The sequence below is a fragment of the Halictus rubicundus genome, unplaced genomic scaffold, assembly GCF_050948215.1.
Source record: "Halictus rubicundus isolate RS-2024b unplaced genomic scaffold, iyHalRubi1_principal scaffold0344, whole genome shotgun sequence".
In the NCBI taxonomy this organism is placed as follows: Eukaryota; Metazoa; Arthropoda; class Insecta; order Hymenoptera; family Halictidae; genus Halictus; species Halictus rubicundus.
In genome coordinates, this window is record NW_027488885.1 from 63,423 (window position 1) to 135,511 (window position 72,089).

Genomic DNA, 72,089 nt, shown 5'->3' on the forward strand with positions numbered 1-72,089 from the left:
TTTCGACTAGCATTTATATCTATAAATTGGTGAACATATTACTAAAGAAACAAAGGGTATCACGGATTTATGCGAGTGACTGGAAGCGGCGTCTCGTTAAAAAGCCGCTAATCGAGTTTTACCGATCTTCGAGCGCGCTCTACGAATGCAGCAGGAGGTTTTAGGATCTCCTCATAGTGTCGAGATCATAATCTAGCTTCCAGAGTGGAGCCAGACGAATCGCAGCCGTGCCGGTGGAGAAAGACAGGAAAGAGGAAGACGAGTTATCGGCGAACGGTGTTGGTCTCATGCGACGTGTCCTCGCCACAGGTGGTCTAATTAAATTACTACTATCCCCGGCGAAATAAATTGCATTAATTACGATCGAATTAAATTATTCATTGAAAAGGTGGTCTCCGAGGAAACGGGTCAACTAAATGCGGAGTTTATCTTCTGGGAACCGCGGAGAAGTTCTCTCCGAAGTCGGCCCCGACGACCGGTGTCCTGCCAGCGTGTGGTAATCTTCGGGTTTTGTGAAATAAGATAGCAGCCGGGTTGTTGTAACGTATGAATTAATTGCGAATCAAGCACTGGGGAGCGGCGCGAGGGGCAAACGGAATCCTCGGTCTATGCGAAAGTCGATCGAGCTTGATTCGTAGATAAACCTAGGCCGCATCCGCTAATTTCGAGGACGCGTTGCTTCCGAGCGAGCCCGAGACAATGCCCTTAATTGGAGGAACACTAATTAAGAAGAGCAGAACGGGGAATTCGACGTAACGAGAACCGAGGCACGACTATCGATAGATTCTTTAGCCGTGTATGGCAGACTTCTCAATGGGAGAAAGTTGTCGGTCAGGACGCTTGGCCTTCCGCGTTATAAAGGTTCCGTGCTGATCCAACGGCAAGTGGCTCCCCGCTCGCGGACCCAGAAACTTGATTTCGGCGTTGGATGCAACCAGCGATACCAGCTTCTCCATAGAACGTGGCATATAATACCGAAGAACTGACATTAAATCTTTTTCATTCCATTATTTTGTTCTTACTAGATTCAGAATGTGCCTCATTCAATTTTTTCTATATTATACGTATTTTCTTTCTGTTGAAAATCTACCTGACAGATAAACTTTCTCTCGGCGGAGGTAACAGAGGCAGATATCCTTGGAGACATCAACGATTGTCAACCGGATGACGCGCCGATTTTTACCGTATTTGCATTCACTTGATATTTCCCTGTCTCTTTTTTCCCCATTCAGACAATGATCCAGCTAATTCAGTTGTGAACGCACGTACAAGACGCCGGCGTACCGCCTGTCGCTTCCTTTCGAATCCTAAAGGCTGCGTACACAACGGATTTATCGCATTGAGCATCGAGCACTAATCCTTTAAATTTGTAAGGAATTTAAACAGACGGGAAGCATAAAATCATTTATTAACAACACGTCTTTCTCCGGTATCGGACCTGACGAGACTGCTCGTCCTTTTATCGTCTCGTTCGTTTTTCGTTTTTCGACGTTCGTTTTATCAATAACATGAACATATGAGTATTTACATAAACAATATATACAGTGGCGGATTAAATCTTAGCTTACAAATTTAAGCGTATGCCGTACGGGCTCACCGGAGACCCTGCGACCTTTCAAAGATTATTACATCGGCTCATCGGTCCGGAAATGGTGCCGAATGCTTTTGCGTATTTAGATGACATTATCGTATTATGCTTTTGCGTATTTCGACGACACCACGACTTTCGACGACCATGTCGCGTGGCTCGTGAAGATTTTTAAGCGACTTAAAGGGAAATGCGAATTCTGTCGGGAGGAGGTGCGGTATCTGGGGTTCGTGGAGAGCAGGGAGGGGTTGAAAGTCGATGTCGAAAAAGTCGCGCCTGTTCTGTCCTTTCCTGTTCAGCGGAATATAAGACGATTTGCGGCCAGACAACTGTGGCGATTTCTTGGTACGGCTTCGTGGTATCGGAGATTCATCCCGGATTTCGCTACAGTCGCGGAACCGCTGAACATCTTCCTACGGAAAGGACAGGCGTGGAAATGGGGAGACGGCCAGCAATCCGCCTTCGAGCAAATTCGAGAACTTATCGTGACCGCCCCTACCCTCGCGTGCCCCCACTTCGATATACCGTTTGTCCTCCAGACCGATGCGAGCGTTGTAGGACTGGGAGCCGTCCTGGCGCAAGAAATCCAGGGGGTGGAACGGTATGTGGTAATCGCATTTGCGAGTCGCGCGTTAACCAAGGCCGAGCGAAAATATTCCGCGACAGAACTGGAATGCCTCACGATAGTCTGGGCCGTGCAAAAGTTCCGGCCGTATTTGGAGGGTTACCGCTTCATGGTAATTACCGATCACCATAGTTTACGTTGGCTGCGTACACTGAAAAATCCCTCCGGGAGACCAGCGAGATGAGCATTACAGTTATTGGAGTATGCTTTCGCGATCGCGTACCAACAAAGCGCGTTGAACCACGTACCGGATGCGCTCTCGCGAATGTACGAGACTACCGTTGAGGGGGAAGGGGAGTTGACGATCGTCAGCGCGACTAAATTGGGGTGGTGCGAGGAAAAATTCCGTACGGTCGAGGGAAACCCGAAAGGGCACTTGGGTTGGTCGATCCGCGAGGGGCAACTCTACTATCGCAGAACCGATCCATTAATAACTGAGATGCTTGGAAGCGATCTGGACGAGTGGAAACTCGTAATACCCGGAGATTGCGTTACCGAAATTTTGCGAGAGGCTTACGACGAGGAGCAAGCGAGCCACTTAGGGGTGGAGAAAGCTTACCACCGAGTCGCGACCCGATATTTCTGGCCGGGCATGTTCCGAACCGTGGTGGAATACGTGCGACGTTGTCACACGTGTCAGCTGACGAAGGTGGAAGAAAAACTCCCCTCCGGGCTGATGGGACGACGTCGTGACGAAGCCCCCCCACCCCCCCCCCCCCCGTGGGTGGTCAATGCCGCCGATCTCATGGGCCCGCTTGCTCCGAGTCGCGCCGGATTTTCATACCTCCTGGTCGTTCAGGATTTATTTACTAAATGGGTCGAATGTTGTCCCCTCCAGCGAGCCACCGGGGTCAAAATTTCGGAGGCCCTCGGGAACCAAATATTCTCGCGTTGGGGTACTCCCGAAGTAATTCTCACCAATAACGGGACCGAATTCGTTAACAAAGCGATACACGAGCTCGCGAGAACGTACGGAATCGCGATCACGACCATGCTCCCGTACCACCCTCAGGCTAATCCCGTCGAACGGGTAAATCGCGTACTAAAAACAATGATCGTGTTTGTATATCGGCCGCGACCATCGCGATTGGGACGTAAATCTACCGAGTTTCCGATTCGCCTATAATACCGCGTACCATACTGCACTCCAATCCTCGCCCGCATTTTTAAACTTCGGACGAGAACCGAGACCGCGGGCATGCCGACGAGCAGACGGGGAACCGGCGCTCGAGGTAGGAATTTCCGGTACGGAAGACTGGAAAAGTAGAATTGCGCGTTTATCGACCTTGCGCCACTGGGTGGGGGAAAATTTGGATCGAGCGTACGAATCGCAAGCGAAACATTGTTACGGGTTTGTAACCGTATCGATTACATGTCGATATGTATCGATCGGGCGACGTGTCGCATGAGCAACGCGGACCCCCACCACGACGTCCCTGGGCGTCCTGTCATCCTTCTCTTAAGGAAGGATCGCAGGATCCCCCCACTAATTAGCGTGCGCGCGCATCGATCCCCACGCGATACGGATCGAATGAGGTCGATGCGCGAGAGAATTAGGCCACTCTACGTCTGGTCGCGAGTTTGTTCGGGTTCGGGAATTTCGGGCTGTTCGGTACGCAGCGAGCGAGTCAAACCGACTCAGGGGCGATACAGTCAAACCGACTGCGTTCCTTCGTCTCGTGATATCCTCAAACTGAGGAAGTGTCGTATAAACCGCACGACACGGATCCATAAAGTCCTACGAGCGGCAAGCATCGGCCGTAGCGATTAATTAAATAATAACTCCAACGAGACGAGGGAAACTGCATCGGTCTCGAGCCGTATTCTCCTCAAAAGGAAGCCAATTCTCACGTTCGTTCGGGAAATTCGCGATACGGTAATCAGAGTAAGTACGGTTAACGTCTTTCCACCGATACCGGATAGTCTCCGAACCCACTGACTAGTGACGACGGAGACGATCCTCAGGGTCGGGTGTCTGACCGACGCCTTGTACGTGTCCGTCATTCGGGCACTTCCTGCGCCAGCAACGAGTGCTCGTATGCTACGACGGCTCACGTTCGTTCGGGAAATTCGCGATACGGTAGCACGATCAGAGCATCAGAAAGGGACCCAGACGTGGAGCCAGGATAGGGCTCGGGCAACTGCCTATGCGAAGGCACTATTCGACGTAGTCGCGATCGACTAGGCGCGAATTGCGAACAATATTGATCCCGCAACCGTCGTACTGAGGTTACTGTACTTATAAAGATTTCGATTATTGTATATATATCAAGTATAACAGAATATATCTTACTTCTACCTCCAATATCGTCTCCGAATGATTCAAGTTAGTTTGAACCTCTCCGTCTTCCAGTGCCTGGAGGCACGAACCTTATCTTACTAGGGTTGTAACCGTCCCTATCTATCTATCAGAAGCTCAACGTTGATACGACTTCTCTCACGTGCCTTCATAGTGTGGAGGCGATAGCGTGCGCGTGGAAAGACACGACAGGAACGGGGAGAAGAAGAATAAAACGGTTACAGGTTCGGGGCATCTTCAACTCTCTCAATCAACAAGGCCAATGGTACCGCGGGAATAAACACAAAGAAACGAAAACCGTGGACCCGTCAGCACCACGACTAATTTGGCATTTGCCCAAAAAGGACGTCACAAGCAAGCCCTTCTTGCCCCAGGGAAAACCACGGTTTAAAAACCTGGGGAAATTAGCGGCCCACCAAGCAGAATAACATTAACAGAACATTAAAAGAACAGTTTAACAGTAGGTATCTTCTTATCCTGGGTATCAGGTGTCCTCCTTCCCCTTCCTTTGAAGTTGTCGATTCCAACAAAATTTCGGGGTCGAATGTCACGAGTACCACTGTAACGTAGGTTATATTGAAAAGACACGATATGGCAATTCCAGACTTAGCTCCGCATCATCACTCGAGACTATCTCCCCTTAACTATCAAAATTCGTCTGTCCCCTACTTCCGTCAAGGTGGCCATTGTGTGCATACGCGGAGTCGAATAACCCAAATCGAAGTTGAAACTATTCGAAATTATTCGAAATTATAAACAATGTCCATAACCGAACGTACACTCGCTCTCTCGTTCGAGTCATGCATCGTACCACTCACGGTACACTTCGATCAAGGCGTCTGCTAATATCGGTCTCGACATGCAAGAACCGTAGACAAAAACTGCCCTGATCTTCCTCCCATCTGCCGTTCCGCCTCTGGAGCATCAATGACCCCAGATAGGATGCGGGGAGTAAGTGTACCAACATTCATTCGCCTAAATTTTCACCTAACTCCATGGTACCCCTAAACCTTGGCGTACGAATGAAGCGGGGAATCCTGACTACCTGTAATCCTTTCTAGTTAACTGTTCTTTCTCTCGACCACAATCATATCACAATCTTCCCAAAAGTCCAGAGCAAACAATACAATTTTTTCAAAAAAAAAAAGTGATTTAAGCAACACAGTCAACCCAGAATCTTACGTAAACCAGTAATATCACCTCTCGTGGTACTTAGCCAAGCGGTCGACATGCACCACTTTGTACCCACTCTTAGGATTCTTGCGAATTCTATATACTACCTCACTCAATTTTTTAACAACAACGTAAGGACCTTCCCAACTGGGCTGTAATTTAGGACATCTACCTTTAACCCTATGAGGCTGATAAAGCCAGACCGATTCCCCTTCTCGGAAAGATCTTTCTACAATTCTGGAGTCACGATGACGTTTCATTTTTGTGAAGAGATCTCTAACTGTGCGCGGACAAATTTATGAACAGAATCCATCTTATCTTTAAGATTAGTTGTTTGGTATGTGTGGTAGTTTGGGTGTTAAGTAAAGATTCACCCAATACAACAATAACCATTTATTAATAAAACAACAAAAACTCAACAACGTAACAAGGAACAAATAAAACAACGAACTAACGACGCGACAAAATGTCAACGCTACGGAACGTGTTAATACTCGGATGGATGACTACAAACAACGGACGACAACTGACAACGACTGACTGACTACGACTCACTGACCTCTGTCATCCGTCAGAATCCGCGCTTATATCTATTCCCCGTGCCTCCAGGAATTTCCTTCGAACAAGGAAACTTCTGGAGTGGGGATGTCGCTTCCTGTACGTGCCCCTTGGAGAAAGTTCGTGTCCTTGCACCGAACATCCGTGTCCTGGCGAAAGTCAAGGGTTGGCGGCCAAATGTGCACGCCAAGGAAAAACCCCGAACCTGGTCGCCAAATGTGCACCCCAGGTAGGAACAGACTTCCGGCGACTAAGTGTGCGCTCGGGAAAAGCTTGGGCCTGGCGACCAAGTGCGTCCAAGGTCCCAGCCCGCGGACGACGCTCCTACCTGGGTCCGATCAACCCTTCTCCAAGGGGTCCGCCACAGTTGAGAACTCATCTAGACCGTAAGTCCCTTCTAAAGGACTTCCTCTAATCAAATCCAAGGGTAATAAAATTTCTCGACCATACAACACCATAGAAGGAAACAGTTTCAATGTCTCGTGTTCTGCTGATCTATATGCTAAAAGGAACAAAGGAACTAACTCATCCCAGTCTCTCTGATGATCGGAAACGAACATTGAAAGATATTGAAGAATTGTTCTATTCAACCTTTCTACTAAGCCATCCGACTGAGGATGTAGTGGGGTCGTCCTCGTTTTTTTTTTTTTTTTTGATACCTAGTAATGCTAATATTTCTTTAAAAACATTCGACTCGAAAGTACGTCCCTGGTCAGAATGGACTTCTCGAGGGACACCATGACGACTCACAACATGTGTAATAAAGGCCTCAGCAACCGTCTTTGACTGAAAGTTGGGCAAACATACCACTTCTGGCCGACGTGTAAAGTAATCAGAAACAACTAACATAAAGCGGTTCCCGGCAGTAGATTTAGGAAGGGGGCCTAATATATCCATGGCCACTCGTTCGAAAGGAAAGCCCACATTATAAATCTGTAGTAACCCTTTACCAAGATCACGTGGACCTTTCCTCGATACACAAACATCGCAACAGCGACACCATTTCTCAACATCCCTAATACAGTTATACCAGTCAAACCTTTTCCTGATTCTACTCAATGTCTTATTCACTCCAAAATGACCACCGGAGACTGAATCATGGGCCTCTCGAAGAATCATCTCCCGTTTACTTTCTGGAACGATTAACTGCCAAACGATCTTACGACCACCCGCAGATTCCCACCTTTTGAATAACAAGCCGTCCTTAATGTGAATACAATCCCAAATAAGAAAATAAAATTTAGCTTCTGGCGTAAAAGATGATAAGGTTTCCTTAGAAGGCCTCTGTCCACTACTCTTACTTCTTAAAATCAATTCTAAATTGGGGTCGTTCTGCTGGGAACCGAACCAATCTTGTTCATCAAACAAATCACATTCTGTACGAAAAACAGGAATCTTTTCGTTCCGTAGACTCGCCTCTTTCTTTTCCAAACCAGAACAACGCTTGCAGTCCTCTTCCGAACAAGGCCTCCTAGACAATGCATCAGCATTAGAATGTACCCTTCCACTCCGATGTACAATCTCAAAATCATATTGCTGAAGACGCTCGATCCATCTCGCCATTTGACCCTCTGGACCCCTTCTTAAACGATAACAACCAAATCAACGGAAGTTGATCACATGGAAGTGTTCCATGCCCTTAGTCATTGCCAATAATTCCCTTCTAGTAATGCAGTAATTCCTTTCCTCCTTGCTCAGAGATTTATTAAAACAAGCAATCACCCTTTCACCACCATCCTGGATCTGAGACAAAACTGCCCCTATACCTACATTAGAAGCGTCGGTATCTAAAATAAACGGCTCTTGTGGTAATGGAAATGCCAGAATTGGGGCCGAAACTAAACAACGTTTCAGTTTCACGAATGCTTCCTCGCAATCAGATGACCAAAAAAAATCCTTATTCTCGGTCAGATCAAAGAGAGGCCTCGCAATTGTAGTAAAATTTTCCACGAACCGTGAAAAATAAGTACACAAGCCTAAAAAGCTCTTAACACCAGACTTATTCTCTGGCCTAGGCCAACCTTCGATAGAAGCAGTCTTATCTGGATTCGTCTTAATACCGTCTCTCGAGATAATATGCCCCACATATTTTACTTCTTCTTCGCTTTCTGTAACCTGGTAAATACTAACCGCAAATTTTCTAATTCTTCTTCAAAAGTTCTGCCAAATATAATGATGTCATCCAAATAAACGAGGCATTTCTTCCAAGTTAACCCTACCAAAATACTATCCATCAGTCTCTCAAATGTAGCCGGAGCATTGCATAAACCAAACGGCATGACCTTAAATTGCCATAAACCCTCGCCGACTGAGAAAGCCGTTTTCTCACGGTCCCTCTCTTCAACCTCTATCTGCCAATAACCGCTTTGCAAATCTAAAGTTGTAAACCAAGACGACCCCGCGACAGCATCCAAGGTGTTGTCACGTAATAATCAAGAAGAAAATATATAAAAAAAAAACTTTATTGCTCAACCGGAGTTGAGTACTACTGAGTTAGTTACAAAGATTATTACAATGATTGAAATACACGGAGAACGTACGTAGGCGATACTAAAACAAAACTGAACGCTCGTGCCCTGGGGCGGCGGCCTCTTATACCGTCGGAGACAACTGACCGCTGAGGATATTTGATCCCTTCTTATCAACAGGACTTCTCCGAAGGTGGTGCCGTGTGCAACGAAGGTGTTGCCGTGTGCAACGGGCCATAATCAGGTGTGGTCCCTGTGACATTCCCCCCTTCTTAGAGTGGAGCTGGTCCCGCAGCTTCGATGTTGGAGGCTTTTCTTCAGGATGCTCTTTTTGAAGCGGACCCGCTGGGGCTGTATCAAGACTCTTCCTCCCTCATTGTCTTCGATTGCCAAAGGGCGGCTTACAGTGGTGTACAGGTTGATTGGCGCACTCGGTTGCGTTGGTTGGAAGTCGTTGTGGATTTGTGGCCCTTTCTTGATCTTACAGCAGAGCAGGTGGAAACAAAGTTTTCTGGGGACGCAGTTCTTCAGGCAGTCGAGTAATCCTAACTTGTTGAGCATGTACAAACCTATCAATCCTACCGATACATATCCTATTATTTGTAATGTACTCATACCATACGATCGCAAAGTCTTTATTCTATGTTCGAAATTTAGCTTTGATATTTCGCTATCGAGTTGATCCGCGGAAGTTCGGTACGAGGCAATGTTGCTTATAATTTTCGGCGTGTTTTTGATCTTCTCCAAAATGTGAATGTAACTATCATTGTTATTAAGTTCTATGGTTTTCATTTTCATATCGTAAGCTAGTTCGGTTTTGCTTTCGCCTATTCGCATGTACTCGTTATTAAACAATAAATCGCATGAATCGTTAGAACTAATTATAGATGGTCTGTCAATGGTCTGAATATTATGTTTTGTGGAACATATCGCGTCAATTTCTACTGGTTTAGAGGGTATCGCTAAGAATTGATTTTCGGCGTGCAGCGGTATGAAACTGATGTAGTCGATCTTATAAATGGATATCTCGCAATTGTTGATGTTCTTCTTGTAATTAATAATTTCGCTGTGACAGTCGTTGTCGGAATTACTGTTGTGGATCGGCTGCGTTTGTTTACAAATCATGACTATCTTTCGTTTACAATGTTTGGTGATATAGTCGAGATCAGTGTTTATGTAAAGGAGGTTTGAAGTTAGAAATACTGGATTTTCTATCACGGGTGCCATAAATATATTGTTTCTTTTATGCGGGATGGGGTATACGCGCATTATATCCCACTCTTGATCGAGCACTAGAGGTATCGAAATCTTGAAAAATAATTTGTCATTATACGTGAAAACGTTTAAGTCACTGATGTCGAGTATGAATTGAAAGTGTTCGATTTTGGGCGCAATGGCAATGTTATAAGTGTGATGTCCTATGATCTTCGCGTAGTTGCTTACAAACTTTTCGGGTTCTATAATCTGTGGGCTAATGATACCTTGTTTACCTAAAATGATCGCGTTTAGTATTTCGTCAAGTTGGAAGTGCGAATCCTGTATGGCATTATCGATTTTCATTATGAGTTTAGTAAATATGCTTTCTGTATTCAATTGCTGCGTTAATTGGTTATATGAACGTTCTAAATTCTCTAAACTCTTTGTGTTAAGCATTTTCTTTATAAGCGAAGTCTGGTTAGCTAGTATGATTTTAATCTGTTTGTCGTCGTCAAATAAGGTGTCAATGTTTTTATTTATCAAATCCAAATCGTCTGTGTCTAGTGTTCCGAATAAGCTTTTAGAGATTGATCCGACAAAGTTCAATAATCCTCGCTTCGTTCTCTGGTGTATGAGGGTTCTTACATGACTGGCTAATTGTCTAATATTATTAATACGTATGTCTAAAGTATCTAATGCTTCGGTATAGTCGAAGTTAGTAGCTGATTTACTGATTTCGTTCTTATATTGTGCTATGTTTTCGATTTGCTTAAACATCTCGCTCGTGTCTAGACCTATTATCACATTGGCGGTACTACTGTATAAATAACCCTTATTTATCTTTTCTAAAAATATGTTATTCTGGGTATCTAATGGTGTTATAGTGACGTGTGGGCAAGTTAATCCCGCGAAGAGGATTGTCGTCCTGGAAAATAAGATTTTAGTCTGTTACCGTGTACTTTCTTATCGTTAATGACATAATACGGTGTGCATACTTTATCAATCGTGAATGGTCCTAACCATTCTATGTCTAATTTGTATTCCTTATGATCATTGTGTATCAAAACTTGATCTCCTTCTTTGAAAATTGATTGCGGTTTAATAATTTTACGTCGCTGGTCTCTTTGATATCTTTGTTTACTCTTTAGCAAGGTGTCTCGGGCTCTTTTCAATCGTGAGTCCCATTCTTTTTTTCGAAAGGATACTTCGTCTTCGTAACTTCGCTGAGGATTTTTGGAAATGGTTGAAGGTAGGTTAGCTTTGTGTCCAAACGTTAGTTCAAAAGGTGTGTAGCCTGTGGCGTCGTGTGTCATTGTGTTATACGCTAAGCAAACAAAGTTCAATTGTTCGTCCCATTCGTCGGTGGATGTTTGTTGTATCGATTTTAACATGTCAGTGACAACTGCGTGCGTTCTTTCTAGGGATCCGTTGCTTTGCGGGTGGAATGCGGTAGTTTTGATATGTTTTATGTTAAAAGCTTCCTCGTATCTTTGCATTAGTTCGGAAATGAAATTCTGTCCTCTGTCTGTTAGTATTTTCTTGGGTGCGGAGAATACATAAATGTAGTGGTTCAGTAGGGCGTCCCATATGGATTCGGTTCGTTGCGTCTTGAGGGGTACTAGTATAAGATATTTAGTCAGTTCGTCATGAATCGAGAGTATGTACTGATTACCGTTCTTCGTTTTTTGTAACGGTCCTAACAAATCCATAGCTATTTTTTCGTTCGAGTCTATCGGGGTGTCGGTTATGCATGGTTCTTCTCTTGGGCGAATTCGCGTGAGTTTAGCTCGTTGGCAAGTGTCGCATGTCTCAATGTATTCCTGAATTAGTTTAAACAAGTTCGGTATTTTGTAGTTAATTTTGATTCTGTCATAGGTTTTCTGTATTCCGGGGTGTCCGATTAATTCGTGATTTTCTTTGATAATTTGTTTAATTTCGTCGTCGGTCAATTCTTTTACTGGTTCCCATGCAAATTCTATCTCTTTGTCCGTGTCGTTAAAGAACATGAGCATTCTCTTGATCGTATTTCTATCCTGAATTGAAATATCATTGTCTCCTATACCAATTCGATTCGTGTTCCTGATGATTTTATTCAATATGTTTAGCCATTTTTCTTTACCTTCGTACGCGCCTAATTGGTCTGAAGTTAGTTGGAAGAAGTTCTTTTTATTGGGTACGATCTTTAGTGGTTTCGGAAGTTCGTCTGAGGTTTCCCAGGTTTGGTATCTGGACAGTAAGTCTGTGGGTTCGTCTTGTGCTGTAATCGCGTGAATTCGGGATAAACAGTCGGCAGCGGTATTGTCTTTTCCTTTAGTGTACCGTATTTCGTATTCGTATTCCTCTAGTCGTAGTCTCCATCTGATCAGTCGAGATGAGGGGTCTTTGCAATTTTGTAACCATGTCAAGGCTTGGTGATCGGTTCTAATAATGAATTTTCTTCCTAACAGGTATTGTCGAAGTCTTTTAGTTGCCCATACAATTGCTAACAGCTCCTTTTCGGTAGTCGAGTAATTTCGTTCGGGCGGATTGAGAGTTCGTGAAATATAGCAACAGGGGTGTCCGTCTTGCGAAAGGATGGCTCCTATTCCTAAATTACTTGCGTCAGTCGTTAGAGTGAATTGTTTTTCAAAGTCAGGGAATTTGAGAACTGGTGCGGTACATAATTTCTTTTTTAGTGTGTCAAAGCTGGTCTGCGTCTGTTCGTTCCAGTGAAACGGTACGGTCTTTTTCGTCAGTTCGGTCAATGGTTTCGCGATTTTGCTAAAGTTTCGTATAAATTTTCGATAATATCCCGCGAGTCCTAAGAATGATTTTACGTCGGTCGGTGTTTTAGGGATTTTGAAATTTTGAACGGCTTCTAGTTTCTTTGGATTGGGCTTTATTCCTTCAGAGGTTACTATGTGGCCTAAGTACTCTAGTTCTGGCTTTAGAAATTCACATTTGTCCGGTTGCAGTTTCAATCCTAATTCTCTTAATCTTTGTAACACGATTGCTAAATTTCTGTTATGTTCTTCGATGGATTGTCCGAATATTACAATATCGTCTAGATACACGAAGCAATGTTTGTTTATAAGTCCACGTAGGGCGGTATCCATCATTCTCTGGAAAGTTGCTGGGGCGTTCTTCAGTCCAAATGGCATTCTATTATAGTGATAGTGTCCTTGGGGAGTAGAAAAGGCGGTGTATTTTTTGGATTTCTCTTCCATCGGGATCTGATGGAAACCCGAGGATAAGTCTAAAGCTGAGAAGAATTTCGCGTTTCCGAGTTGTGATAAAATGTCGTCTATGTCGGGTAAGGGGTATGCGTCCTGGTCAGTCAATTCGTTCAGTTTTCTAAAGTCGATAACTATCCTCCACTTTTGTTCGCCTGATGCGTCTGATTTTTTCGGTACCACCCAGACTGGTGAATTGTAAGGGGAATCGCTGGGTTCAATTATTCCTTTTTCTAACATCTCGTCCATTTGCTTGCTAATTTCTGCTTTGTGGCATTCAGGTGGTTTGTACGATTTTGTGTTAATGACCTTGTTTTCTTTTAGTGTTATCGTGTGTTTAGTGAGGTTGGTGCAAGGTAGGAATTCTTTTTCTAAATTGAAAACATCGATATAAAAGAGAAGCAATTTTTCTATAGGTTGTTTCAAACTGTTTTCTATATGTGAAAGTCTAATTATTTCTTTAAAGGTGGATATTTGATCGTAGGTGTTAGAATTTTCAATATTGTTAGTAATTTGTTTTTCTGACTCACCACAATTGATAAAGCATACCGTGGTAGGTTTTCCCTCGAGGTACACAAGTTCGTGGATTCTCTCGCCTGGTTTGATAGTTTGATTCTGAAATGTTAATATCGTGTCGTTTAATTTCAAATGATCGTTAGTGATGCTGAAGTTAAATTGTTTCATGGCTGGTAACCCGAATATGCCGTCTTCAATGATAGGAAAAGTTTCGTCTACGATATACAATTTTATAAATTGACCGGCTATTCTAAAATTAGTGAATTCGTTCGTTCGGAATTTAGAATGTCCCATAGCAAACTGTTTGGTTTCGTGGTCGGTATAGATCTTCATTCCTGCAGGTCTTCGTCTGACAAGGTTGACTCCTGCTCCTGAATCGACGAGAAATCTCCATTGTTGTCCGGATGGGGATCGTAATAGGATTGTTGGTAGTTGCCCGGTGACGGTGTTGATTCGTAATAGTTCGTTTCTTCCTCGGTTGATACCACAGTGTTGTTCACTCGCGGTGGTCCGCGTTCCTGTGGGGCTCGCACTTGAAAATTTGAGCACTGGTTGGCGGTGTGGCCGATTTTTCCACATTTGAAGCATTTAACCTGTTGTCGGTCGATGAGCGGTCTTCTCTCCATCTGGTTGAACGGGCTGGGTCTGGTGACAGCGGTCGGCTGAATCTGCGGCGTGCGCGGCGGTACGTAGCTCTGGTATCTCTTGGCTGGAATAACGGGTGGTCTGACCATCGCTGGGTGTTGGCGACGGAATGAGTCGTGGCGTTCTTCTCGAAGGTATCTCTCCACATCGGCAGCTTCCTTTTCAGCTTCGATCAAAGTCGTGGGTTTGCTGGTGAATATCATGTGTCCGATCTCTCTCTTGAGACCGTTTATGTAGATTTTCGTAACTCTCTTCATGGTTGCCTCCATCATTACTCTTCTGGTTATGGGTTGTGGATACTCGTTAGTAATGGCGTACGTTAGTTTATTCAAAGTTTTACGGAATCGAATGTTGAAATTCTGCACGGTTTCGGTAGCTCCTTGCTTTATTTCCCGAAGTTGTTCGCTAAATTCGTCTGCAGAAGCCTGTGTGGCTACATTAGTACGCAGTGCTTCGTAAAGCTCGGCATACGTTTCAATATTCATGTTACGAATGCTTTGTGCTGCTTTGCCTACTATCTTTTCTACTTTAATTGCTTTCAACAATAGCATCCGTTCCATACACATGCTTCGGAGTGATTTGACTTCTTTAATAAAATCTTCAACTCCTACATCATCATCTCCGTTGAGCGTCGGGATGTAACGTATAGCATCCTTGGCTCTCAGGTTAGAGCTCTGCGAGCTCGTTTCGCCAGGTGCATTTTCTCGCGTTGGGGCAGGTGGTGCAGTGGTTTTGATTTTAGATCTAATCACGGAATCGTCTTCGGTCATGACGGAAGTATAATCCGCATCGTCATCTTCAGTCATGCTCAAGCCCGTTAGATTTCTGCCTAATATCTCAATTTCTTTAACGCGTTTCTTATTCTCTTGGTCTACCGATTGTAAAGCGGCTTCTAGCATGGAAATTCTTTGGCTGTACATATCTTGTTGGCGAGTAATAGTCTCATTCTGTTTTCTAATTGTCTCCAATAATTCTTTCACTTGAGCGTCAGAGGTGCTCGGTTGTGGTTTACTCATGATTCTAACTGAATCTACACTGTCTCTCGAACTGTTGCTAGAGAAGCTATCTCTCCTAGTTCTGTACGTTATAAAGGGATCCAGAGTTACTTACTTCTGGTTTTTTCTTCGTTTTGCGTGGTTCCAAAGGTGCACGTATGCAGCTCGTGGTGTGGTCCGCTGATCCTCTGGGTCGAGTGTTCCCGTGGGCCGAAACGCGTGATTTCGTTTACACTGACTCTAGTGGATCCTGGCAGGATCGCCAAAATGTCACGTAATAATCAAGAAGAAAATATATAAAAAAAAACTTTATTGCTCAACCGGAGTTGAGTACCACTGAGTTAGTTACAAAGATTATTACAATGATTGAAATACACGGAGAACGTACGTAGGCGATACTAAAACAAAACTGAACGCTCGTGCCCTGGGGCGGCGGCCTCTTATACCGTCGGAGACAACTGACCGCTGAGGATATTTGATCCCTTCTTATCAACAGGACTTCTCCGAAGGTGGTGCCGTGTGCAACGAAGGTGTTGCCGTGTGCAACGGGCCATAATCAGGTGTGGTCCCTGTGACAGTGTCGTCGATACGAGGTAATGGATAAGAATCCTTCTTTGTGATATTATTGAGTTGACGATAATCCACACAAAATCTCGTCGACCCATCTTTTTTTTTTTTTTTTTAACAAGCACTACTGGAGAAGTCCAAGCACTATAAGACCTTTCAATAACTCCTTGGCTCTCCATTTCCGCAATCAATTGACGAACTTCATCCTTCCGGTTAACAGGAACCCTGCGAGGAGCCTGCTTAATCGGAGGATGTTCTCCAGTGTCAATTCTGTGTTTAACCCTTTCGCTACGGGTGCCGTCTATAGCCGGCATCCACGCGACGACCTGTGTGTACGGGTGCCGTCTATATCCGGCAACTTGTAAACACCGAAAAGACTACCGACGTGCATCGTGCACACTTTTCGGCGCGGTGCCCCGTTCAGTGGCGTCACTCCGGCGGAGCGGACTGCCGTAGCGAAAGGGTTAACGACCTTACAGCTGCCTATCTGAGTTCTATCTTTGGCGAACACACATGTTGGAAACAAATCAAAAATAAACTTTCAAATATCGATTTTAAATATCCAGGCAAATCGGACTGTTCTCCTCTACCGGCCGAAGTTGATCCGTCAGGTTGCGAAAACTCAACATAATCGTCCCTTACTTCCACGACATCGACCTTGGCCACTTCAGCCTTCTCATTCATCCCTCTGTCCTCTCTGACAGCGCTACATTCGTTGCTCAACGTACTCAATGAAGGAACTACGGATTCATTAGCAATCGCAGAATCGACTACGGCTATATTTGTTTCTTTCGGTCTTCTAAAACTACAGCCCACAAAATCAACGTTCTCTCCTCCATCAAAAGAAAAACAATTCTGCTTCAAATCTAACGAACAATTATGTTTCGTCAAGAAATCCAGGCCTAAAATACAATCGTCCGAAATATCAACAACATAGAATACATGTTTAGTATTAAATTTTCCGATCCCGATTTGAGCTTCTTTGACGCCGAAAACTCGGACAGATTCCCCCGTAACTGACATCAAGTTCATGTCAGATCCTTTCGTGTCACTCTGTGACGTACCTCTCACAAGCGAAACCGCCGACCCGGTATCTATCAAAAACTTCTGTGCAACCTCGTTAAAAAAAAACCTTCTGCGCAGATACCGTTAGAATTTACCAAGAACGGGGGATTTCCTTTATGTGCGATAATCGGGGTCTCCGCAATCCCCTTTACGCAGACCCCCTTTCGTTTCCCGAAAAAGGAACTCTATCCTCTTTCAATTTTTTGCTCTGCAAATTTTGAAACCGTTGACTTCCAGAATTTGAAACTAAGTTAGCATCGGAACAATTATAAGATAGATGGCCTGGCTTTCCGCAGTTCCAACAAACGATCCCGTTATTTTTGCGATCCACAATGTAGTTTTGAGGACCATTATTGTGGCCATTCCGAAATTCCTGGCGCCGAGACTGAAAGCCAGACTATGCCTTAGTAAAAGGCTCAACACGACGATTACTCGAATGATACAGAGCTTCTGTTCTCAACGCTACATCCAGCACCGCCCCCAACGAAGTGGCATTAATCGAAGCGAGGGTGACGTCCTTTCTCAAATTATTATCTCTTATTGCTTCGACAAATTTTTCTCGCGCCTGTTTATCCTGACAATCGAGAGACAAATCTGCGAAGACCGAGCGAGAAAGGAGGCAGATCTGTTCTGCCATAGCTTGAAGAGACTCTCCTGCCCCTTGTTTATAATTATGAAATTTGTAACGATTTAACTGGGCCAAGTGTTCAGTGCCGTAACGAGCATTCATACCAGCAACCAACGCGTGGAAATCGGTCCGTTCCGATTCTTCCACGCATGTCAGTACCGAGAGAGCTTCCCCTTCGAGCGAATCCAACAAAGCTATTACTTTTGTTCGTTCGTTCCAATTATTGACCTTAGCCAAACTCTCAAATTGTGTGAAGTACTGTGTCCACGAACACGACCCATTGAATTTCGCGGGTTTAGCGCGATAGGGGACAGAGGACATACTATAAACATTACCGGTCCCACAATCCGCTACACTGTCATCCACGCGAACATCACTATTTCCATTATTTGAAACACGCTGACCAGAAAAGTGAGAAGTAAAAGTCTCGAAAGAATTTATAAATTGATCAAATCTGGCCTGATATTCCGCCAATCTCTCCTCAGAGCGCCCCGCCAGTCGTTCGACCTGCCGTTCCAAGGCAGCAAACCGCTCCTCCATGCAAGCCTCCGAATTCAAAATCTGTCGGCTCCGGACGTTGCCGGTTCCCTCACAACTCGCCGCCAGAGAAATCCCACTTCTGACACCAGTGTTACGGGTTCGGGGCATCTTTAAAGAATAAAACGAGTGAAATACCAAAGAGACCTTTATTAAATAGAGGAGGAGTACTTAGCTTTGCGACTTCCCTCAGTGACGTTCGTCAACCGACTCTGTCATGTCTCCGTTGTATCGTCGTCACTAAGACGACGCGGCAACGAAGACCATTCGGCGCAATGTCTCGATATCGAAACATATCGATACTCGTAACAATATTATAACCTTCGCGTTCATTGTTTATTTTCTCATTACAAACGTGAAATAAAATAATAAAATTACGTTCTGAGTCAATAATTGTTTTATTAAGTATAGTAATTATTTAAGACTTAGAAGAACGTATATACAAAAATCACGCGCACTGTGCACATTTCTGGCGCATGCTTCCGTTCGGTGACGGTTCTTCGGCGGACTGGACTGCCGAAGCGAAAGGGTTAACGTTGCAACATTGCAAACAATATTCTCTTCTCGACTTCGAAAATCGATACTGTTCGGATGCTATCGTGGCACTCGACGGCCGGACAGCATCGACGGAGATCGAATACCCAAAGTATTGTCACCGGGTGCCCACCTCTCACCGGATGCATTGGCATTCCCGGTGGTGTAGAGGGGGGTGTAAACTGTTCGGGTGTTAGGTAACAAACACCCGCCGTGTGCGGCTCTTAGCGGTTGACGCGTGCATCTCATGTTTCTCTCAAGTGGCCTTGCTACGGTTCGGGTGCGTATGAATATAGAAAACATGGTAGTATCGGAACTAGCGTTCGTCTCCGGAAAATATGAATAGACCCTTATCCAGATCCACGGTCGCCGGAACCGTCTGGACCCGTCTGATCCCGGTCAGAGGAAAAATTGGATACTTACGGCGAACCAATGGTCCTTTCCGCACAACTGCGAGCCAACCCACGCCTGCCTGTAGTATCTGGCCAGCAGGATCCCGATCGACGCCGTGCCGATCCAAGAAGCCAGCATCAGCGCGCCGTGCACACGAATCAACACGTTGCTCGCCGTTGCGTAACCACCCACGTCCGATAACCATTTTGCACCGCCGGTCGCGTCGAACGCCGTGTCATGGAAACCAACCCCGTTACCTAAACATTCACACGTGCATCAGACATTTTTGTTCCCCGAAGAAAGATTCGACTACCAAAAACACGCTATTGCATAGCCCCCATTACAAGGCCCCCCTACCGCACCGACCCTCATTGCAAATCCTCCCATTGCAAGTCTCCTCATTGCAAGTCCTCCCATTACATATAGTCCCGATTTCATAGGGTCCCAATTGCATTAAATCCTAATTTTGTAGGGTCCCAATTTTATAGAGCCTCCACTCAGTGGATACTGAGAATGTATGGCATAAAAATTGAATAAAGTCTTCAGGTGTCCAATGAGCTAATAAATCCTGAGAATTTCAATTGAGATGAACAATAATGATAATGTGAATGATGATGGATATTGAAAGGGGATAATTGCATACTTTTGAGAGTCTTGCCAGCAGCGACCAGAAGATTGTACGGTGTGTTGACGAGATCGTATTCCCGAGCCTGAACGACCGTCGTTTTCTCTCTCCAAAAAGCACAAGAGATCACGTCGTCCTTGATGGAGCTCGACTCCAGCAGAACGGCTCCTTCCTGCTGTAAAGGAAATCGGAAATAGGAGCAAGGTCGCCACGGTGTTTCTTACAAAACCGCGGCCCGCGGCCCCACGCAATCGTTCCCATGGAGTATAAATGAGTAGTTCAGATTATACCGAATATTTCGTTAGTTTTTAATAGGAAAATGAGCGAGTCTCTTCATCGTCGATCGTTTTCTCTTACGGTATGGTTAAGATGAATTGAGAAATGGCGAGTCCAACGAGGAATAAATTAGTGACAGCATCGGCAGTGTCCACAGCAAGTAGAAACAACGATGGCGAAATATATTAGCGAGATTTTATTCAATAGCACGGGTGCCCGATGAATATTTAAACGCAATTTCCTTCTAAATGCTGTCGCGTCTGCAGAAACCCCCTCTTGCTTTGTAGTCTTAATTTTGTGTGCTCTCCAGAACCGTTGCATATACCTAGAATTACAATGTAGAAGCTCCTTTCTACCTGCAATCATCAGGTTCGTGGCGAATAAACGATAATTTGATATGCGTAAAATTACCGTTGCCAATATTAATTAAACTCCATTTTTAACACCATTTCCTATGTTCCTTTTTCGACAAGAAACCCCCACTGCGTACGACGTCGTCCCACAAGCTAGGCAGTCACAGGGGAAAGGAGAATCGTAGCTGTCTCATTCTGCCGCGCTCCGTTTCGCTCGTGTGCTTCTCTACGCGATGGACGTTGGTGGAGGGGATTGGGCGCAACGAAGAAAGCAAGCGAGGCGAAGCGCGGCAGAATGAGACAACAAGATTTCCCGGGATTTGTTTAGAATTTTGTTTTCAATTGATTTTGCTGTCATTCCGAGGAGATTGTAGAGGGGGAATGGTGGGAGCGTCGTGTGACTCGCGGCGGAAAAGAAGTTAAACAGCCCTGATTTATCTGATCTCAAACCACCTGCGTGTCACAGAATATTAGAAAATCGAGATCATTTTCAATTTTTAATTATTCCAAGCACTTAAAACATCTAAAGAATTTAAATAGATAAACTATTGAATGCAATCTATATATTCGCCAAGAACTGGATTAATTGGAGGACCTCTCTGGTGGAGCAGAGATATCAAAATACATCAAACTATATAAAAATTCACGATGGAATCAACGTTGATCGCATCCTCTCGAAAGCATAGCAGTTTTAACCGTTCCAATTACAAATCGAACAAGTTTCAATCAATTGTTCGTTGCGGTGTTGTAACCGAGCTCATTGTTTTGACGGATCGTTATATCGCGTAACGGTATAATCGTGTCCAGGGGAGCGTTTTGCAGCATTGCGAACGGCGTGCAAACGCAAGTATTGCGGTACGTACCATGGGCTGCCGCATATTCTGTTTGCCAGAGTTCCAAGACACGTGTAATGCAATTTCTCCGCCTTCGTTCGTACACTCGACCACGCTGTTGTCACAGGGACCACACCTGATTATGGCCCGTTGCACACGGCAACACCTTCGTTGCACACGGCACCACCTTCGGAGAAGTCCTGTTGATAAGAAGGGATCAAATATCCTCAGCGGCCAGTTGTCTCCGACGGTATAAGAGGCCGCCGCCCCAGGGCACGAGCGTTCAGTTTTGTTTTAGTATCGCCTACGTACGTTCTCCGTGTATTTCAATCATTGTAATAATCTTTGTAACTAACTGAGTGGTACTCAACTCCGGTTGAGCAATAAAGTTTTTTTTTTATATTTTCTTCTTGATTATTACGTGACACTGTCATCGCCCTGCGTCAGACAGAAAGGATTACATAATCGGTGGCTTTCCAGTTATGGAAATCACGGTTACTACGGCAACGCGTACGCTTTAATCCCGTAAATTCAATTAGCATGATCGTTGCAAAACGCCTCGCGTTGAGCAAGTGTCTCGGTGCGGGATCCGTGGTAATTAGCACGGGACAATGATAAAAATTGGCATGTTTATATCTATAATGAAACAGTGAATTAATTTTCAAATAATCGAGTTGTGTGCGAAGATCAATTAATTTTGCAAACGCGTATTTTTACTGGAGTAAACATTTTTGTACAGATATGTAGGATCTCGGGAAAAATGAGGGCACCGCCGCACAGTGGGCAATTTGGACGAAATCGGATTCAAAATCAAGGAACTTTCGATAGGAATGCGGTAGAGCGATGAAATTTTTTTTAAGTGAAAGCTGAAACTTAGTAGAATATGGGAAAAATAGAGAGATTGTGGTCCGAACGTTTTTTAACCTCGAGAAAATTCGTTAAACGCGCACAAATTCAAGAAAATGTTAGTTTTTTCAATACCACGCCCGGAAAAAAATTTTTTCTAACATGCTATACATCATTTCCCATAGATTTTTTCACGCTGATTTCAAATCTGGTCTCAAAATTTGTCTACGACCTCAGGATTTTGCAAAAAATAGATTTTTGTGACGAAAAACTAATGAAGTCATTTTTTCGTGAAAATGATTTTATAACACTCTACTTTGAAGGTATATTGTATTTTCATATATAAAATTCAATAAAAGTAATAATAATGACGTATTTGAACGTTTTGAGTTACTTACGGAACATGAAGCTGTTACGTATGGAGACGTATCTCCACGTTCATTTCGATTAGAAGTTCTAATCTCTTTTTCTGAGAACGAAAAGCGTCCCAACAGGCCCCTTGTTTAATAATTGTACTCCGGCTGGACGCAGCTGGCACGAAGCATGATTCAGTAACAGCACCGTATGATTTCCTAATATGGAAATCTTCAAAACATCCCCTTCTGGAATGTTTTGTCAAGATAGTCTTTGATAGGAAACATCCTGGCTAACCCTTCGTTTTACCCCTATAAACAAAAGATCCAGCTGCAAACCTTAAACTCACTAGAAACGACAAATACGAGTATGCGACCGTAAAATAAAACAGATACATTCCCCTCTCATTTTTAGGGTATATAAACCCATGCATTTTCATCCTCTTTGGTTCAGTCGAGAAGCGGTTCAGTAGAGATTCAGAAGTGATTCGGTCGCGGTATAGTAATCGTGCAGTCACGTCGCGTTACACGCGTAAGAGTCAGTTCTAGTGAGATCGGGTAAAAGTCCCTTTCGAATCAAACGTAACCTTATAGAATCCGTTAGTTCGTGTATATTCTATTTGGCTTTCAACAATCGCTCTCCGACCCCGCATTGCCAGTGCGTCAACACCGTGCATCACTAGGTAACAATTTCTCTAATTGTACACTTACCACATTCACTCGCGACACAGACAATTACACTTGTAACTATTCCAATTCAGAATATATTTGTCTTGTTTGTTAACTCGCGTAATCTACAACCTTTAATTATTGCCTGATATCCTAATCTAATAATTGAACGTTCCCACATGATACAATCTTACCGCTCGGATTGTATCAATTAAATTATATATAAGTTACGAGGCTTACTAATCCTAATTCAAATCAACAAAGATTTCAATATTAACTAATAATAGAAACCATATTCAAGGAGTAATAACCCCCTCGTCGGCCTCTCGCGTTGCTCGCAGCCCTGGCTCGTAACAAAGCGCTTCACATCTCGTCACCACTTGACGTATCGCTGTTATTGCTACTGGCACTTTCTGCAAACTGTTTGTGGTTGTAATGTAGTATAAATTAGATATCTATTGTCCATAATTATATTTTCGAAAATCCGACAATATTTGCAGAAGCTTTGGAGATCGACGTGCAATTTATAAAAAATATTGCTACAATATTATCAGTCTTCAAATGCAAGCAACCCTTAAAAATAAAAGAGCTCGAAGAATTCTGTTGGGAGACATATTGTTTTCATTATACATTATTCCCGTGGGCTCGAATGAGTCCTACCTTGCGTAAGTTATTAAAGCATGGTTGTGAAATAGCAAAACAGTTTCTATTGCCAATAGCTTATTATTCAGAAGATGCAAATGAATCGTGGCATAAACTGTACAGAAAAAACATGATGCTTCACTCACGACAAAATAGTCGAAAAAATAGAATCTTAGATGTTTTTAATCGCGCAATGCACTTAACCGACCCGAAAATTTCTATCATATTACTAAAAGATCGATTAAAGTTGTACCGAAGAAAGAAAATAGCAGCAGAATGTAGAAACTTCGTCGAAGAAAATGCGTAAGTTAAAAAGATTAAATACTTACCTTACTTCCTCTGTAAATGAAAATATAATTATGGACAATAGATATCTAATTTATACTACATTACAACCACAGACAGTTTGCAGAAAGTGCCAGTAGCAATAACAGCGATACGTCAAGTGGTGACGAGATGTGAAGCGCTTCATGTTCCGTAAGTAACTCAAAACGTTCAAATACGTCATTATTATTACTTTTATTGAATTTTATATATGAAAATACAATATACCTTCAAAGTAGAGTGTTGTTGTGGCGTCACCGACGTCGTAAAATTGAGGTAGTTACGATGTGACGCGTGCTCGCACAATCTTTAGGATGTATGCAAGCTGGTTGTAGGGTTATGGTCACAACACTGTTTAGTAACAATATATATGTATTTAACGAAAGCGGATGGTTACTGTACAGCGAAGTGATTGCAAAAAAGAAGCGATAATACAGAGGCGAGAGTTCGTTGGTATCTGACGAGAACGGAGAAGAATCTTAAGAACGTTGACTAGATAGATTCCCTCCGCGGATAGGGTTCGAATAGTGGGGGACCAATAATTGCATTTAGGGGGCGGTTTTCGGCATTATGCAACGCCCACGAGCTGGTAGACACTTGGCAGAGTCCGTCTAAGGAAGACGACACCAAGTCCCGCGTGTCTGGAAACCGTCCCATAAATTACGGGCCCTCTGGCGCTACAAGTGGGTCTACGCTGCGTCACGTGCCATCGAGAGCGGTACGGTCGAGCGGATTTTGACCGTGAAAGTGCGCTGACATTTGCCAGTCGCACCCTGGTCGTAAAGACATAAATTTGTTAAGGATGGAATAGGAGACTTTCTCGAAAGTGACGCAGCGTAAACCCAGACTGAGATTGGGGTTGGCGACGCAACACGCCGCCCCCCTTGAACTATTTAGTTCAATTGCACACGTTTGTAAAAGGCAAAATGTGGAATAATAGGTTTACAAAATATCAACAAGAATGCAAACAATATAAAAGGAATTTAAGGCGGTATCTAAAATGTAGGCGATTGTTGAGTATAAAAACACGATCATAACTGCAGTAACTGCGAACTACCTTGAAGTTGATAATATACGTAACGCAAAAAGTAGTATATCTAAAGTAATCTAAGTAGATCTAAAGTAATGTTAATGTTTAAAGAATGAATATCATAGCCATAAAAATACGAAGAATAATAAGTATTACAAACGCAAACGGATATAAGTACACTATAGTATAATTAAGAGTCCATAAGTAGTGGGCATACTCGCTTAACACTACGTTTGTATGTTCCGCTCACAGTTTTTACGGTCACAACTCGTATAACGTTATCATCACCGGGATGGAGTTCGATAATACGTCCCAAGTGCCATTGCATTGGTGGAACGTTGTCTTCCTTCAAGATTACAAGGTCTCCAATCCTTGGCTGCTGCGATGATGATGTTCGCCATTTGCTACGTATACTGAGTTGGTTTACATATTCCTTATGCCATCTCGCCCAAAAATGCTGCTTCACCCTTTGGATGTGTTGCCATGTTGACAACTTATTAGAGGATACATGCTGTAAATCATGCTCAGGTATGCTCTTTAGCGAATCACCTATTAGGAAGTGTGCAGGGGTGAGGGCAGATGTGTCGTTTGGATCTGAAGACATAGGAGTTAGCGGTCTGGAATTTAATATCGCCTCAATTTCAATTATATAGGTATTTAATTGTTCATATGTGAACAATTGATCACCAACAGTTCGAATCAAATGATGCTTAAAGGACTTGACTAAGGCTTCCCACAGGCCACCGAAGTGGGGTGATCGCGGGGGGGAAAAATGCCACGTGACACCTTCGTTTGTCAAATATTGTGTCACCCTATGAACAAATGTTTCATTTTTTAAGAAATCAAGAAGATTCTTTAACTCATTGTTCGCGCCCACAAAATTAGTAGCATTGTCAGAATAAATATGACGTGATTTACCACGTCGAGAGAAAAAACGTTTCAGACAGGCTATAAACGATTCCGTGGTCAGATCACTGACCAATTCCATGTGTGCTGCCTTTGTTGCAAAGCATACGAATACGCAAACATATACCTTTATCTTTCCGCGATTTCGAAATTTCTTTTCCTTGACAAATAAGGGTCCACAATAATCTACACCCGAAATTTCAAATGGCCTGCTTTGTTGTACGCGATTTTTTGGCAAATTTCCCATAATATAGTTCATGTCCGAAGGGCGAGCCCTCTGACATCTAATACACTTCCGGATTATATGACGTGTAAAATTTTTTCCATCGATGATCCAATACCTTTGTCGGACTACATTTAATGTGGATTGCACACCGCTATGATAATTTTTAATATGATGCTCGCGAATGATTAATTTGGTAACATGGTGTGTTCGCGGTAGCAAAATCGGATGTTTTTGATTGTAATCTAAAAGCGAATGATGCAATCTTCCGCCTACACGAAGAATCCCTTGCTCATCCAAAAAAGGATTTAAATTAAGAATTTTGCTGCGTTTGTCAACTGTCTTGCCCGAGTTTAACGCATCTATTTCTCTCTTGAAATGTTCGTGCTGTAACGTCTTTATTATTTGATCGTGTGCATGATTTAATTCTTCAACATTAATCTTGCCATGTCGAATGTACTTTTTGGAAGCATTATTATAAAATCTATAACAATAAGCTATAACTCGCTTTAGCATTACAAAGGACGAAAATCGAAGAAATAGTTCGTTATTGCAATTTATCGTTAATGCAGTAATTGTCCGTAATTCGGGTACCTTCGCTGAAGGCATTGGTGACAATGGCCATGCGTCCTCTGATTGATGTAACCATGAAGGACCTTGAATCCATAATTCATTGTTTAGAAATTCTATTGGATTTTGACCACGCGAAATAGCATCTGCTGGATTTTGTTGCGAAGGTACATGTCGCCAGTCATTCGATTGTGTAACGGCTTGTATCTTTGACACACGATTGGCTACGAAAGTTTTTAAAGTGTTCGACGATGTATTGATCCAACATAAGACAATTGTCGAATCCGTCCAGAGCCTTGTGTAATTAAATTGTATGCTGAGCGCCCTTTTTACATTTACGTATAATTTTGATAACAATACTGCAGCGCACAATTCTAATCTTGGAATTGTAGTTGAGTTCAAGGGAGCCACGCGCGATTTGGATGCTATTAAACGGACGGTGGTACTACCATCTGCTTGTCGAGAACGGATATATATGCAGGCACCGTAAGCCTTTTCGCTGGCATCGCAAAATCCGTGAAGTTGGATTTCCGATGCCGCTGTTGCAATAATTTTTCGTGGCATTTTAAATTGTGATAGGCACGACAATTGCTGTTTGTAATCTTCCCAATCTGAGTGTATATGTTGTGGGACAGATTCATCCCAATCTAGTTTAGCCTTCCATAAATCCTGCATGATCATTTTGGCTTTAACAATGACAGGCCCTAATAAACCTAGTGGGTCAAATAATTGCGCTGTACTTGACAAAATTGTTCTTTTTGTAATACGAGAGTTGCTAGTATTCATGTTTGTCGAATATGTAATAACGTCGGTAGATGAGTTCCAAAGCACACCGAGCGTCTTGACAATTGAATTAGAATTTATTTCGTGTGTGTCCTTTAAAGATTTGTCCACTAAATCCTTAAGTAAGGACGTCTCGTTCGAGGCCCATTGCCTTAAATGAAATTTAGCTTTGCTTGTAAGTTTTATCAATTCGTCTCGTAATTTGACAGCTTCTTCATAGGTAGACGCTCCGGTTAATAGATCGTCTACATAAAAGTCATTGACAATGGATTTAGATGCTAATGGATAAGGCCTTCCCTCATCTTGCACTAATTGCTGCAGAGCGCGTATCGCGAGGAACGATGCTGATGCTGTACCATACGTAACAGTGTCAAGTCTAAAAGTTTTTATTTGTTCGTTTATATTTTCACGCCACAGGATCTTTTGATAAGCTGCATCATCCTGATGCACGAGTACTTGCCGATACATTTTCTCAATATCAGCGGTCAAGACATAATTATGTAAACGAAAGCGTACTAGGAGAGAGAATAGATCATCCTGTATTGTAGGCCCTACTAATAAAACATCATTTAAAGAGAGCCCATTCGAAGTGATGGCAGAAGCGTCAAAAACTACCCTAAGTTTTGTAGTTAGACTGGATTGTTTGAATACAGGGTGGTGAGGCAAATAATAACCGTCTTTCCTGCAATCATTTTTGGAAATATCAGTCATATGGCCTAAGACTCGATATTCCTGTATGAACCTTGAATACTCTTGCTTTAAAGCAGTATTTTGAATCAGACGTTTTTCTAAATTGTAAAATCTCTTCAAGGCTATTTCATAAGAAGTTCCTAGGTTCGATTTGTTTGGTGCAAACGGTAAACGTACGATGTAACGTCCTGAAGAATTGCGACTTGTATGTTCTCGGAAATGAGATTCACATAATTCTTCCTCTTTAGAAGCAATTTTTTCTGTAGGATACTCCTCAAGCTCCCAGAATTTCGCGATTTGGTCATCTATAGATGAAGTAGATAAATGGCATTTTATCGAATTCAAAGCGGGCTTATTGGAAGGAATTGTTCCAGATAAAATCCACCCCATAACAGTTTTTTGTAAAACAAGCGATTTTTTGAATAAATAAATTTGACCAACAGACAGCAATTGATAAAATAATTCAGCGCCTAATAATGCATCTATTTTCGATGGTTTATGATATTCCGGATCAGCTAGCTGAATATTCTTCGGAATATTTACAATAGAACGGTTGATTTGTTGCGTAGGCAAATAGCATGCAATTTGTGGAATTGTGTAAAATCTTATTTGTGCCTTATAATTAGACGTTTTGGATGCGATAGTAGTTCGTACGGTATGTTTAATACGCGATTCCACTTGATTTATGCCAAATACTGGCACATCAATGCTCGTTTTAGGTAACTTTAATTTATTTGCTAATTCCTCGGTTATAAAATTTACTTGTGATCCTGAGTCTAATAAAATTCTGCAATCATGTTGAACATTTTGATTGTCCAGTATAAAGGCGCGTGTCGTAGAAAGCAAAACTTCGGATGGAATAGAAGCAGTTAGTGACGTATGCGATTGCTCGGCTGGAGCTGCGCACGAATTAGATGCTAAACTATTATTAACATCTTCGGTGCGATGTAATAGGGTATGATGTTTGCGCTGACATTTCTTACAAGTGCCACAATAACATTTGCTGCACGAATGCCCAGCCTTTAAACAATTAATGCATAACTTGGCGTTCTTTGCAACGTTAAAGCGATCGTTTATTGATAAACTTAAAAAGCGTTCACAGTTTTGAATGTTATGCGATTTACTGCAAAGTTGACATTTAACGATTTTTTCTTGCGTTGAAACATAAGATTGATGTCCCGACCTAGAACTGCGCTCCTGGTTTAAGACTTTATTGCTTGCCCTAGCAGGTAGCTGTGCCCTACCTGTTTCGTGTGGGTTTTCCAAATGCACAACGGCATCGTCACGAGAAAATTTCAAAAGGAAATTTAATAAATCGTCAAGCTTCGGAAGATCCTGATCATTCAAAGAGCGATCCCATTCACGGCGAGTCGTCTTATCTAATTTTGAAGTGATTATGTAAGTCAGTATTTCGTTCCAACTATGAACTGGTACCGAAATAGCCTTTAGAGCATTTACATGTTTTTCCGTTGCGGTAATTAACGAGCGTAATGCTACCGGATCATCATGCGTAAGGCTTGGCAATTCGAATAATGATTTTAAATGAGCCTGTATGATTCTTCGTGGTTGAGTACACCGTTTTACTAATATAGACCATGCTACCAAATAATTTTCCTTGGAGGCGCTTAGCGTATCGATAACACTTGCTATTTCTCCATGCAAGGAGTGCTTCAAATAATGAAATTTTTGCACGTATAATAAGTCTTCGTTTTCATGGACCATCGATAGAAAAGAGTCATGAAAACTTTGCCATTCGAGAAGATTGCCATCAAATGTCGGTAATTTAATTTTCGGTAAAATTCCATTACCCTTTACGTTATCGTTTGCATTATTTCGCCTTGTGTCAGACCTTTCCGAAGGCGCTGCATTTTTAGAATTTTGTAATTTATCCAATGATTCCGCACAAGCATAATACGAGTCTTCAAATTCGATAATATGGCTTTGGTAATCGCCTGATTCGTCAAGGGCTTCGAGTTCGATAATTATACTATGAAAGTTATCGTAAAGTTCAGTTATTTTAGACTTTCGTACATTTAATGCGGATATCTCCAAAGAACTAGTCAGCGAATTTTTTATTCTCGTTAGCTGAGCTTTAATTGATGCACACTGGCGTTTAAGAGTTTTCATTTGTTCCGACATGATTTCGGCTATATTAAAGAAGATGGATATGGAGTCAAGGACTGCGAGAGTTATACAAGGATATTAAAGGTGATTCAGAGCTTACCGAACGATGATATTACAGCCCTCACAAGTTGTAGAGAATGCGATGGCTGCTTCGTAGAGAATGTCGGACGAGATGGTGTTGAAGAGAAGTTGCACCTTTTTCCACAGCAATGTGCTCTGCTTCAGAGAATGACGTGGTGTTGACTGTGTTGTGGGTTGATTCCCGATGAGCAGCACCTTCCCAATCTGCCAATTGTTGTTAGGCAGCTGCGTCTCCTCGATGCCTTCTTCTCCAGTGGTATATAAATTGAAACAGCTACGCTTCCACGGCAGCTCTTTCCCAATCAATGCAATATCAATGCACCAAGCTTCGTCGACTACGTTCGGTGTTTGTATTTTAAGCTCGTTCAGGTTTTAATCCGGCTCGAAGGACCATGTTGTGGCGTCACCAACGTCGTAAAATTGAGGTAGTTACGATGTGACGCGTGCTCGCACAATCTTTAGGATGTATGCAAGCTGGTTGTAGGGTTATGGTCACAACACTGTTTAGTAACAATATATATGTATTTAACGAAAGCGGATGGTTACTGTACAGCGAAGTGATTGCAAAAAAGAAGCGATAATACAGAGGCGAGAGTTCGTTGGTATCTGACGAGAACGGAGAAGAATCTTAAGAACGTTGACTAGATAGATTCCCTCCGCGGATAGGGTTCGAATAGTGGGGGACCAATAATTGCATTTAGGGGGCGGTTTTCGGCATTATGCAACGCCCACGAGCTGGTAGACACTTGGCAGAGTCCGTCTAAGGAAGACGACACCAAGTCCCGCGTGTCTGGAAACCGTCCCATAAATTACGGGCCCCCTGGCGCTACAAGTGGGTCTACGCTGCGTCACGTGCCATCGAGAGCGGTACGGTCGAGCGGATTTTGACCGTGAAAGTGCGCTGACATTTGCCAGTCGCACCCTGGTCGTAAAGACATAAATTTGTTAAGGATGGAATAGGAGACTTTCTCGAAAGTGACGCAGCGTAAACCCAGACTGAGATTGGGGTTGGCGACGCAACAAGTGTTATAAAATCATTTTCACGAAAAAATGACTTCATTAGTTTTTCGTCACAAAAATCTATTTTTTGCAAAATCCTGAGGTCGTAGACAAATTTTGAGACCAGATTTGAAATCAGCGTGAAAAAATCTATGGGAAATGATGTATAGCATGTTAGAAAAAATTTTTTTCCGGGCGTGGTATTGAAAAAACTAACATTTTCTTGAATTTGTGCGCGTTTAACGAATTTTCTCGAGGTTAAAAAACGTTCGGACCACAATCTCTCTATTTTTCCCATATTCTACTAAGTTTCAGCTTTCACTTAAAAAAAATTTCATCGCTCTACCGCATTCCTATCGAAAGTTCCTTGATTTTGAATCCGATTTCGTCCAAATTGCCCACTGTGCGCCGCCGCGGGAACCGAACCCACGGCCTCACTGGTGGTAGCCGATCGACTAATGCGCTCACCCACGGAACCCTCCCGTTCTTCCCGATCTCCTACATACTTTTGGTCTGGGGGTCCTGATCCCACACTCGGCCATCCTGCGACGACATTCGCCCTCGAATGTCCGTCACAGCGTCGTCTCATCGTTTCTCTTTCGTGTTGTGGCCATACACAGAGCCACCAACACAACTCGTAATTTCTCGTAAACTCGTAATTTCTCGTCAACTCGTAACAACTCGTAACACAACTCACAAATTCGCAGTTTTTCTCACAGCGCCATCGTGCGGCGATCGGTGTTCCCCCAATCCCGGCTGAGCCCCCAATTGTAGGATCTCGGGAAAAACGAGGGCACCGCCGCCGCGGGAACCGAACCCACGGCCTCACTGGTGGTAGCCGATCGACTAACGCGCTCACCCACGGAACCCTCCCGTTGTTCCCGATCTCCTACATACTTTTGGTCTGGGGGTCCTGATCCCACAGATATATAGATTTTTATGGATTATTTTGCAAAAATTGCTGTTGGAAAAGGTATATCTGATATTGGAGGGTTTATTACGCTTCAAACGGTGTAAGGATCGCGTATGATCTCTTTTTTATTTTTCTGTAGTGAGATTTAGGTCAAGGATGCCATGAATGCATTATTCGCGATCTTTTTGTGACAAACTCAATTTGTAGGGACTCGCATTGGGCGACGGTTTTATGGCAGGGGCCTTGACATTTGCCAGCAGACCAGGTACGTGACTTTTCGTAGTTTGGCTACGGCGATGGGCCTGTCATGGCCACTTAGCTAATAATGTTACCGTCCGTGCCTGGGTCCCGTCAATGCGTCCCTTGTCATAAAACACTCGAAACCGTTCGCCCCTTAGGCTCAGCGCATCCGGGTGCTTGAAACTGCAGTTTGAATAGTTTGCACATGTTTCGAAAAACCCAGGGTTCGGTCGCCAAGCGTGTGTGGCCTTGGCGCACCCTGGGCCTGCTTCAAGCACCCAGCCCCTAGATCCTCCCACCAAACTCCCGAAGCAGGGTTAAACTCTAGAGTAGGGGGGAGAACCGAGCTTAGCTTTTCGGTAACTCGTGTTCTCCCAGTTAGATCGCTCTGGAAGTCCAACTAGCTCGGTATAGTTCTTTAGATACATGGTTTGTAGCCTCGACGGGATTTGGCTCCTTCCAGCAGCTTTCTCACATCCTTAGTTTGAATTATAGTTTGTTTGCTACAATATCGAATTCCATTCATTTATTTCCTTTCGACCATTGGAAGGTGGTCCTTCGAGTTATCCATAGTTAAATAGCGGGCACCTCGCAGTGCAAAAACATTGTTACGTCCCAGGTAGGACGGATTATGATTTTTATGAGATAGGACGCAGTTTTGAACCTACCTGCATTCACCGGCTACGGTTCAGGAAATTGAGGATTCTTTAAATAACTTGTATTCTTATTTTCCAAAAACAAACAAAATTATTGATTTATTCAATATTAGATGCTGAATCAGATATTTTAAATATGATTTGACAAATAGAGATTATGTGTAGTTAACGCATAAACTAGATAGCTTACAAATATTTCGTTCAATAATAATAATGTTAATTTACCGAGTTGTTGGGTTCGCTTCGTTAAGTGGACACCGCAAGTCCACAAGTCTGTAACCGTTTTATTCTCCTTTTTTTTTTTACTGCCGTGTATTTATACGCGGTCGTCCCGACGCGTCCGAGCGATCTCGCCCGCTGTATCGAGGTCCGTCGCAACACCCGTACACGCTGCCGATCTCTCGGGAGGCGCACACGAATGCCGACTCGTGCGAGGCTACGATCGCTCAGCCAACCCTGAGAAGATCATTCGCGATCACTTTGCAGCGGGTCAGAATGATCTCCGGTGATGGAGGAGCGACTTTGACCGCATCCAAACCTTGTCGTCGCGACTCCGCCGGACGACTGGGGTCGTTGTAACACCCGTACACCAAGCCGAGGTTTCGGGGAGTATGCACGGATGACGACTCGTACAAGACCTTAGCTCACCCGGCCAACCCTGAGGACTGTCCCGTCGTCACTATTCAGTGGGTTCGGGTACACTCCGGTGTTGGTGGAATGAACCAGGCAATACGGAACCCGTCCCCGACCGGCCGCGCCTCCACGCGAGGTCGTGGACGCACGCAGACCACGCGCACGCTGTCGCCTCCTCACGAGGAAAGCGCGTGAGAGAAAAACGTATCGATGTTGAGTTTCCGATAGAGAAATAGGGACGGTTACGACCCTAGTAAGATAAGGTTCGTGCCTCCAGGCACTGGAAGACGGAGAGGTTCAAACTAACTTTGAATCATTCGGAGACGATGTTGGAGGTAGAAATAAGATATATTCTGGTGTTCGTTGTATGTACAATAACCGCAATATGACGGTTGCTAGATCGATGCTGTTCGCAATTCGCGCTTAATCTATCGCGACTTCGTACAATCGTGCCATCGCGTAGGCAGTTACCCGAGCCCAGTCCTGGCTCCACGTCTGGGTCCCTTTCTTATAATTTCATCGTACGTTACTCACGTCACGCTGTCCCGGGGGTTACGCGTTCTTGTCGTGATTCTCCCGAACGAACGTGAGTCGTCGTAGCATACGAGCACTAGCTGATTATTCAGGAAAACTGCCCGAATGACGACACGTACGAGGCGTCGGTCAGACAGCCGACCCTGAGGATCGCCTCCGTCGTCACTAGTCAGTGGATTCGGAGGCGTTCCGGTGTCGGTGGAATGACGTTAACCGCACTGACTCGGTACGAAATATACCGCGAATCTCCGCACGGAAGTATACCGAAACGAGCAAGAAAATCAACTTCCCTTTGTCGAGAATTCGGCTCGGGACCGATACAGTTGCCTTCGTCTCGTTGTAGTTATTATTTGATCAACAGCTACGGCCGTTGATTGCCGCCTGTATCGATGCGCGCGCACGCTAATTAGTGGGGGATCCTGCAATCCTTCATTATGAGAAGGTTGACAGGACAACCAAGACGTCGTGGTGGGGGTCCGCGTCGCTCATGCGACACGCCGCCCGGTCGATATGTAATCGATACGGTTACAAGTCGCAGGTTCCGCAGATCGCAGTTACCGCAGGTCGGAAATACCGCTAATCGCAGTTGTTGCGGTTCGCAGGTAGTAGGTTGCAGGTTCTACCAATTCCAATATCGCAGCCGCAGGTCGCAGATTTCACCAATTCCAATTATCGCTTCTTTTAAACTTTATGAAACTTTCACTGAACTTGAACTTTACTGAAACTTTATTAAAACTGAATGGACACTTCTATGACGGACTGGTCTGGTCCAAACTTTATGACAGAATGATTGGTCTTTGAAGTATTGGTTCCCTTTTATAGGATGGACAGTCCATTGTTTCAATAGGATATTGATTTGATTTTTTTATCTAATGCGCGTCATTCTTACCATGGGATTAGTGTTCCTTCTTGGAACTTGGCGCAACTGGACACACTTTCTGTTTATTTGTCGGGGTGACATCGATCTTTGCTGCGTCTCTCGCAGGAGGATAATTGGAATGGTTTTGTTCGCTATCTAATTTTCTATAAATTTTAACGCCTATCCTAATTGTAAGAAAGTATTAGAGAGATAGATAACGCGATATCGTTAACTTAAATAAATGTGGGCGTATTACAAAATACTATGAATCTTTATTCACGACAACTGTACACGACGACAGTCAGAATCAGAATGTCCTGCTGTCCCAAAAATCCTCAGCCGTGAGAACGCCTTCGACAGTATGCCTCCTTGTTTATGACACCCCCAAGCTAAAGGACTTTCCCTTGTGGAAGGGCAACGCGCTGACAAAAACCACATGGCCTGCCTCGACCGTTTGCTTACTTCGATTTTTCTAACATAATCCTATTTATTTCCTTCTCCTTGCGTGACATTATTGGGTTTCAACAATAGTTCATAATAATTCTTTGTCTGAAGTTTTATTCGTTTGATTCTTAAGCGGTCGAATCACCGGACATGACACCGTCTTACTTCCTAGAATCTTATCTTAATCTTATTTATTCTTCTCTCCTCGCGTGGCATAATTTTTATTTGAAGTTTTATTTGTCTTATTCATGGGCGATCGAACCACCGGACGTGACAACATCAAAGGCCTGAAAGATCACCAAGGATCAACCACGGGCATAAACATATTGCCTCTATGTTTAACCCGTTGTCATTCGTCTCTTGCGCATGTGTGGCCTGCCACAGCGGTGGCTTACCAGACACTTTCAACTCATCCAGTAACACCTCGTCGTCAGAGATTAGGTCGTCATTATTGTCGTTGACCATCATAGCATCCATATCGTCCAGGTCATTATCTAAAGCTAACGTTTTCCTCTAATGTTTCCCTCTATCTAAACTTTTAGATTTTTCAACATATCCTCAAAAAATTGTGACGAGCGAATGGAGAGGATTTTCCTGATGAAAATGAGGTCAAACTCCAGTATAATCGAACAAGTTTCACTGATACGTAATGTTACGATAAAAATTACAATCTCATTAAAGATAGTCCAAATGATGTCGTGTTTGGACTCGTTTTCATCGGGATAAGCTCTACAACTTATTAGAATTAAAATTATTATTCCCATTAAAAATATAAAAGCTTAAATTGCCAATAATCCTCGATTCCCTATCAACATTAAGTATTAATAAAAATTGTTCGATTACACTCGAGTTTGGACACATTTTCACCAGGAAAAGTCCCTCATCAATTCACTCGCCACAATTTTCTGAAGGTGTATTGAAAATATCTAAAAATTGAAACTTTTTCATTCGATGCGGGATTCGATCCCGGACCAACAGATTCTCAGCCGGAGATGTTACGACCAGCGCCAACCGAAACTGTTGAGAGTCACAGTCATATATTGAAATGTAACGCAAAAAAAATATTTTATATTGCAGGTTCTACACTGTTTTCCTGAATATAAAAATGTTCAATATTACATAATACACCTACACCTTTTTTTTTTAACGACGATGCAATTTATACAAAATTCTGAAAAAATTCGGAAAAATTGTTTCAATAATATCTAACTACTGAATTTTTATAAAACTGGTATCTCTGAAACTTCAATTCGAAATGTGCACTTTCTCCAAATGATTGGACATCCAACTATCCAATTTTCTTAAACGCGTTTGCATAATCTGGAAAATCTGTAAAAAATACGACCCATAAAAAATAAGACCAATAAACGTGGTCAACTGAAAACTTCGATATAAAATCGGCAATTTTATGCATTCGGATTTGTTTAAAAATTGATTTTGCAGCCAAAAATTCTGAAAAAATCTCAGTCGTGTATGATATTAGGTAGAATACTCGTGAACACTTTCGTAATTTTTTGTTGAGCATGGTACTGTTATGCGAGACTACCAGACTTATCTATTCTGTATAGATAAGTCAGACAAATAGATGAGTCAGAACTCACGGGCTTTCTCATCTACTAGACTAAGACAAAATTACTCACCGGTACAGAGATTTCAGATTAAAGTCCAACCCTGCGAAAACTCCGACCTCCACGTCATTCCCTATCTCTAAGGGCTAGTGTCATCCATCCCCACCAAACTTCCATAGTTGTACTCTTATATAAGGCCCTGCGAAAGGGCGCAGACAGAGACAGAGACAGAGACAGAGAAGAAGCTACAAGTAGCCCGTCAGTCGACTCGTTTGTTACAAAGTATTTCGTCGTGTACAAAATCGCTTGTATTCTTGCTTGGCGACCTATTCTCAAATAAACCTAAGTTGTGCTGGAAGAGTTTGGAGTTTATTCGAGGATACTCTTCATCTACCCCTTCCTGCGGCATAACAGAGGACTAATTTTTGGTGGCAGCGGTGGGATAGGCCGCAATTCAGCAAGAAGACCGAGGTCAACAAGGCGACAAGACGAAATCTGGAAGGATATAAGACGATTATGAAAATTCTATTCGGGTAAGTGAATGCCTTTTCACACATATTGGAACCCGAAATCAGAAATTCACACCGAAAGTGATAGCAGCGAGTCGTTACATAGTTTTATTCCTAAAACTCTCGAGAAAATGAGTCGACCCGCGAGCCCTGTTAGAAGCAGCCTTGAACAACAAATGGCTGAACTACTGAGAAAATGTCTTAAATTAATGACTCTCTGCGAAGAGCAACGGAAAGAAATCGACGAACTACGACATGGGGAAACTTCAGTACCACTAGAACCTGTAAACGTTAGAATCAGAGATGATGAAAGTGACAGCTCCTTTCGGTCAACGGACGAACAACGCGTTTTGCTCAGGAGAACGAAAGAATCAAGACAGGTTTATACAGTCAACAAACCCACGGGATCTGACCGAGGAATTACAAATCGAGGAAACCTTACAATCGCTCTCCGAATGGGACAAAGCAGGTCAAGTCGTGTATTCCTCCTAGACACAGGAGCGAGAATAAATTTAATAAAAGCAGCAGCAGCAGTTGTTTTACCTACACGAGCGCGAATCAATCGTTTTTATGGAATTGATGATAGAGAAGTCGTCTCAACCAGAGAAGCTAAACTTACAGTAGGAAATCGTGAACATATTTTAGCAATAGTACCTGACTCCTTTCCGATAGAAGAAGATGGATTGCTAGGGATGCCCTTTTTAGAACGGGAAGAAGCAAAAATTGATACCAAAAACAGGATAATAGAATTAACGGGTACTATGCACAGGGTTTTACATTTACAAATACCAGAGGAAAGAATCAAAGCGCTAGATTCCAACACAAGGGTTGAGCATTTAACCGATCCAAAGGCTATTGATTTAGTGAGACGAGTCTCAAGAGAATTTGCAGATATATTTTTTCTCCCAGGCGACGCGCTGCCCATGACTAATTTAACCGAACATGCGATACCTGTTACCGATGAGCTTCCAGTGCATACCAAACAATTTCGTTATCCCCCAGGGCATCTCGATGTAATAAATGAACAGGTTACCGACATGTTAGACAAAGGAATCATTCGTAATTCAACTTCTCCTTACAACTCGCCACTTTGGGTGGTTCCAAAAAAACAAGACGCCAGTGAAAAGAAGAAATGGCGTGTTGTAGTAGATTTCAGAGCGCTTAACGAGAAAACTAAGCATGATGCATACCCTCTACCCAATATAGAGGAGATCCTGGATCAGCTTGGGCGAGCCCGCTGGTTCTGTGCATTTGACTTAGCGAGCGGTTTTCATCAAATTGGAATGAAAGAACAGGATAAGGCGAAAACAGCGTTCTCTACACCGTCTGGACATTTCGAGTACAATCGCATGCCGTTTGGTTTGAAAAATGCTCCAGCAACGTTCCAGAGAATGATGGACCGGGCACTGAGGGGTCTGATCGGAAACATCTGTTTCGTCTACCTAGATGATGTTATCGTCTTTGCGGAGAATCTGGAAGAATTGGAGAAACGCCTGAGGACGTTATTCCAACGCTTTCGAGATAGCGAATTGAAACTGCAACCGGATAAGTGTGAGTATCTGAAACCAGAACTCCAATATTTAGGACATCTTATTACAAAGGATGGTGTCAAGCCTAACCCTGAAAAAATTCGAGCTGTGGCCGAATTTCCAACCCCTAAGGATAAAAAGAATATCAAGCAGTTCCTAGGACTGGCAGGATATTACCGGAGATTTATCCCAAATTTCTCGCAGTTAGCTAAACCAATGAATACGCTCCTGAGAAAGGACAGGAAGTTCGAGTGGAAGCAACAACAAGAGGAATCTTTTCAACATCTGAAGACAGAACTTTGCGGAGATCGTGTACTCATGTACCCAGATTTTAAAAGACAATTCATTTTGTCTACTGATGCCTCCGGTGAAGCTTTAGGAGCGGTACTGGCACAAAAATATGAGAGCGGAAAAGAAAAACCAATCAGCTTTGCAAGTCGGACCCTAAACGAAGCTGAGCAAAAATATTCAACCACGGATCGCGAAATGCTTGCCATGGTTTGGAGTGTAAAGCACTTCCGCCCCTACTCATATGGTCGAAAGTTCGTTATAATTACTGATCATCAGCCACTGAAATGGCTAAATAACATGAAAGACCCAACTGCCATGCAGACGCGATGGAGGATCATTTTAGAAGAGTATGATTACGAGATTCAATACAAAAAGGGATGTTTGAATTCTAACGCTGATGCACTTAGTAGAAATCCGGTAATTAATCAAACTTATCGTCTCCTACACGAACGTTTTAACCGCGATATTAATGAAAAATGGCGTATGTTATACAGTATAGGCATAACTTTACCTAATAGAAGTAAACATGTAAAACGTGGTTGGTTGAATCCCATTGGAGATTTAGCCAATGTATTATTCGGAACCCTTAGTCAAAAGGACGCCGAATATTACGATTCGGAACTTGATAAACTTTATACAGATAGTAAAAGTTTAGCCGTACACCTAGATAAAGAAACAACCATTGTAAAAGGCATTGTTAAAGACTTTTCCAATTATCGTGATAGAATTCAATCATTCATAAATGTAACCACTGAAGCAATCTATCAGGTTATAGATAAGATAGAACAGCGACAAATTCAACTCAGTACAGCAACTTTATTATCTGAACTTGTAACTGAATACGGGGAATTAACGCACAAACTCAGAAGTTTAATCAACAATGGAATCCAAGGAAAATTGGACCCCACATTGCTAAATTCAGTAGACTTAGTAACAATTCTAAAAAGCATTGAATCCAAATTTGGAGCTGAAAGGATGCTATTTCCTGCCACGAAAGAATCAGCCTTCCTATATCAACGAGTCATCGAAGTTAATATTTTTGTCTTACATGATACACAACTTTGCTTTGAAATGAAAATTCCAATTCTTGAACCAGAACAATATAACCTTTATCAACTAGTACCAATCCCCCTTATTCGGGACAAACTAATGTATGTAGTTAGCATAACTGTTCGATATATACTACTAGACAGCACAACTAAATACTACAGCCCTGTCGAGTCTATGGATATTCACAAATGTAAAATCTTCGAGAAAATCCGAATTTGTGAAAGAACGACTCCAGTTCTCACTTCATCATTTCAAGACCAATGTATAGCGCAAGCAATTCATATATTCCCAGAAAGTAGGAAATATCAAATATCCATCATCAAAATTCTAAATCCCATCTGGATACAACTTTACTCTAAACGTGTAAAGAAGAAGAAGATATTTTAATTCATCACATATCTTTAGAGCACTTGCAAATTTATTCCAAATCATTGGACGAAATATCTAGAGACGCAAATAACATAGCCACGCACGTAAGAAGCGCGACGCGAACCGAAACCATCTGGACCACACTTAAAATTATCAACGTTAGTTTAATCCTACTAGCTCTATTATATGTATTATGCAAATTAAAAGTCTGGAAACTCATAAGTTTATGCTTCAAACCTTGCAATCAGTATGTAAACTGTTTCAATACAGGAGGTACCCACGTTTATAACGAAAATGTAACGACACCGTCACCTCAGTATTCTGTCAGGTTCACATCAAAACCTCAAAATGAGCAAGCATTCACTGTCGAGGAAGTTAGCGACGAACCCGTACCAATTTATGTAAAACCGTCAAAGCGTAAAACCGTACTCAAACCAATCTTGTAAAAAGAACATACCTTACCAAGGTATATTCTTTTAAAATAAGGAAGGGGATGTTATGCGAGACTACCAGACTTATCTATTCTCTATAGATAAGTCAGACAAATAGATGAGTCAGAACTCACGGGCTTTCTCATCTACTAGACTAAGGCAAAATTACTCACCGGTACAGAGATTTCATGTTAAAGTCCAACCCTGCGAAAACTCCGACCTCCACGTCATTCCCTATCTCTAAGGGCTAGTGTCATCCATCCCCACCAAACTTCCATAGTTGTACTCTTATATAAGGCCCTGCGAAAGGGCGCAGACAGAGACAGAGACAGAGACAGAGAAGAAGCTACAAGTAGCCCGTCAGTCGACTCGTTTGTTACAAAGTATTTCGTCGTGTACAAAATCGCTTGTATTCTTGCTTGGCGACCTATTCCCAAATAAACCTAAGTTGTGCTGGAAGAGTTTGGAGTTTATTCGAGGATACTCTTCATCTACCCCTTCCTGCGGCATAACAGTACGACTAAAAATTAATTCGGTTTGGAGGCACTTTTGACCATCTTATCCGGCTCTGTCTTAAAAATCAACAAAAAAAAAAAATTATGTAAAAAATATAGAACATATTTTAGTATGCGCCATTAAACCCGATCTTTAAAAAAGATTTCTAGTCCAAATTTCGCATTGATATCTTTTTTAGTTTAAAAGTTGTAGCAAAATGTGCGCCTCGCCGAACCGGGAATCGATTGCGGCTCAGGCGCTCGAAACTTTGGTAATGTGAATTCGGTGGAACGCGTCGAACAGTCGAGCAGGCAGCTCACACGGACAGAATAGGGGTACGCTTGTGTATAGCGCGTGCATAGTAGAAGCAACGTAAAGGCTCGTACAGACCTGAACATTTCGACGAACATTGCGCCGAACGGCGCGCCGAACAGCGAACGAAACGCAAAATCAACATTCATTTCGGCGAACCGAAGGGCGCGATCTTGCGTTTCGTTCGCTGTTCGGCGCAATGTTCGTCGAAATGTTCAGGTCTGTACGAGCCTTAAGGAGACGACGGTACGAGAGAGTGCCCCCCCCCCCAAACCCTTCACGTGGGATGGCGCACAGTGGTGCCAAGGCGGCAAAAAATCCTTTTTATAAATTTTTGATTTTTATAAAAAGAAATTATTTTTGTATAGCCTAATAGTACGTGCATGATGTGCCAGTCAGATTTTTGAAAAAATTTGTTTTATGGAGATATACGCATGGTAAATAACCATTTCCTCGTTCCTGAGAATTCATCAGTTTTCAGTGCGATAGTTATGTAATTACTCCGCCTATAATTGAATACTTAGGGATCTACAAATCATATGGGTTATTGCAAATGGCTTCAACTATTAACTGGCAAAAAAAAATTTTCCAAAAAAAGTTGTTTAACATTAAGTAATATGGACTAACCTGAAGCCCCTTTGCGTTACGCTCATTTTTTATTTATGGAGGAATACAAAAAATCCTTTGAATAGCTTCGATTTGGAACTAATCGTTTTGACAAGTTATAATATTGATCTAGCTTTGTGCAAAAAATCATGAGATACTTCGAGATGCTTTCGTTGCAATTTAAGTTCAAATATCAACTTTCGGAATTTCCAAAAATGAATCGCGCGGAAGTCACGATTATTTGATGTTTCAGGTGGAATTTTTAAGGGATACATATCAGATAATAAAAAAAATTACATTCATACATATAAAAAAATATTTAATAACAATTTTTTATGTTAAATAAACAAAGTTTTCGTTCACTGGACCACTGTCGCAAAAATGCAACAGGTATTTTTTGGTAGTGCTCCAATGAACGCTATAAAAATAATTTATGTAAGATAAAAAAAATTGTTATTAAATATTTTTGTATACATGAAAAATTAATAAATCATATGCACTTCACATTTTTCTTTATTAATTAGAAATATTCCTAAAAAATTTCACCTGGAAAATCAAATAATCGTAGCTTCCGCACGATTCACCCTTGGAAATTCTGAAAGTTGATATTTAAACTTAAATTGTGACGAAAGGGTCTCATGAATTTTTGCACAAAGTTAGATCAATATTACACCTTGCCAAAACGATTAGTTCCAGACCAAAATCTATTAAAGGATTTGTTTTATGCTTCCATAAATAAAAAATGGGCAGAAAACAGAGATTTTCGATTAGCCCATATTACTTAATATTAACAACTTTGTGCAAAAATTTTTTGCCAAATAAGCGTTGTAACTGTGGCAATCTTTCCACAGATTTTCAAACAAATTCGTTGGACAGTTTCATTTTACAGATTTTTTGCCGCTTTTTGGCCATTTGGCACCACTGTGCGGCGTCACGCGATTCTGGCATCACGACTGAACAAGTGTGATCGAGCTCGATGAATGCGGTAGTGTTTGTACGTGTCGTACGTTGCGTTCGTCGTTTATTTTCTCATTAGAAACGTGCAAAAAAATAATACAACTACGTTCTGAGTGAATAGTGAAATAGATTGACATCTCGCAAAAAACGATCAACTACATAATTATTGATTAATTAATTCTTGACTCTTTCGAATTTCACAATTAATATTAATTGATATTTTACATGATTCTTTAAAGCTAAAATTTATGTTGTTTAAATGAAATATACATGGAAATATATAGTAAATTTCAATTTAATTTCTTTTTCAAGTTCAGTTACAAAAGATATTCAAAATGAATGCGTATTAATAGTGTTAAAAAATTGTAGAAATGCGAATAATTATACGTATGGAGAAATGTTATTTACGTTCAAGATTTATGAAAATTGTATTTCTATAATTTGGAAACATGGTATCTATATTTATTAATATTGTATTGATAAAGATAATTGTAGATATATAACATAATGACATCAAATTAAAAAATATAATTTGAACATATAGTCATAACTCTGATCATAACATCAGATATGTACATTAGGGCTGTGCGAGTACCCGAAAATGCGAGCCGAGCTTAGCTCGGCTCGATTGTGCGAGTCGAGTCGAGTACTCGCACGATGCGAGCTACTCGCAACGAAGCGAACGGCTCGAAATAAAATCAGGCGTAAAATGACATGATACGAGTTACAGCGGGAAGATCAGCACATCGATATTATCAAGCATTTTAGTATATTGACAATGCTAAATGTTTGCGATGTTTTATTATATATTTTGATAGTGAAATGTTGATTCAGAATTTGTATAACCCTTATTGAAAATAATTATGCAATAACAACTATTTCCTAGATTTATGTAAATAACTAGATGTGAAGAACGGTATTTTATATATTCCTTTATATTATACTCCGGTTCAGTGTACAGTCGTAAAAATGTATTGTCGCAAAATTGTTTATAATGTTGAAAATTAACGTTAAACTTCGTTAAATAGTTTTTGAAGGAATGGATATATAAATATTGTATAATATTGATGTGTATTTATACGAGGTCGCCGCCGCGTCTACAATGTATGCTGGCGGTTCGTCTGCGTGCTCTTTGCACAGGCCGCCACACTGGTACTCGCACCAAAGGTCAAAAGACTGAATTCTGGTAAGCTGAGAAAAACTGTTTGACAGAATCTGAGCTAACTAACCTGAGAATAGATTGTCTTAGACTTTTATATTTTTCGATAATGAATAACTAGCTAGTGGCTCGATGGGGAGGGAAGAGCAAAACGCATACGCGTGCAGGTAGATCAAATACTCAGAGCAGGTGACCTAAGTGGGCGCGTGCAGGCGAGCCGGTCATAAACCTTAGCACGCTGATGAGAGCCCTACTGTCCCATTGTACGGAAGTGCACTTTTTAGAAGAAATGGTCGAGATAACGAACCAAAAAGGCAGTAAACCATTTTCACACTACACAATTATAAACATGGAGATAGCGCAGGTTGCTTAGCGAGAAACGTGCGGCCGCTTCTCGTTATACATTATGCAGTCAGTCTCATAATTGATGGCAGACACTTTAAATCAGAATAACTTTTTTTATAAATCGACCAAACGACTTCAGCTTCTAGACAGCTACTAGATGACATGTAATGAAAACTCAGGAAAAATTGCGTTATATAATTGCGTTAATTGTCGAGCTAGGAAGTAGATTTAACTTTGCTGCCACTACGAATTATTTGGTAGTTAGCATGATTTTGGACCATCGTATAAAAGATCGACTGTTATCCACGGAGAAGAGCCAACAATTGCAAATTGAAAAAAGATTTCGAGATGAGAATCGGTAAACTTTTTACAAACATTAAAATATTAACTAAACAGAAAGTATGACGAGTGTTGAACGTAGACATCAGATCCTTTTAAAAGGGCCTAGCCGATTTATGGTCAAAACTGCCCTTAGAGGTTTTTCAATGATTAATGAACAATTCGAAAGCTGACTAAGAAAAACCCCTCTGAGTAAAATTTCAACCCCCTATCTTGCCCATGAGGTTGGTTACAGGGTAAATTAGATTTCGCGCTTCTCCGCGTATTTTCCGCACTCTGATGCTTCCTAAAATTCTGAAAAAATGTGACATATTTTGGATTCTAAGGCTGACTTTTGATAATTTTTTCAGATTTTTTTGTTACAAACTGTGGTCGTAAAAAAATGAAAAACCTCCAAAAAATCGGAAAAATGCAGATTTCTCAAAAATGTGAAAACATGCTATTCTACTGTTTAGTTCCTTGTTAAAGTGCTATAACAGGCAGTGTCGTCAATTTTTTTTAGATTTTTTGTTGTGAGACATCATCGTCAAAAAACAATAAAAACCGAATTTTTTCGACGTTTTTGCTATTAGGAGGAAAGTTACATTTGTTGGTTTTATCGCAGATATATATTAAGTAATTTTTAGCATTATTAAATTGAAACAAGTAATTGTTTGACCTAAGAAATGTGATTTAAGAGAAAGAGTAAATTGTATTTTGTGTGATATATACCAGAATGTTCGTAAAGTTTTGTAACATCGCCAGACGTCGAACTAAGGAGCGGATACGCTGGGGTTCTTATCCCGTCGGTGGTAAATGTTTTTTCCCATACATCATCTTTATTTTTTCAATTTCTTATATTATTTATTCATGTGATTTTAACAATATTTTTTTAATGTTCTAAAAATATTGAAGTAACATTGATTAGGCCATGAATATTTATATTATTGTGTTCGTCCACGATTTCCGCCAGATATGAAATTGCTTGTGAAAATTGGTAAGATTCCGTGAAAAGAATTTTGAAATCCACTTCTGTCATTTCCAGAAAATCAAGAAATCAATACTGTTTGAAATGGAATCTTTTTGCGGTTCCAATTGTTTTGACCATCTTAATCGGCTATGCCCTTTTAAATCTTATCACCTATACGTGCACAGTACCGAATGACAGGCTGTTGGAACTTCCAACTTGTGTGAAAGGTTGTAGACTGGCACATATTGGCACGAATGCGTACAAATACATATCAATATTATACAATATTTATATATCCATTCCTTTCAAAAACTATTTAACGAAGTTTAACGTTAATTTTCAACATTATACACAATTTTGCGACAATACATTTTTACGACTGTACACTGAACCGGAGTATAATATAAAGGAATATATAAAATACCGTTCTTCACATCTAGTTATTTACATAAATCTAGGAAATAGTTGTTATTGCATAATTATTTTCAATAAGGGTTATACAAATTCTGAACATTTCAACATTTCACTATCAAAATATATAATAAAACATCGCAAACATTTAGCATTGTCAATATACTAAAATGCTTGATAATATCGATGTGCTGATCTTCCCGCTGTAACTCGCATCATGTCATTTTACGCCTGATTTTATTTCGAGCCGTTCGCTTCGTTGCGAGCAGCTCGCATCGTGCGAGTACTCGACTCGACTCGAAAAGCGAGTCCCGGCTCGACTCGACCCGAGCTCGGCTCGCATATGCGAGCTTGGCTGCAGGCCTAATGTACATAACTCGTCAATCATTTGTATTTGACCACATTTGATAATTTTTGTAGATCTAGTTCCAACATTTATCGTTCGTCAGCGTAGAGGGCGTAAGAAAACCAGTTGTTTACATGTGAGACACGAAACCGCATATGGTGATTGGTCTACTCTTATACCTCTTCTGTGCCATAGACGAGGTATGGTATTACCTACAGATGTGTAGCTGACTGATGAATACGAGATGGAAACACCGGCGTGTTAGATAATGAATAAGAAAGGAACTGAAAAGGGAATCTTTCAATTTTATTAAATGTTGGATATTTATAGGGAGGAGGGTCCTAAGTGGACATGTTTTTTTTTTACCCGGAGTATGGAACGATCAGGTGTCAGACGTTATAACAGAATAAAAATTGTAATTGTTACATTACATTTATTTCAGTATCACTGTCAAAAAGTCTACGTACATTTGCATAAGAGTATGATCCTAATAATGATAATGTATGATTAGATTAGGTCCGGATACGATGTTTTGTGAATGTTATAACTTAAAAATACTTTACCACTATTATTCATGCACACACCTCGGTCTCTCTTTTTTTATTATGAAATAAATGTTTACAACAGAGTCAATAAATTCATGTGTAAAGCTAAATTAAACCAAAAATGAAATGATTCAAAATTTCAAAGGTCTAAAAAGAACTACGATTCATAAGTGTCTATATATAGACTATAGTTTTATTTGATCCTTGCTTTGTCATTGGGCGATACAACCACATACATTGCAACGCGCGCGCCAGTCTTTGACTGCTCGTCCTCTTTACAGCATTCGAACGCGTCTCCGGAAATTATTCGAAGTCAAATAAACCGCCGAAAAAGACAGATGAAAATGGACATGTGGCAGCCTGGGCATCGCGCAGCGACGAGCACGCCGACGAACCGCCAACATACATTGTATACGCGGCGGCGCGGCGATGGTCCACGGGAAGCTGCAGAGAAAGATGCGAAGATCGGTTCCGAAGGCGGTCGAAGGAATGCCATCGAACATTCGCTCGCGAGCGTCGGCCAGTATTCACTTCAGAGCAGCCATTCGTGTCAGTGCCGTGTGTTGTAAGTACGTATTATGGCGATTAGGTTTGGAGTACACATTTTGATTAGTTTTCCCGAAAACAGGCCATTTGTCCGCACAGTACGGCGGTCTCTTTATTTTCCGAGATATTTGCAAAAACTGTCTATTTTGATGTAAACTTCTGCCTATTTTGAATGACCGAATTTGTTCTTTAGGGCGCGGGAGGGTTCTTTGGTTAAAATGTACAAGGAGATTTTTATTATCCACCCTATGCAATTATCGAGTCGATGTTCTCCCATTTTGCAATCAAATTCACAGAAGTTATTTATTCATGATCACTATAAGTTGTTTCTATATATGTATTCATTGAGTGATACATGTTATTATTTATTTCCAGTGTTTTCAAATGGGTGAGGTTGGCCAACGGATGCAATGCTGGTTCGCACTTTACCTCACGCACTGGTTCCTCCGTCACCCCAGGGGTCTCATGTTTCCTTTTCAACGGTTAAAGGTCGATGCACATCTCACCGGCCGGCCGACCGGCCGTTTTTTCCCCGTTTATAAGCATTTTGGGGTCCGGGACAGCTATTAGAGAGGGTTCGAGAGGCTCGGAACAAAGGCACAGCGTGTCCTCTGCTACCAGAACCCCAGGGGTTCGCTGCCCAATGCTAGAGCCGGCCGGCTAGCCGGCTAGCATTCTCGACGAGAATGTTCGCAGGCTAGCCGGCCGGCTCGTAGCGTGGCAGTACGAAGACAGAATGAACATGCTGTATTTATTTAAAAAACTATCAACCAGAACTTTTCTGAGTTCCTCGTGGTAATAGATCTTGTTAAGGAATTTGAACGTTGTAACAAACGAAATAACAATTTATTACCACGCTAACGAAAAAGAAAGAATATCATCTGACAATCTGTGCGGTGAAACAATTCGTCATTATTTATTTCAAAAGCTGTTAACTAGAACATTTCAGAGTCCCTCGTGGTAATAGATGGGGAATACTTTGTTAAGGAATTTGAGCGTTATTAGGAAAAAGCTACCAGAATAATTAATAATACGGTACTCCCTTTCGGAGCTATAGGTTCGAGCTACCATTTGTTGGGTTTGAGGGGAACATCTGTCGTATTTTAAATAGGCAGGTAATTTTTCTTGTGAATCAAAAACACATGTTGAATGTGAAAAATTATTAGATCTCGAGATATTTTCAAAAAATGTCATACATTTTCTTGTATTAAGTGAAATACAGCTACACTTTTTCAAAATCTTAGTTTTCGTACTCGAGTTACGATACGTGACTTGCTACTGAATTAGGAAATGCTCACTCGTACAAATCGGTTTCTGTTATGATAACAATGTCGAAAGGGTGTTTACCTTTACAACATAGTTATGAAGTGTTTGAGTATCTTCTTCAATAAAGACATTTTTTGAAAATATCTCGAGATCTAATAATTTTTTTGCCATGGTACCCTAATCATTTTTTACGTAGAATGAAAGGAAGAATCTATTCTATTTAAAGAAATGATGCAATTGTTAATTGCACATGCACTGCAGCATCTAAAAAAAATTTAAAGGCCTACAGATGTAGTGCTCTTCGAACCATTTATCTTTCTCCTTTATCATTTTTTCGTAAATGCAATAATAACGGAGTTATGACTTGAAACAATTGTGTGGACCACCCTGTATAAGGATGTGCGATGCTGTTTCACTAATTGTAAGTGCCAGGAACGTTTCCTATTTCCATGGTGTTGTAAAGGAGAGGTACGGATAGATTACCTAAGGAGCTGTGGAGCCTCTAAAAACATTTTTTTTTGTGCCACGCACAGCAGGGAACTGTCAACGCGCTCTCGAAAGGCCATCTGGAAAGGGTCGAGAGGCCAGAGAAGAAATTCGGTTCCAAAGCCTGACACGGTTGCCGCCAGTAAACGCTAGGGCCAAAACCAGGGTTATAATTTTGAGCCGGCCGGCCGGGCCGGTGAGATGTGCATCGACCTTAAGAAGTAATTTTGCAGGTATTTCCTCATTATTTCTTTATCAATGTTTTAATTTGAATAGATTTTGTTTTCTTGAACTTGGAATTTATGGGATATGGGTCGTAGGGATTGGTATTTTCTTATGACTTCTGTGAAATATATTCTTTAAGTTCCTTGAGTTTTAGCGCCTTATATATATACATTATTACGTGAAGCGAGGTATGAAATTATCGAGTCGAAGTGGTCAATGTTTTTTCACTTTGCAATCATATTCACAGAAGTTATTTATTCATGATCACTATAAGTTGTTTCTATATATGTATTCATTGAGTTTATAAACATTAAATGAAGTGCACAAGTCGAAGTATTTCAGGTAGAGACAATTTCTAATCGCACCGCAAACGATCCCTTCATTTATTCTCAGGTTGTCCCTATAATTTATTTTCCTTACCGCGTGTAGTAGCTTGAAAACTTTACCTTATGCCGTTGAATACATGTTATTATTTATTTTCAGTGTTTTCAAGTGTGTGAGGCTGGCTATTGGATGCAATGTGGGTTCGCTGTTCACCTCACTGACTGGTCCCTCGGTCACCCCAGGGCCTCGCGTTTTGTTTTCAACAGTTAAGAAGAAATTTCACAGGTATTTTCTCATTATTTCTTTATTAATGTTTTAATTTGAATAGATCTTGTTACCTTGAATTTGGAATTTATAGGATATGGGTCTTAGAGATTGCTATTCCCTTATAACTTCTGCGAAATCTATTCTTTATGTTCCTTGAGTTTTAGCGTTATGTATACATACACTAATGAGCAAAACTGAGTCTACACTATTTGAAGCAACATAAAAGGTTTAGTTTATTAGACGAGGTGTAAAAAATTTTTGAAAAAAGTTTGAATTGGTCGGAATCGCAAAAGAAATAGTAAAAGTTGGTTTTTCTAGCTTTTTTATCTGAGCCTGTATTGAAAATTTAAAAAATGTGTTTGATTCGTTTGAATAAATTACATCCATGCTGAAAATTTTACCGATATTGGTTTATTCGTTTACGAGTTATAAACGCTTAAAAGTGGAAAATTGCCGTTTTTCACGATTTTCGACTTAAAATCGCACTTTTAATCGTTTATAACTCGTAAACGAATTAACCAATATCTGTGAAATTTTCAGCATGGATATAATTTATTCCAGCGAATCAAATACATTCTTTAAATTTTCAATACAGGCTCAGATAAAAAAGCTGAAAAAACCAACTTTTACTATTTCTTTTGCGATTCCGACCAATTCAAATTTTAAAAAAAAATTTTTTACACTTCGTCTAATATATATATATATATATATATATATATATATCAATTATTGATTCCCCTCGGGTTAAAATTTTAATTACATCTCCCGCTTTCGCTCGCTCTTACCCTAATCTTAACCTTAAACTTATCCTAACTTACCCTAACTTAATTAAACGTATCCTAAAAACACGCCATAGCGAGAGAGAACGATCTTACACTAATGTCCGCCGCGTTCTTATTTTTCCCTCTCCCACACACACATGCTTCTCTGCTCTCCCCCCCTCCTTAAACCTCACACATCCTTCCCCCGCCTCCTGGACCTCCTCTTCCTGCTGCTCTCTCTTTCACTCCATTCCAATGCATTCTCTCCATTTACTTCATCTTCCATACCTCTTCCATTCCTGCTCTTCCTCCATTCGTCCACTTTCCTCATCCATGCCTCTCCTCCTTCATCCCCTAATACTTCCCCCACCATCCCCTGCCAACCACTCCCCTCAACCCTCCCTTACACATTTCCAACACATGCTCTCACGTTTCCTCCTCCCACCCACAGACCAGAGTTGGGCATTATTTAGATAAAAAATTATTTAAATAACGATTCGAATAAAAGATACTTTATCTTTATTCGTTATTCGAAGGTTCGAATAAAAAAAGTATCTTTATCCGACGAGTATCAGATAAATACTTTTATCCGACGAATAAAGATAATTTTTTTTATTCGAACTTCGAATAATTTTTTCATCTTTTATCTGTATCTTTTATTCGAAGGCTTCGAATAAATCTTCGAATAACTTTTGCCGAGCGCCGAGCATCAAAGACCCAGCGACGACAGACGACATACAATGTAAGCGGATGGAGAATCGCGCACGAATGAAAGTTTAAACTTTTAGATTTTTCAACATATCGTCATCAAATTGTGACGAGCGAATGGAGGGGATTTTCCTGATGAAAATGAGGTCAAATTCGAGTGTAATCGAACAAGTTTCACTGATACGTAATGTTACGATAAAAATTACAGTCTCATTAAAGGCAGTCCAAATGATGTCGTGTTTGGACTCATTTCGATCAGAACAAGCTCTACAACTCGTTCGTCTTAACAATATTGTTCTGATTAAAAACATACAAGCATAAATTGCCAATAATGCACGATTCTCCGTCTGCTTACATTGTAGGCTGTTGGTCGGACGCTGGTCTTTGAAGTTCCGAGCTCGCAGAGCGCGCGATATCGGTGTCAAACAACTACCAATCCAATTGCAAAACTTCATTGTTTTTCATGATTTTTTTGTGGGTCTTGCGCCAACTAATTCGTGGCATTCTTCTGATTAAAATGACACTAAACACGGTACAAATTGGACTGTATTTAGCATTTTTATCCGTAGATTTATTCGAAGCCTTCGAGTTGTAGAGCTTATTCCGATCGAAATGAGTCCAAACACGACATCATTTGGACTGTCTTTAATGAGACTGTAATTTTTATCGTAAAATTAGGTATCAGTGAAACTTGTTCGATTACACTCGAATTTGACCTCATTTTCATCAGGAAAATTCCCTCCATTCGCTCGTCACAATTTGATGAGGATATGTTGAAAAATCTAAAAGTTTAAACTTTCATTCGTGCGCGATTCTCCATCCGCTTACATTGTATGTCGTCTGTCGTCGCTGGTTCTTTGATGCTCGGCGCTCGGCAAAAGTTATTCGAAGATTTATTCGAAGCCTTCGAATAAAAGATACAGATAAAAGATGAAAAAATTATTCGAAGTTCGAATAAATCCGCTTCGAATAAAAAAAATTATCTTTATTCGTTGGATAAATTCTCGTCGGATAAAAGTATTTATCCGATACTCGTCGGGTAAAGATACTTTTTTTATTCGAACCTTCGAATAACGAATAAAAATATTTTTATCTTTTATTCGTTATTCGAAATTTTTATTTAGATAAATATTTTGCCCAACTCTGCCACAGATCCTACATACTTTCTTCTCCTTCTCCAACCAATCCTTTCCACCTCTCATGTCGTTTCCCAACCTGTACCTGGCCACCCTTTGCCACCTGCTCTCTGCCCACCCTTTCTTCAGATACCCTGGTATCCCCTCTCCCTTCACCCTCCAGTACTGCATGTTGTACCTTGCTCTTCCTATCTTTTCCCATCTCTCCCCCTGTTGCTTCTTCGTTTGCCTTTTCACTATCTCTTCACTCACTGCCTCTATCCTCTCCTCCATAATCTCCTCCGTCTCCTCCGCTGTCCAGCCACACTCTTCTCAAAAACGCCGTCTCTCCTTCACCCCACCTACTGCCACCCCACCCCTTCTGCCCTTCCTCTTACCTGCTCCCAGCACAACCTAGCTAGCTACCCCCCTTTTCCCTCCCGCAACTTCTTCTCGTACCGGTATGCCCTCAACCCCGCCCTCCCTCTCAACAACTCCCTCTGCAGCTCTTCCCTCACCATATTCCCGGGTGTGTACCTCTCTACCCCTAGGACCCACCTCAGAAACCTCTCCAGCAACCTTTCCATCCCTTCCCATTCCTTCCTACACCTCGTCTAATAAACTAATCCTTCTAACTTCTCAATAAAATTCAAGTCATTTGATCTAATTTTTAAAAAGTTATGTTGCTTCAAATAGTGTAGACTCAGTTTTGCTCGTTAGTGTACATTAATATAAACAGTAATAACCAAATTACGAGAAGTGCCCGAAAACAGGCCATTTGTCCGCACTGTGCGGCGGTCTCTTTATTTTCCGAGATATTCACAAAAAACTCTATTTTGATGAAAAATTCTGCCTATTTTGAATGATCGAATTTGTTCTTTAGGGCAGGGGAGGGTTCTTTCTTAAAATCCACAAGGGCATTTTTATTATCCACCCTATGAAATTATCGAGTCGAAGTGGTCAATGTTTTTTCACTTTGCAATCAAATTCACAGAAGTAATTTTTTCATGATCACTATAAGTTGTTTCTATATATGTAATTATTGAGTTCATAAACGTTGAATGAAGTCTTCACAAGTGGAAGTATTACAGGTAGAGACAATTTCTAATTGCACCGCAAACGTTTTCTTCATTTATTCTCAGGTTGTCTCTACAATTTATTTTCCTTACAGCGTGTAGTAGCTTGAAAACTTTACCTTCTGCCGTTGAATACATGTTATTATTTATTTTCAGTGTTTTCAAGTGGGTGAGGCTCGCCAACGTATGCAGTGCGGATTCACTCCTTATCTCGCGGACTGTTTCCGCGGTCACCATCTCGGTTTCCTGATCTGATGTGGAATGGATCTTCAATGTAAGTAACATTACATTTTTCCTGTTGGTTGTCAGGGTGTAAACCGATCTTCATCTGCGTGTCTTGCAGGAAGATAAGTTGGAGTATTCTCCTTATCTGTTGATCGTTTTCCGCGCTAATTTACTGCATAGTTAAAGTCTTTAAATATATTTAACGGGTGGTCCATAGTAGTGGTTTCCGGAGTTATAACATTGTTAAAATGTATTCGAAGTCGTTAAGAAGTCATTTCGCAGGTATTTTCTCATTATTTCTTTATCAATGTTTTAATTTGAATAGATCTTGTTTTCTTCAATTTGGAATTTATAGGTTACGGGTCTTAGGGATTGCTATTCCCTTATAACTTCTGCGAAATATATTCTTTACGTTCCTTGAGTTTTAGTACCTTATATATACAGGGTGAGTCACCAAACGTTAGCACCTCAAATATCTTTGTTGTTTCTAAAGATACGTAAAATATGGTAAGGACAAAGTTGAATGGTACAATGGGGCTGACACGATGCAAAAAAAATTTTGTTTTTATGTCATTTTTTTGGAGATATCAAGGTCACCTTGACTTTTTTAAATGGAACCACCCTTTTTTAAACACCTACAATGATAGTCTCTTTCATTAGGAATTCAGTGACTATAATTAGTCCAAGGTCATTCATGGTCAAGGACAGAAAAAACGTATAAAACTAAAATATGGGAGCAGAATACCTGTATTTTATAAATGTTCGAAATGATGGCCGTCTGCGTCGATACATTGTTGTAAACGAGCTCTGAAGGAATGTTGAACTCTGATAAGTGTATCCGAATTGAAATTCGTACATGCTGTGATGATACGCTGACGCATATCTTCAACTGTTGTTGGAGCATCCGTGTACATGGTCTCTTTTAGCAGACCCCATAAAAAGAAATCCCGTGAATTTAAATCAGGCGAACGTGCGGCCATGAAACTGTTCCGCCTCGTCCAATCCATCGGTTTGGATATCGAGAATCCATCGTTTCTCTTGCTACTCGTGCATAATGAGCAGGACAACCGTCATGTTGGTACCACATATCGTAGCGATTTTGTAAAGGGACATCTTCTAACAAAATTGGCAAATCTTCTTGCAAAAATTGAGCGTATTTCTGTCCCGTCATCATTCCGTTAACGAAATATGGTCCAATTACTTTGTTGTTCAAAATACCACACCACACGTTTACGCTCCATTGTCTTTGATGATCAATTTCTCGCAATCAGTGCGGATTATCCACAGACCAATAATGAGCGTTCCGTAGATTAATTGAGCCATGATTAGTAAATGTTGCTTCGTCCGTAAACAAGACATTAGAAGAAAAATGAATGATTTTGAAGCAATCCCCATTGACAAAAGTTAATTCTATTTTGAAAATCATTCCCGTGCAATTCTTGATGGAGCGATATGTGGAACGGATGAAATTTATGTCGGGCCAGAATTCGTATTACGCTACTTTGACTTATGCCTGCTTCCCGGGCAATTTTTCTCGTACTCACGTAAGGATTGACAGCTATAGCTGCTAAAATATTAATTTCATTGTCTTCATTAGTCGTGGGTTTCTTCCGTTTGTGCTGTCTTGCATGTACACTTCCAGTACTTCGAAACAACCTGTACGTATTAGTGAAAGTATGTCTAGAAGGAGTGTTTCGCTCGGGGTACCTTTTTTTATAAATTAGTCGGGCCTGCACTGCATTTTTTCTACATTCACAGTAAATCGTGATCATATCACACTTTTCAGTCATCGAATATAACATAGCGGAATCGCGTTTGGAAACATACTGATAGTAAATAAGAATGCTGAATTACATTGAAGAACCTTAGTATGTTTACTTTAACTACGACCATAGTATGTTTACTATTTCCTACAAGTATCAACCGTGATAAACGTATTCTGCTCCCATATTTTAGTTTTATACGTTTTTTCTGTCCTTGACCATGAATGACCTTGGACTAATTATAGTCACTGAATTCCTAATGAAAGAGACTATCATTGTAGGTGTTTAAAAAAGGGTGGTTCCATTTAAAAAAGTCAAGGTGACCTTGATATCTCCAAAAAAATTACATGAAAACAAAATTTTTTTTGCATCGTGTCAGCCCCATTGTACCATTCAACTTTGTCCTTACCATATTTTACGTATCTTTAGAAACAACAAAGATGTTTGAGGTGCTAACGTTTGGTGACTCACCCTGTATATATTAATATATACATTAATAACCAAATTACAGGAAGTGCCGGAAAACAGGCCATTTGTCCGCACTGTGCGGCGGTCTCCTTATTTTCCGTGATATTCGAAAAAACTGTCTGTTTTGATGAAAAATTCTGCCTATTTTGAATGACCGAATTTGTTCTTTAGGGAGGGGGAGGGTTGTTTCGTTAATACCTGCAAGGGCATTTTTATTATCCATCCTATGAAATTATCGAGTCGAAGGTGTCAATGTTCTTGAACTTTGCAATCAAATTCACAAAAGTAATTTATTCATGATCACTATAAGCTGTTACTATACTATATGTATTGATTGCCAAATGATTCCTTCAAATATCTCGATGCTTTAAATTTGACTGTGAGTTCCGACCTGACATGAGTATAGAAATGCCGCGAGTGGAAATACTGGAACATTTCGGCAAGAAAAAAACGTAGATAAAATGAAAATATACGAAATAGACATAATAAACGATTTATTTTGTACATATTAAGAAGCAATATTTTATTCACTATATTGTCTTTTAATCTATTCCTTTTTTTTACTAATTATTTCGCCAGTCTTTGAGAATACTCTTTCGGAAGGAACAGATGTTGCCATAACACAAAGATACTCCTTTGCAAGCTTTGATAGTGTTACGTCCCAAGTGGGATGAATTACGATTTTAAGAGGTCAGTTTCAAACCTACCTGCATACACCGGCTATGGTTCGGGAAATTGAGGATCGTTTAAATATCTTTGTACCCTTATTTTGAAAACAACAAAATTATTGATTCATTCAAAGTGTGGTTCTGAATCAGAGATTACTTTGATTTTACAAATATGGTTTATATAGCGCATATACTGGAGTACTTACAAATAGTTTGATAATAATAATAATAATATTAATATTACCGTGATCACGGGTTCGGATTCGGTTACAATATACTCCTACTGCTGACACTGGTCTTTGAAACGGTTTGTCGCGAAACAACTGAATGAACTATTTTAACTTCGAAAGAGACCACTGGACTATTGACTATGACTGAATAACTGATTGTTCACGATTGCCTGACTGACTGACTGACTGTTTATAACTGAATTTGAGGAATTGGTCCCCCTTTTTATAATATGGACAGTCCTTTGTTTTTCAAAGATGCTGGCACAGGATTCTCTACCTTATATCTTTTTATCTTCTTGATGTCTCCTGACTAGTCAGCTGTATGCCGACAGGATCTTTTTACCATGAAGTCGGCGTCTTTTCTTATAATTTGGCATAATTAGACACCTTTCCTGTTTGTTCTCGGGGTGAGAACTGATCTTCATCTGCGTGTCTTGCTAACTTACTGCGTAGAATTTTTAACATATATCTTAATCCTATTTTTACTTCTCCTCGCGCAACATCATCGGCTGTCCATAATAATTCATAATAATTCTTCATCTGAGGGTTTATTCGTTGGCGGTCGAACCACCGGACGTGACACCTTTATAAATTTGAGGATTATAAGGACTGCTAATATTCCTGTACTGAAGGATCCAAATGTAATGAGAAGAGAAGAAAAAAACTGTGTACATGGTGTGGGTGCGCTTGTCACCATCGGGTCACTACTTCTTGGGCGTAGCCAGTGTGGATCAGCCACCACTCGTCCACGTTCATTTCGAAGTGCTCTTCGATGCATTCCGTGCACTCCCATGCCTGACGGACCCTTTCTAGTTGCCGACCGCAGTCTTGGCATTTGGAGTAGGTCTGGGCCGGGTTCAGCTGACACATGATGTGCCAGCCCCGTTGCTCGTAGTACCAGTGCTCTCTTGGGGTTAGGCGGCCATAACATGTCCGGCATATCCTATTTTGGTGGTACACGTACGATGCTTCTTGCTGTGATGTACCCACGCAGTATAAATTTAGAAGATTTCGGTACGTTTCAGGGTAATGGGGTGGTATTACCCCATCTATCGGCCCATAAAATTCCTCCAATACCTCCTCTTCGGGGCGGTAGTCCATACGTCTCCTCCGTACGTCTTGGTCCGGAAAATTCCCGGCGGGCAGTCCATATTTGGAGTAGGTTTGGGCTAGATCTAGCTGACACAAGATGTGCCAGCCTCCTTCTTCACAATACCATTGTTCCCTTCTGATCAGGCGGCCATAACACGCACGACATATCCTATTTCAGTGATGTATGTAGGACGCCTCTTGTCGTGGTGCGACGACACAGTACAGATTCAGGAGGTTCCGGTATGTTTCTGGATAGTGGGTCGGTATTAACCCATCTATAGGCCCGTAGAATTCTTGTAACACCTCTTCCTCTGGGCGATAATTCGGCCTTGGTATAGGCATTGTTGTCTTTCTGAATTGATCCTTTGTCCCGCTATTACCTTCATCTATTTTATATAGTTGGTCTCTGGGATATCAGGGTTTCTGATGTCATTTATCACTGGTTTACCCATACAAGTTGATGTGCTGAGGATTGATAGCAGCTTCCCTGGCCTAATTTTCCGATATACACACTCATATATTGAATGTTCTTTCCAAAACTTTCTAATATTTTGTTGATCAAAGGTCTTTGTCACTGCGCTTTATCCCACCGCTGTCACCAATTTTTATGTCCCAGTTGGGGCGGATTATAATTTTTTGGGGATAAGTCGCAGTTTTGAACCTACCTGCATTCATCGGCTACGGTTCGGAAAATTGAGGATTGGTTAAATATGTTGTACCCGTATTTAAAAAAAAAAAAAAACAACAAAATTATCGATTTATTCAGAATTAGGTGCTGAATCAGATATTCGAAGTTTGACTTTACTTTACAAGCAGGGATTTTGTATAGCGCATAAGCTAGAGGGCTTACAAGTGTTTCGCTTTATAATAATATTAATTTATCGAGTCGCTGATTTGTGGAGATCGCTCGCAAGTTTGTAGTCGCTGATTTCGGAAGGGCGCTCGCAGGTTGTAGTCGCTGGTTTTCCGCAGTGGCTCGTAGGTCGAAGTTGCTGAACTTTCACGAGCACTTCGCGGGACTTATACGCCGAAACTCATAGATTTTAAAAGGAACTGTTAATAATTGCGCGACGCGTCTACCGTACGGATCTTTTACTAACTGACTGAACTCATTTTGAGGAGTTGATCTTCTCAATGTCTCCTGATTAGTCAGCTGTGTGTTGCCAGGGTTCTTTTACTTATGAAGTCGACGTCTTTTCTTGTAATTCGGCATAATATTCTTCTTGTTTGTTTCCAAGGTGTAAACTGATCTTCGTCTGCGTGTCTTGCAGGAAGATAAGTTGGAGTCTTTTTCCGCGCTACCTAACTGCGTAGAATTGCTAACATATATTTTAATCTTATTTTATTTCCTCTCGCGCGACATCATCGGGTTTTTCTATAATAATTAATACTAATTCTTTATCTAAGCGTTTATTCATTTACGGTCGAACCACCGGACGTGACAACGCATAAATGCACTGTCCTGAAGGAAGTTTGTTTTTGCTAACAATTACATGAGCTAAAACAACTCTAACAAGTCCTTTGCAGAAAAATATAAACGGCTGTTTCGGCCTAATTATAAACTGCTCCTTAGCCCCAGCAACAGTTGTCGAGATCATCCAATATGTATCAGTCGCTCCATAACACCTAACGCTGGGGTTATTTGCTTCTATGTCAGGATGTATCTCATACATACTAGCGCCGACAACATGGGTAGGCCACACATTCACTTCTGTACATTTCAATCCCCAGAGATTATCGGATCCCACTTTTTGGTACTTAGTACCCCATGCATCTTGATTAGGCTCAGTCTGTGTAGGTATCCGCACCAGTTTAGCGTTGTGACGGTGATCTCGCTTCGAATGTGCTTGTGACACGCACCAATCTCTGCTTGATACGCGTAGGAAAGCTTCTTGTTAAGTAACAGAATTACGATCTCGCACACAATTATCTCTTTAATTAAAGGGCCTAGCCGATTAAGATGGTCAAAACTGCCCTTAGAGGTTTTTCAATGATTAATGAACCATTCGAAAGCTGACCAAGAAAAACCCCTCTGAGCAAAATTTCAACCCCTTATCTTGCCCGTGAGGGTAGTTACAGGGTAAATTAGATTTCGCGCTTTTCCTCGCATTTCCCACACTCTGATGCTTCCTAAAATTCTGAAAAAAATGTGGCATATTTTGGATCCTAAGACAGATTTTTGAGAATTTTTTCAGATTTTTTTCTTGCAAACTGTGGTCGTAAAAAATGAAAAACCTAAAAAAAAAATCGGAAAAATGTACATTTCTCAAAAATATGAAAACATGCTATTTTGCTGTTTAGTGCCCCGATAAAGTACCATAACAGGCAGTGTCCTCAATTTTTTTAGATTTTTTCTTGTGGGGACTTTTTGTCCAGACAAGAAAAACCGAATTTTTTCGCCGTTTCTGCTGTTAGGAGGAAAGTTACACTTGTTGGTTTTATCGCAGGTATATATTAAGTCATTTTAAACATTATTACATTGAAACAAGTAAGTGTTTGACCTAAGAAATGTTTTAAGAGAAAAAATGGATTGTATTTTGTGCGGTATATACCAGAATGTTCGTAACGTTTACAACATCGCCGGTTGGCACAGCGGTTAGGGCGTCGGACTACGGAGCGGATACGCGGGTGTTCGAATCCCGTCGGTGGGAAAGTTTTTTTTCCATACGTCATCTTTATTTTTTCAATTTCTTATATGGTTTATTCATGTGATTTTAACAATATTTTGTTAATGTTTTAAAAATATTGAGGTAACATTTTTAATTAACTTTTATTTATATCACTCCGATTTTACTTCGAATTTAATGATATTATTTTCTTGGATTAGGCAATTAATTAATATTTATATTATTGTGATCGTCCACGATTTCTGCCAGATATGAAATTGCTTGTTACCTCAGTATTTTTAAAACATTAAAGAAATATTGTTAAAATGACATAAATAAACCATATAAGAAATTGAAAAAATAAAGATGACGTATGGAAAAAAAACTTTCCCACCGACGGGATTCGAACACCAGCGTATCCGCTCCGTAGCCCGACGCCCTAACCGCTGTGCCAACCGGCGATGTTGTAAACGTTCCGAACATTCTGGTATATATCGCACAAAATACAATCCATTTTTTCTCTTAAAACATTTCTTAGGTCAAACACTTACTTGTTTCAATGTAATAATGTTTAAAATGACTTATGTTACGTATGGAGACGTGTCTCCACGTTCATTTCGATTAGAAGTTCTAATCTCTTTTCTGAGAACGAAAAGCGTCCCAACAGGCCCCTTGTCTAATGATTGTACTCCGGCTGGACGCAGCTGGCACGAAGCATGATTCAGTAACAGCACCGTACGATTTCCCAATATGGAAATCTTCAAAACATCCCCTTCTGGTATGTTTTGTCAAGATAGTCTTTGATAGGAAACATCCTGGCTAACCCTTAGTTTTACCCCTATAAACAAAAGATCCAGCTGCAAACCTTAAACTCACTAGAAACGACAAATACGAGTATGCGACCGTAAAATAAAACAGATACATTCCCCTCTCATTTTTAGGGTATATAAACCCATGCATTTTCATCCTCTTCGGTTAGTCGAGAAGCGGTTCAGTCAAGATTCAGACGCGGTTCAGTACTCGTGCAGTCACGTCGCGTCAAGTCTAGTGAGATTGGGTTAAAGTCCCTTTCGAATCAATTCGTAACCTTATAGATTCCGTTAGTTCGGTATATATTCTATTTGGCATTCAACAATCGCTATCTAACCCCGCATTGCCAGTGCGTCAACACCGTGCATCATAGGTAACAATTTCTCTAATTGTACACTTATCTACATCCACTCGCGACACAAACAATTACACTTGTAACTATTCCAAATCAGAATATATTTGTCTTGTTTGTTAACTCGCGTAATCTACAACCTTTAATTATTGCCTGATATCCTAATCTAATAATTGAACGTTCCCACATGATACAATCTTACCGCTCGGATTGTATCAATTAAATTATATATAAGTTACGAGGCTTACTAATCTTAGATTCAATTCAACGAAGATTTCTCCAACCTAGTGGCTCCCCGGTTTCGCATTGTGTGCGTCCACGAAAATTATACCATCCTAGAAGACCCCTGATTTCGCATTGGGTTCTTCCGTATCCTAGCAGCTCCCTGGTCTCGCATCAGGCGCGTCTGTGAGTTATCCACCTTCCTTTAAATCGGGTTCGCCGCGTGTCCATCCTAGTGACTCCCCGATTTCGCATTGGGTGCGTTCACGAAGTTTCATCCTCCTAGTAGCTCCCCGGTTTTGCATCGGGTGCGTCTGCGTTTGACTCCAACCTCCCAGAGGTTCCCTGATTTCGCATCCGGTGCGTCCTCGACGTCAACTATCCTAGCGATTCCCCGATTTCGCATTGGGTGCGTCCGCGTACCTAACTAACAAATGGAAACCATATTCCTGGGGTAACAACCCCTCGCCAGCCTCTCGCGTTGCTCGCAGCCCTGGCTCGTAACATATCCGACGAAAAAAGATAATTCTTTTTATTCGAAGCGGATTTATTCGAACTTCGAATAATTTTTTCATCTTTTATCTGTATCTTTTATTCGAAGGCTTCGAATAAAGCTTCGAATAACTTTTGCCGAGCGCCGAGCTTCAAAGACCCAGCGACGACAGACGACATACAATGTAAGCGGATGGAGAATCGCGCAGGAATGAAAGTTTAAACTTTTAGATTTATCCATATATCTTCATAAAATTGTGACGAGCGAAAGGAGGGGATTTTCCTGATGAAAATCAGGTCAAATTCGGGTGTAATCGAACAAGTTTCACTGATACGTAATGTTACGATAAAAATTACAATTTCATTAAACACAGTCCAAATGATGTGTTTGGACTCATTTTGATCGGGATCAAACAAACCATTCAAACCATTCATTTATTCAAACCTGTTATATCATGTTCTATAGTGAGTTCTTAGAATAATTAGTTTCACTTTGAATTTCAGAATTTTGTATTCAAAACGTTACCCTCGATTCCACAATTATCTGAAATGAATAATATTTTGGATTTTTAAGGTTTGAAGTGTTTTGTTACTGTATAGGAAAAAAGTTTTTCAAAATCTTGAACCGAAAATTGATTTTTGGCCAGTAAAATCGCGTTCTCAGACCACTGTGCGCCGCTTTTGCGGCCGCCTCCGCCGCTTTCGCTTTAACCAAAGCCTCCTTGGTTTCAACAACGGCCTTGGACGACGCCGCCGTCGCCGCCGCCGTCGTCGCCGTCGCTGCCACCTCCGATTGGTTCATTTTTTTTAAATCTGTAAAAAAACAATACATGGTTATTAGTGAACAGAATAATTTTGCCTAATGTGATATTCTTGTAATGCATTATACTTACGTTCGCTGAGTGTTCCTCGAGGACTGTCGAGCAGCGTTGTAGGAGTCGTACTGTGGAAATTGTACCCGAATGCCGACGCTTTTATAGCAAAATGCAAAGGTAGGGGCGTGGAAGGTTCATGAACGGGCACGGGCAGGTATTGCTGGTGACCTGGTGGTGTAGAGTGTTGGACAAAATGATGGGACGTTTCATATATTTGTTCATTACATGTAACATAATAGAATGTTGTGTATAGGAACTCTTTCACGTCGGAACGATCTTGCACGCTCCGTGGTTTCGCTTCGTAGTGGAAGAAAGAACGCTCTTGAAATTGCGTGGTGTTTATTAACTGATTTATCGCTGCGATGAAGTTATACAGAGATTTACAGAATGCTAATTCGCAATACGACAGTCTAGAAGGTTCTGGAGTAACTAACTTCGGCACGGCCCTCCCGACACAGTGACCAGGTTTTCGTTCAACTGTTTATGACGTAACGTCGATGACGCCCGGGTGTCGCGTTCTCATTTCCATGGAGCCTGTGCACAGGACTTGTGTTTCCCCGTAATCGGCCATGATTTGTCGTGGGAGAGTCCCGCGAAGCGAGGCGCCCTTCTCAGGTCGCCCGGAATCTGGTTGGTGCGTCGTGCACGTCCCTGAAAACTCGGCTGTGCTCGGCGCGCGAAATGTATTAGTTCCTCGGGGAGCGCTTCCTAACCTCACGAGCAGTCGTTTAACGCGAAATTCGGCGGTCCGGTCCCTGCGCTATCTCGTAACGGGCAGGATCAAAATTTGCAACGTCACAATATATATATATATTATTGAAACAATATTCCATGTGCCCGTTGCTTTCACCCTTCCGAGTAGCGCCTGGGCACGCGAGAGGAATCGAGCAACGAACAAGGAATCTTAATATCCTGAAAATCCTAACTAAAAGAATTTTTTAGATTGTGTACGAGCTGATTTTCATGCATTTTTGCAAAAAGACTCTACTTGAAATTGAAAGTATAATCTCAATGTATGAATTAAATATTTAATTATTGAAAAACTGACTGAGACAAATTTAAATTTATTTGATTTAAGGAAACTTTAAGGAAATATTAAAAAACCCTCGGATGATCCTTTCGACAAAGCAAAGTTTCGAAAAAATGGAAACAGTACTCTACTAAGTGTAAAGTACTCGTGAAAATAATACGGTTTAAATTTATGTGCGTATTTGCTTTGTCTCGAGGATATATCCGTCGCGAATCGTCTTTTCGTACGTAAGATGTACTGCTTCCGAGCAATTCAAACTAATATTAAAACACGTTCTTAAAAATAAATAATTATCTTGATGATAAAAATCGAAAATTGGTGATTACATTATTGAAATTATTTAATTTATAAAAAAAAAAAAAAAAACAAAAAAACAACGCGACGTACAAAAAGACCCTACCTAGCTAGGAAACAAATTACTACCCGCGGAAACGCCTGGCGTTTCCTCGGTCGCTGTACTCGTCAAAATCATCTATTACTAATCAAATATTGCAATAAAAAAGACATTTGTTTGTGCACTCTCTACTTGTTGGAGGGATGAGAAAGCTGCGTTAGAGTTCTGGAATCAAAAAAAGATACAAAAAGATATTAAAAAAGTGATTCGTAAAATTCCATCGGGGTATAATAAGGGTTTATTTAAATGATTTCTGGATTATAATTGAAAAGATGTCCTTTGTTACTTACATTCTTACCCCCTTGAAGTAAGCACTACACGTTGGCTCTGAATCTGAGCTATCGATGCGTAGTATTACGTTAGTTTTACTACTCTTGTTTCCAATGATTCCAAGTGTTTCCAAATGTTTCCAATCCCATAGAATCCACCCCGGATTCAAACGCGCTACAACGCCATCCACCTGCCTTTCTGAAGTTACGGATGATCTATCGGTCAATTTCGTATGACCGGTTTCCATCTGGTGCGATGGCGATGAATCGGGCTGAACGTAGTCCTGGATCATCGCGATATCGCGTGCAGGAGAAATCTCCACTGCAAACAAAATTAGCATTGATGGTGGTCATCCAACCATCAAGAGGCGTGTGCTCCACACTCAATGCGCATGGTCCAGGAGCGACTCTTGATCGCTTCCTCTTTATTCCATGGTTCTGCATTATCTGTACGATGGAAGAACCGACGTTATTGCACGTCAAGACGGCGGCATTAACATTCGCCAAGTCTTCAGTGCTCTCAGTAGGTTGTGTCACCTCCAGTTAGCCAACAAGGCCTGGTACAACCTTCTTTTTCGTCATGTCCGACGTCATCTTATATTTTTCTTCCATGTTACTCATAACATGGCTAACTCGGGTCATCCATTCCCGGGAGAATTGGAGGCGTCCCTCCAAAGTGTCGGCGGTTGCGGGCGGAAAATATACCCCCGTAAGAACATTCCTTCCTTCCGGACTAAGATCTTCAATTGGTCCGTATCCTAGGAAGTTCGATGTTGGAACCATTTCCAAGCCCATCAGGTCTTCGGGCAATGGACGCCAGTTCCTATTCCTATCAAGAGTGGCTTCCACTCTTCTTCGCGTAACCATCGGGGCGACATAGCACTCATATGCATTATGGTTTTGTGCAGTCACTGGTACAAACGTGCCAGCATGGTTCCCCCTCCGCGGAATAGCAACGTCCGGAATGTTAACTCGGACGTGCTCACCAGTAATCGTGGTGACATGTGATATAAGGGAGAAGTATTCTCCAATCTGACTAGGTACCATGTAGTCAAGATATCGGTTTTCGTGTTCAAGATATTCGTTTTGGGAGACGTCAATAATAGTTGCATTAAGCAACGTGTTGCAATAATGCAAGAATGCACAAAACGGCATCTTGTGTGACAACCGTTCGTCAACGGTGAGTAAGTCTCGAAATGTCCGCTCAACAAGGAGCGGAAATGTCGAATAGTCAAGATTGTGACCCTACTGCTGGGCGATGGGCGTCAGTGGCACCATTGACCCCACGGAGTACAAGTCCTCGACTACTTCAGGCGTTTGTTTCTGTGCCCGGAACATCTTCAAGTCCACCACGGTGTCACGAGACAATTGTCGTAATCCGGGAAACGACAATGATTACTTCGCGATTTCGCGTATTAGTACTTCGAAATTACGTATTCTGAACCGTAGTACGAGATACGGAGTCGGCGGGGTAGAATAACAGTGCGTGGCGTAAGGTATTCACAACTGGACTGGTTTATTGAACTGGCGTGGGCTTTATATACAGTTTTGGGGGTCCGAAAGGACACGTTATCTTCGATGATGAGTCTTGAAATCCAAAGGGCATCTTAGTAATTGTTGTATGCATTAGGAGGAGATGACGGTGAGCCAAGGAGCAGTTTACTCTATGCGTCGGATAGGTGATAAGATTGGCTTCACAACGGACTCGGCATCTCTAGAAGAGGGTTGTTTATTTGCTGGTGTTCTATCTCCCTCCTTCCAACGGTCGGAACGAGATTTGTTATGTTGCTGGCGGCTAGGAGTTACTCTTTTGCCTGCACCGACCGCAGCCTCATAACGATCTCTTACATCGACCTCATCTGCCCAGCTAAAACCGGCAGATTAATTTTTGCGATCATTAAAGTCTCGGATACGCGCATAATCTACCATCCACCTGCCTGGGGTTCGGACACGGAAATAGCGGGGACAGCCCTCACGGCAGGGCAGGTCGCGCAGGTTGAAAGAATCGCAATACGAAATGGGCTCTAAAAGATTTATTCCCTGTCACATGTTACAAGGTACGCGGCCACGTGGCCGCACCCGCGCTCTTTGTACAAGATTGGCGAATCGATGGAGGGATCGCAGCGCGTGGGAGTCGTTCGATAAAATCTCCCACTCGCGTGCGGTAGATTGGCACGGATTAATGTTCTCGCCGAGACGAGAACTTCGCGGCGCGCGGATGGTCGGCGCAATTACAATGCGACTGTCGTGGTGTGGTTTCGGTTCCAACGGACGGCGAAATGCTCGGCGGAAGGTACGTGTTAAGATTTTCAAAGTGCCCGCACGTAAGACACCTGAACCGCGTGCGGTATTTTTTTGTTTTGTAACGCGTTGACCGCTGCCGCCTGATCGCCGAGCTCTCTCTGCTCTCGACCGCCGAACCATGAGCACGTGCGCGACCGGCAGTCTATTCACGTACAATTTACGTACAATTACATATTTCATTACTTGCATATCTGCACGTCCTGTCATAATCATGTATTTCTAACCTTTTCGTTTCATCGTGCAACACTGACATTTGAAATTTCAAGATGGCGACGTGTAAAACAGTCACAGAGATTGTGTATAATTCCTTTTATTAATTTTAAAAGTGCTAATGCATTTATATGTTTGCAAATTATTTGTTATTTTAGTAATACTATCTATCCGGATATAAATTTTTCTCATGCAAGTCAAAATACTAGTGCCAGCGCCGACGCCAAGTTCCCTAGGTTGTAAAGTTTGAATTAGGTAAGTGCAACAATCATTGGCCTCTGGGAATTGGTCCTTCCCGATATCACAGCCCTTATAGGCAAGAGGAACTTGGTCCATCCTTCATATCACAACTTTGATAGGCGAGAGGAACTTGGTCCATCCTTCATATCACTGGGGTTAGGTTTAGTTGGATAGCATTTCTCTCTATTACTTCAAACTATTTATTAAATTCTACTATTTTGAAACTTTTTTTCTTATTATTATTGCTGTGCCTTCGCCCTTCACAGTCCGTCTGTCATTTCTGATTATGTGGTAGTCCTTAAGGTAGAATGTGAGCTTTCGTTTAAGGTGAGTTTCATTTAGAAGCAGGATATCGGAATTATTATCCTCTATTAGTTTTTTTTTAGAAGTGCTACTTTTTTAAAATTGCTTATGAGCTAGTTTGTGTTTCAGGAGGTAACCATTATATTTCGTGCATATGGGTTAAGGGTCGTTTCTGAGTGCTGATATAATATGGTTCAGTTGTGCGCTAAAAAGCTCAAACTTATTTGTGAGATCAGTAATTGTGTTTTGAAGGCTCTTTGTCCGGGACTTTAAAAAGGAGATTTTCGTGTTGTCTTCGGATTGACTCGAGATTTGGGGATTTGGTGGTGTTAGGTGTGGATGTCTATCCTTTCATCGATCTGAGGGTTATAGTGGCGTACAAGATCCCTGGTTTAGTCAATGGTTGCTTGAATTGCCTGACTGGGGCAATGGAATGAATCCAAAGATGTTTGAATTGTTTAAAAGTAGGATCGTGTGTAGAGACGCAAAATGAAAGACTAGAACAATGTTTTCAGGTGACGCAATTTCTTGATCAAACACGACACGAGTATAAGTGTAATTCGCACGGTGCACAGTGCGGACAAGTCGGCACATCTCACTACATTTTTATTTGACGATGCACAAAAATTTCCTTTGGCAGAACTCCTTATTAGCAGGAAATGCATATTATTATTCATTTAAAAATCAATTAACAATTTTTTTATGCATAAAAATTGTTTTCTTTTTTTTCAACTTATTAATTTTATTGTTAAATTTAATTTTTTGTGACTAATTACCATTGCATATGCATTAGTAACTAAATTTAGATTTTTGTGAAAAAATTTGGCCATGGAGGCACTCTCTAAAGTGCCAAAAATCGAAAAATGTTATATTAACTGTAAATGAGTGTGCAATAATAATTCTGTGTAATGGAAAGTTCTTACCAAGGAATATGCATTCTTTATACATTTAATAAAGTGGATTTATTTTTTGTACAAATTTTCAACGGTGGTTTTATTTGTTAATTGCATATAAAACTTCAAATTAACATAAAACAAAAACGGCAAAGTATATCCTGACATGCATGCATATTCGGATACAATACTTATTATAGTTTAAGAATTTCATAGTTTTGTCTGCCACTTTTTGCGACTCTCAATTTTATAAACTTTTTAAGAAGTGTCCATACCTTTGCTTTAGGATCTATCGTGGAAAATTTGTTATTTTATTTTTAAATGTATTAGTTATATTGTTAAATTTCATTTTTTGTGAACAATTAACAATAAGTATACATTTGTAAACAAATTTGGATTTTTGTAAAAAATTTTGCCATTTGTTCGCCACAGTTACAGTGGGGAATTTACTGGAAAATTTCAATATTCGTGTATATCACGATATGAAATACATTTCTTTTGCAAAACATGCGTATTAGGATGGAAATTGTTAATAATAATCATATAATGACCATATTTATGCATAATACAATTTTGCAATAATTATGTATCAATCATTTTTATGCATTTTTAATTTGTTTTTAATATATGTTTTATAACTATTGAAAAAGTAATAAGAATGTAGGGATAGATCGAAATGTGCAAGATCACGAGAGTCAATGATTTTGAGTCGCAATGAAAGTACTGAGAATGACTCGGATAGCGAAGCAGCAGCAGCATGCTCTGATAGCATTTTGTTGAGTTTATTCATTTTATTCACTAGTATTATAATTTGTTTAAGTTTATTATTGTTAATTTTACATATGGTTCATTTATTAATAATTTTGTTCTAAACTTGTTAGTTTTTAAAAATAAATTTGTTAATTTTTAATAAATTTTTTTTTCTAAAAAAATTTTTTTTTGTTAAAATTATGAACTATATTGGCAAATATAATTGTCTGTAAAAAATTTCCTCTATATATGCATTAATAACCGAACTACGAGAAGTGCCGAAAACAGGCGATTTGTCCGCACTGTGTGGTGCCTCAACGTGTTAACATCATCCACGAGGACCATCGAATTTCGCGGTGATCCGATTAACGCGTGGGCAACTTTGTTATTGCGACAGACGTCGTAACTGTACTAGCTACACGGATTAGCGAATACTTTTAATATTTACCTCTTTGTGCAGGCAGAGCATCACAAGCAGGTTGAATCCATTTACGAGCAGACCCAGGACAGCATAGCAGCAGAGGCACGTCAACGAACGAACACGGCCATCTTCGAGTCTCTTGCTAAAACACGTGATTCGTAACTTCATCTTAGTCTTAAACTTCCAACAACTTTTCCGAGTTCAGACGTATCCGGGTCATTGGTCCGAGGTTGATTCTTAGAGGTCGCGTCGTCAGGTGGTTGGGTCGTGTGTCTTCGCTTGTCAGCTCGTTGAATTAGGAGGTGCGTCAGCGAATTCCATGCGGCTCCACACAAGGTGAAACTGCACCCGTATAGCGAGTGCAGCTGATAGCCGTGTATTATTGCGTCAGCAATTGCGTTTATAAATTTGAGGATTATAAAGACTGCTAGTATTCCTACACTGAGGGATCCAAGTGCGATGAAGCCGTGCCAGAATTTTTCGGCTGCGTTTTCCGCTATCTTGTTGAGTGTTTCCTCATTCATCATGTTCATTATGGAAAGTGATCCATCTGGTATAGCTTTACCAGTTATGCCCCGAGCTACAGAGTTTAGTACGGCTGATTTTTCGGCTGGGAACATGATATGGTCTCTCAAGTTATTGAGATCACCTTGAGTATAGATTCCACTGGTAGCCAGATTCGATGGGTTAACGTAGTGCCATGCTGGTTCCTTGAGTGGTGTAGTATTCGAGGTGGCACGGCTTCTATGGGTCCTGTAAGCGTTTAATCTCATCCAGACTAGCTTTTGGAATGCTAGTTACAATAGGCATTAGATACTCTGGACGTAGTGTGTGAGAAATTAATCACCTGAAGGTAAACTTCCCACAATATCTATTATAGT

The 72,089-nt window shown here is 41.2% G+C and overlaps 2 protein-coding genes across 2 annotated transcripts; one reads left to right on the forward strand and one right to left on the reverse strand.

Annotated features, from left to right (window-relative positions):
• Nucleotides 1-24,904: 24,904 nt before the first annotated feature.
• Nucleotides 24,905-31,236, reverse strand: LOC143364219 (uncharacterized). The gene is made up of 5 exons (XM_076804678.1): nucleotides 31,185-31,236; nucleotides 30,364-30,663; nucleotides 25,169-30,303; nucleotides 24,979-25,038; nucleotides 24,905-24,916 (listed from the first exon to the last, which is right to left on the reverse strand). Exons 1-5 carry the CDS (start codon nucleotides 31,234-31,236, stop codon nucleotides 24,905-24,907), a joined length of 5,559 nt encoding a protein of 1,852 aa, XP_076660793.1.
• Nucleotides 31,237-40,428: 9,192 nt separating this feature from the next.
• On the forward strand, nucleotides 40,429-41,523 carry LOC143364222 (uncharacterized). The gene is made up of 2 exons (XM_076804681.1): nucleotides 40,429-40,848; nucleotides 41,086-41,523. The coding sequence occupies exons 1-2, from the start codon at nucleotides 40,814-40,816 to the stop codon at nucleotides 41,366-41,368; spliced, it is 318 nt and encodes a 105-aa protein (XP_076660796.1). The 5' UTR covers nucleotides 40,429-40,813; the 3' UTR covers nucleotides 41,369-41,523.
• Nucleotides 41,524-72,089: the final 30,566 nt, after the last annotated feature.

Coding starts and splice junctions, on each gene's coding strand:
- LOC143364219 (XM_076804678.1), bottom strand. CDS start 31,236: ATGTCAGCGCACTTTCACGGTCAAAATCCGCTCGACCGTACCGCTCTC. Junction 30,304..30,363: donor CTCTACAACTTGTGAGGGCT/GTAATATCATCG, acceptor TAACTCTCGCAG/TCCTTGACTCCATATCCATC. Junction 25,039..25,168: donor ACAAACGTAGTGTTAAGCGA/GTATGCCCACTA, acceptor ACATTACTTTAG/ATCTACTTAGATTACTTTAG.
- LOC143364222 (XM_076804681.1), top strand. CDS start 40,814: ATGTATAGCGCAAGCAATTCATATATTCCCAGAAA. Junction 40,849..41,085: donor AATTCATATATTCCCAGAAA/GTAGGAAATATC, acceptor TATCAACGTTAG/TTTAATCCTACTAGCTCTAT.